Source organism: Astatotilapia calliptera, chromosome 20, assembly GCF_900246225.1.
Source record: "Astatotilapia calliptera chromosome 20, fAstCal1.2, whole genome shotgun sequence".
Lineage (NCBI taxonomy): Eukaryota > Metazoa > Chordata > Actinopteri > Cichliformes > Cichlidae > Astatotilapia > Astatotilapia calliptera.
In genome coordinates this window covers 10512847-10584935 of record NC_039321.1, presented here as the reverse complement: position 1 = coordinate 10584935, position 72089 = coordinate 10512847, and the positions used below count along the sequence as shown (strand labels likewise).

General features: G+C 40.0%; 2 protein-coding genes across 2 annotated transcripts; both read left to right on the top strand.

Annotated features, from left to right (window-relative positions):
• The first annotated feature begins 42118 nt into the window (after positions 1–42118).
• Positions 42119–50555, top strand: LOC113013075 (deoxynucleoside triphosphate triphosphohydrolase SAMHD1-like). Its single transcript, XM_026153667.1, has 15 exons — positions 42119–42448; positions 45754–45914; positions 46006–46142; positions 46415–46488; positions 47266–47433; positions 47532–47632; positions 47833–47941; positions 48036–48127; positions 48220–48341; positions 48446–48573; positions 49226–49255; positions 49338–49436; positions 49592–49699; positions 49778–49891; positions 49977–50555. The coding sequence occupies exons 1-15, from the start codon at positions 42440–42442 to the stop codon at positions 49992–49994; spliced, it is 1470 nt and encodes a 489-aa protein (XP_026009452.1). The 5' UTR covers positions 42119–42439; the 3' UTR covers positions 49995–50555.
• Positions 50556–54291: 3736 nt separating this feature from the next.
• On the top strand, positions 54292–66695 carry LOC113013393 (deoxynucleoside triphosphate triphosphohydrolase SAMHD1-like). The gene is made up of 16 exons (XM_026154261.1): positions 54292–54647; positions 54772–54838; positions 55835–55907; positions 57155–57315; positions 57798–57913; positions 58148–58218; positions 59400–59558; positions 60274–60374; positions 60488–60596; positions 60693–60784; positions 60896–61011; positions 61760–61899; positions 63068–63163; positions 63350–63454; positions 63599–63736; positions 65822–66695. Exons 1-16 carry the CDS (start codon positions 54467–54469, stop codon positions 65963–65965), a joined length of 1869 nt encoding a protein of 622 aa, XP_026010046.1. The 5' UTR covers positions 54292–54466; the 3' UTR covers positions 65966–66695.
• Positions 66696–72089: the final 5394 nt, after the last annotated feature.

Below are 72089 nucleotides of genomic sequence, written 5' to 3'. Positions count from 1 at the left end.
GCGGGAGTTGAAAGTCCGTGTTGCTCGGCGACAGCCCCAAAACATCACTGCTCTCGAGAAGATCTGCATGGAGGAATGGGCCAAAATACCAGCTACTGTGTGTGCAAACCTGGTAAAGACCTATAGTAAACGTTTGAACTCTGTTATTGCCAACAAAGGTTATGTTACAAAGTATTGAGTTGTATTTTTGTTATTGACCAAATACTTATTTTCCACCCTGATTTACGAATAAATTCTTTACAAATCCTACCATGTGGATTCATGGATTTTTTTTTTTTCACATTCTGTCTCTCACAGTTGAAGTGTACCTCTGGTGCAAATTGAATATTAGGTGGGGGAACTTGCACAATCGGTGGCTGACTAAATACTTTTTTGCCCCACTGTAACAATCACTCTATTTCCACTGAAGGTAATAGAACTCCCATCCAGCTTTTTTCCTGCGGAACTCATGTGTCTCATCGTCACAACCCAGAACTTTCTACAGCAGAGGTCTCCATACCCTCCTTGTCAAACTCTGAAAGTAGGTTTGTCCCATTAAATGACAGCGATTTACAAGAGCTATATACAAGCATTCACCCTTTCGAAGAAGACAACAATAATGGTAAAACATTGTTTCAACGAACACAGCAGTATATTTTTAACAAACTTGTAAATGTGTGACCTCAACCACAGGATACCAGTGATGTTCTAAAGAGTGATGACACTTAGTCTTCTGCCCTCAGCTGAACGTCTCTATCCAGCTTATGCAGTGAGCTAAACATTAAATGGCTTCAGTAAACACTCAGGAGACCGCGTGGCATTCTTCAGAGCTTTACTGATCCTTATTTTCCTTTTTTGTAAAACTGTAATAACATAAACAGAATACAGTGTATTCACTCTCCATACAAATACACAAAGATTACATTAACTATTGTTGACTTATGTAAACAGTCACTACACAATCAAGAGATACAGAGATGGTAAGAAATACAGCTAACACCACATGCTGGTATGCTTCATGTTAGCAGGCTAAACAAAGGGCTAACAGCTAGCTTGTGCTAGTAATGTAACAAACTCGCTAAACACACAAGAAGCTCATTACTTTGCTGAACAAGGTACTAATAAGTGGGAACAATAAACCGTTTTGCCACACTTACAGATTATGCCTTTTCAAGGGTGTCAGATGCAGGAATTTACAGAGACACAGCCAAATGGACCTTCCCTGTCGAGTGCTGGGAGAAAACCACTGCTTGCGCTCTAACATGGTGCTACCCTGTCAACCCACTAGATGGCAGGCTTTGCCCAGACAAGATCAGGAATAAACATCTTTTCTGACATGTTGCAACAGTTAATTACAGAACGAATGATTATGACCGGCTGTAGTGGCAATTCCTTTACTTTTGAATGATCAAACGTCTCACAACTTAAAGTCCACAAGCCACTGCTGCACTGAGGTAATATTTCGTACGCAGGCAAAAGAAGTCCATTGTCCAAACCTTTTAGTTGAGAGTTTTGGTTTTGGTTTATTTATCCATTTTGGCAAGCAATAACAAGATCCTTCCTACTGCTTCTCCTGCGCTGGTAAAAAACCATAGGCCCACCCCAATGCATGCTGGTCCTATACCAGTCTCTTTATTTATAAAAAACAAAATGGCCCTACAGCTCTTACTGACTAATTTAACAAAATAACAACAAACAAAACAAATCATTTAAAACAAAATATTAACCAACAAATAAACCCCAAAATATAAGTAAACTAACAACAAACTTTAACTAATTTCAAAAATAAGAACAAAAACAAAAATAAAGAACAAATAGCTCCAACACTCCGGCCCCTAATTGTGCATACAATCACAATTACTTTAAAGTCCCAAAAGGAGGAGCTATCCCCTTAAACAAATCCTTAATTTTCATTGATGATTTTCTTCACGATGAGGCTTCCAGTAGCAAAATAAGTTTTGTCACTGGCCTTTCCAAAACACTGGTCCTTGTTTGTAGTCTCACAGAACGCACCAAGCCTTTTGCATCCTGGTTTACATTTAAGACTCTCGCCATCATCCATGATCCTCTTGGAGCTGTAGCATCTTTTAAGGAGACTTCGTCCTCTTTTAACACTTATAGGTCCAAAATAGTCCACTCCAACCTTTGTGAATGGAGCTATGTCTGGCAGGACTCTCTCTTCAGGCAGATCCGCCATCTTTTGTTCAACAAACTTTCCTCTGTTGCGTCTACACGTGATACAACGAGAGATAATTTTCCTGGCAGCAGAATTTGCATTTAATATCCAGTAATTTTGTCTTAGTTTTGACAACATGTGTGCTCTTCCTGCATGTCCCAACCTTTGATGGATATGGCGTAAAATCAGTGTTGACACATGCATATCTTTTGTCAAAATTACAGGATGCTTTAATTCCATAGGCATGGCTGCTTTATTCAATCGGCCACCCACTCTGAGGATTCCTGCATCCAACACTGGATCAAGTTTGTAGAGACAATTTCCCTTAGAGACTCCTTTGAGGCCATTGCGGATTAAAGCCATTTCAGTCGTAAATTTCTGTTGTTGTGCATATTGAAGAATAGCTTGTTCTGCCTTTACCAAGTCTTCTGGAGTCAGATTTCCTTTCTTCAAAGTGATCTTAAATCTTTCCATTCTTATCTCCACTTCTTTCTGACCTTCCGGATCATTCTTATTCAAACCTGCAGCAAGCAACTCTTTCCTCTTCTGTGCCAACAACACCAAGACCTCTTTCATCTTTAAAAGCCAGGCTACAGAGATCTTAAGTTTTGCCCAAGACGAGAAGTAGAGGATAAAATAGCTGGCAGGATTTTGTAATTCCCTCACAATGGCATTCATTGTCAGGTCCCTTTTGACCTCTGGGTCATCTGCAGAAATTACACTGTACTCCACATCCAGTTTAGGCCATTCCTTTTCTGACTCATAGAGAAATTCTGGCCCTTTTATCCATCTCCTACATTTGAGGAGATCCCCAGCTCTCATGCCTCTGGATGCGTCATCTGCAGGATTCTCCTTAGAAGAAACGTATCTCCACTGATTCACATCTGTTGCTTCCCGAATAACAGCAATTCTGTTTGCAACAAAAGTATTGAATCTTCTGGTTTCATTGGAGATGTATTTCAGTACTGTTGTGCTATCAGTCCAAAAAACTGATTTTTCCAACCTGACCTGCAGCTCCTTTTGCAGAAGCCTGTCCACCCGAACTGCAAGAACTGCAGCCGTCAATTCCAACCTGGGAATTGTAGTTTGCTTGAGAGGAGCAACTCTAGCCTTTCCCAGGATAAAAGCAACATGCGTGACGTTATTCTTTTCCAACTTTAAATATGACACCGTTCCATACCCATCTTGACTTGCATCAGAAAAATGATGAAGTTGTGCCCTATCTGGTCTTCCAAAGCAATTTGGTTTAATGCAACGTTCCACTTTGAACTTTGAAATCAGCTGGAGATCCTCCAGCCCAGGGGTGGCCAACCCGCGGCTCTCGAGCCGCATGCGGCTCTTTGCCTGGTTTCATGCGGCTCTTACGTTCATATCAAAGTTTGTGTTTTGATTTTTTTTTATGTTTTTTTTTTAAAATGTGCGCGTTCGCTTCGCTTGAGTTCAATACGGTATTTTCATCAAATGCGCATGTGTGTGAGATGAAAATACCGCAAAGTTTCCCAGTAGGAGCAAGTTCGCCCTTAAAATGGCAGGAAAAAAATGCACAGCAAAAAGAAAATATGAAGATGAACACAGGACGTTTTTAACAGAGTGGGAGAGTTTATATTTTTTTGTTGAACGCAATGGTAAGCCATTCTGCCTTATATGTCAGACGTCATTAGCGCATTTCAAAGCTTCAAATCTTCAGCGCCACTTCAGCTCACTCCATGCTAACATCGACCAGGAATTTCCAAAAGGGACTGAACTTCGCAAGCACGAGTTGGCCACTTTGAAAAGTCAGGCAGAAAAGCAGATACAGTTTTTCCAAAAATTTACGAAGCGGTCAGAGACCATAACGCTCGCATCCTATCAGCTGGCTTGGAACATTGCACGGGCTAAAAAGCCATACAATGAAGGGGAGTTCGTTAAAAAATGCCTCAGTGATGTTGTTGAAATCTTGTCTCCTGAAAACGACAAATTAAAACGCATGGTATCAGACGTCCAACTGTCCCGCCACACTGTTGAACACAGAATATCGGACATTAACACGGCTATTGAATCACAGTTGCACTCTGACCTTCAAGCATGTGAGTATTTTAGTGTCGCATTGGATGAGAGTTGTGATATACAAGACAAGCCTCAGTTGGCAATATTTGCACGGTCTGTTTCAAACGATTGTGTGATCAAAGAAGAACTCCTGGATATTGTGCCATTAAAAGACAGAACCCGTGGCATAGATGTGAAAGAAACCATGATGGCTGCATTTGAAAAAGCAAATCTGCCCATAACGAAATTAACTGCAATAGCCACGGATGGAGCACCAGCCATGATGGGATCTTGGCATGACTTTATATACAAATCCAAACCTTTTGGCGTAAATTTAACGCTTCTTTTCTCTGCTTGCATCTCAGTGTCATCCTCTCGTTTACTCTTAATATCCGACATTTTTATTGTCCTCTTGGATTATTTCAAACTTCATAAAGATGCACAGCACACTGAGAGTCCATAGCCTAAAGTACAAACATGACATCCATTTACCTGCCTTTTGCAGCAAACAAACATTTCCACGGAGGGCGTTGGCATGTTTCAATTAGCGATCCAATTTTGCACCAATTTAGTACGTCAAAACTCAGTTCATCAGTCTTTGTAGTGAAATTATGTCTTTAAACTCCAATAGCTTCACCGTTTTCCTTTACGGCTTAAACAATATTATCACTCACCAGCTTTGATGAACGAGTGACATGTTGATCCAGGCCTCAACATCAAATCCGTCTGGATTACTCACCAGACGATCCAATAACCTTTATTCGAGTTCGACGGTGATCCTTGAAATCCTTATATCCATTAATGAAGGATTATTCCTTTGTCCACGGGAAGGTTTTTTACTTTGTGTAGTGGCAATTCCTTTACTTTTGAATGATCAAACGTCTCACAACTTAAAGTCCACAAGCCACTGCTGCACTGAGGTAATATTTCGTACGCAGGCAAAAGAAGTCCATTGTCCAAACCTTTTAGTTGAGAGTTTTGGTTTTGGTTTATTTATCCATTTTGGCAAGCAATAACAAGATCCTTCCTACTGCTTCTCCTGCTCTGGTAAAAAACCATAGGCCCACCCCAATGCATGCTGGTCCTATACCAGTCTCTTTATTTATAAAAAACAAAATGGCCCTACAGCTCTTACTGACTAATTTAACAAAATAACAACAAACAAAACAAATCATTTAAAACAAAATATTAACCAACAAATAAACCCCAAAATATAAGTAAACTAACAACAAACTTTAACTAATTTCAAAAATAAGAACAAAAACAAAAATAAAGAACAAATAGCTCCAACACCCGCCATATAACAAACTTATAAAAAACATACCTTAGAAATAACAGGAGGGACAGAATACTCCCTGCCTGACGTCTGCAGGACGTCACACCCACTAAAGCTGAATCCCACTATTACAAAGGATATTAAGGGTCTTTCAGACTTAGCTCTTAGGTACCAACAAGACGACTTCACTGATGGGTCTCAGGTACACTCTACATTCGCCACTGCGGATGATCTTGACTTCGATCTTCCTTACTCTGCCATCTTGACTGGGGAAGGTCTTTGTGACTAGCCCTAGTGGCCAGTCAATCCTGTTTTCTTGTCCCTCTTTGAGCAGGACCACATCTCCAATTCGTAGATTGGGCTTTGATCCCCTCCACTTGCGACGACCCTGTAGTCCGCTGAGGTACTCTCTCCTCCATCGTCCCCAGAAGACGTTGGCTAGGTACTGTACACGTCTCCATTGCGCTCTAAACAGGTCCTGATCGTGGACCTGACCTGGTGGTACTGGCGGCGCACCAACCTTTTGTGTGAGTAGCATGGCAGGAGTGAGAATCTCAGGATGCTCTGAGTCAGCAGAAACTGTGGTAAGTGGCCTTGAGTTGACTATTGCAGTGACCTCCGACATGAATGTCACTAACACCTCATGTGTGAGCTTTGCATTTCCGTGCTGCAGCAGCATTACGTCAAGGATCCGCCGACTGACGCCAATCATGCGCTCCCAAGATCCAGCCATGTGCGATGCATGAGGAGGGTTAAATTGCCACTCACAGCTTCTGTTTCCAAGATACGTGTTGATTTTGTCGTTATGACAACCCTTCTTGTCGATTTGGAGTTCTCTGCAAGCACTCACAAAGTTTGTGCCGCAGTCGGATCTGAGTAGTTTAACAGCACCTCGCATGGCAACGAAACGGCGCAGAGCATTAATGAAAGATGAAGTGTCCATTGCTTCTATCACTTCGATATGTATGGCACGAGTGCTCATACACGCAAAGATCACTGCCCATCTCTTGGCCTCTGCTTGACCTCCTCGTGTCTTTCTGACTGTAACAGGCCACGGACCAAAAACATCTAGGCCCACACACGTGAAAGGAGGGTCTGTACACATTCTGTCTTCTGGTAGATCTGACATGATCTGCTCTTGTTGCTTGCCCCTTAATCTGCGGCATATGACACAGTTGAAGATGACACTACTGACGGCTCTTTTCCCACCCACAATCCAAAAACCTGCAGCTCTGATTGCACCTTCGGTGAAGTGTCTGCCCTGATGACATACTTGTGCGTGAAAGTGTCTGATTATGAGCTGGGTTATGTGGTGTTTACTGGGAATGAGCATGGGGTGTGTCTCATCTGTTGACAGTTGAGCTCTTGCGAGCCGGCCACCGACCCTAAGAACTGCATCAGCGTCTATGTAAGGACTCAGCTTGCTAAGTGGACTTTGTGTGCGAATGGACTCACTCTTCTCCATGCGCTTGATGTCATCCGCATACACCTCTTTTTGAACTGCACGAATGATGGTAACCTTGGCCTGCTGGAGCTGTTCTTCTGTAGCATAGTTGTTGCACTCGTGCCATCCACGACATGTGCTCTCTGTTTCGCCTTTAAACGACTTGGCAATGTGCAGCAGTCTGGCAATAGTTTTCAGCAGACGACTCCAATTTGAGAATCTCTCGAACCTTGTGGTCCCGAGCTCTTTTTTTGACAGAAAGGTGGCACAGGATACGATATCTGGGCGCAGCTCAGTGTCGTTTTCAGGGCAAACAAGGTCAAAAGGTTCTTTCTGTATTTGTCGTTGGCCTGAATCTGTAAGGAAGGCAGGTCCGCTAAGCCATGTAGAGTGAGACAGATGCTCAGCGGGCAGTGCTCGTGTGGCATGGTCAGCTGGGTTTAGCTGTGTGGGTACGTAATGCCATTGGTGGGTCTGGGTAGAACGCCTAATGCGCTCCACACGGTTATGCACATACACGTAAAAGCGTCTTTTTTCATTGAAAATATATCCAAGGACCACCTTGGAGTCGGTGTAGGAGTTCACCTCATCGATAGTAGTGTGAAGCTCCTGCTGGACCATTTCCGCCACTTCTACAGCCAGCACAGCAGCACAAAGTTCCAGTCTTGGAATTGTGATGTCTGGTTTTGGAGCCAGCCTGGCCTTTCCAAGAAGAAACCCAACTTCACTGAGCCCATTGCCTGCTGTGAGTTTCAGGTAAGCGACGGCTCCAACAGCTTTTGTGGATGCATCACAAAAAACATGCATTTCTTTTCTCTGAGATTCAGATAGTGAGATGGATGTATACATGCGGGAGATCTTGAGCTGTTGTAAGTGCTTTAGGGAATCTTTCCATTGTTGCCACTTGTCCTGTTTCTCCCTCGGCAGCGGTGCATCCCATTCGCTAATGTCCATAGAGATCTCTCTCAGAATGGAGCGGCCTTCGATGCTGACTGGCACGGCGAAGCCGAGTGGGTCATACAAACTGTTGATGACTGACAATACACCACGTTTGGTGAAAGGCCTGTCATTGATTTCAACTTGGAATGACAATTGGTCTGTCGACAGGTCCCAGCCTAACCCAAGGCTGCGTTGCATGAGTGGGGCGTGTTGTCCACGTTGGAGTTCCTGCGGGCCTGTGGCTAGATCTTCACTTGGGAAGGCACTGACGACTACAGGGCTGTTGGATGAGATCTTGTGAAGGCGGATGTTAGACTGAGCCAGCATCCTTTGTGTTCTGTGAAGGACGTCAATCGCCTGGGTAGGGCTGCTCAATTAATCGAATTTTAATCACGATTACGATCTGGGCTTTCAACGATCATTAAAAATGACTGAGCCGATTATTAGCCCCTCCCTCATTTATCCGCGACACCTTAAAGGCCGGTCCGTGAAAATATTGTCGGGCATAAACCGGTCCGTGGCGCAAAAAAGGTTGGAGACCGCTGATTAAGAGGACCCGAGGGAAGCTCGGAAAGCTAAGCAGAAGTTATTTGGAGAGTGACTGCCGTTGGTTGAAAAGAGAGTTTTAAAAAAAAACTTCAGTGGTGTTGCACACTATTTTATATTATTTTTTTAAAGTCATTGTTAACCCTTTAAAGCCGGTCAGAGCAGCACGCTCCGTTTTGCGTAACTATTTTTAAATCCCTGTAGAACCTGAACCGTGTAAGCTAGCGCAATAATTTGTTTTGCATATGAAACCGGAGGAGTTGTACTTACATCTGATGCCATCAGCTTGTCCTCGGTCATGGTTTCGTTCCACATATAGCTTTGCAAAAATTGCATAAAAAGCGCTTGCAGGAACAAAAACATAATATTCCAGAAACACGCTTTGCCGTTCCTATCAGCTGTTCGTAACACTTCCCACAGTGAAATGAGGCACATGCTGTTTTCTTTGCAAATTTGCATCATAGGATTGTTTTTTGTTTTTCCCTGCAGTATATAAAAATTGCTGTATCTCCAAAATAAAACTATGAAGACACTCAAAATAAATTTCCTGTGGTGGGAAACTATTTTTTGCAACTTTATTGTATTTAAAGTTTTGAGGGATAAGCCTCTTAAATTTCTCCAAGTAGAAATATATGTAAACAAAACAAAAGCGATTTTCAATTTTTTTTGTAGTTTATTGCACTTTTTTGCAATTTATGTAATTACTATGGACTTAATGCATACATATTATTAAAATATGGGCTATAACAGTTGTATTGATGTATAGCAACTTGAAATGCTCCCACAAATGGCACTACAGCATGTAAAAAAAATAATATAAGCTCTGGTGGACTTGGTTCTATAGTAGGTCTTAAAGGGTTAAATAAATATCGTCAAATAATCGTGATCTCAATTTCAGTGAAAATAATCGTGATTATCATTTTTGCCATAATCGAGCAGCCCTACGCCTGGGTCTCAGAGGGAAATGACTTTAGCCCATCATCTACATAAAAATGGCGCTGTTAGGTTCAAAGATTGAGGAAAGGAGAGTACAGACAACCATTGGTCCAGAAGAGCTTGGTCAAACGATTGATTTTTAATGACACATGTGGGAAGCCCCAGCTCTGTTCGCAGACAGGAACTGAACTTCAACTTCCTCAAAGCATAACAGATATTTTATACAATCAGGGTTTGTATTTACTTACGCCCCCTCATACGTCACAAATACATTTTTACATAGACCAAATTAACACCACAAAGACTCTTAACACAGTTCAAAACATTGTCTTCTATCTCCATAGCAGGTGCTTCCTGTCACTGCCGGATGCTTGTCCTCTTGACACCTTAGCAGCAGTTCGGCGACAAACTGTTTTTGCAACCCCAGCAAAACATGATTAAACTTTCACCTTTAAATGACTCTCTCTAAGTGTGTGTGCTAACCACAACTACACCCGGTTCCACCTCGACCTCTAACCAGACAGAGAGACAGAAACCACTCTTGTATATATAATAATCGAACTGAAACTTATGGAGATATCATCTACTTAAAATAAATGTTTCAATCAAGAACCTCTACTAAACATAATAACTGTGTGCATAAGCATCTTAAGGCCTTCTTAAAACTATCTGTTACTTTGTTAAAGCAATGATCATTTTGAATAACCTAGTAATTAAAATAGCCTCGTTTACCCTGCTCCTCAGAATAACTTTCGGTTTCAGTTCTGCAAACTTTCTGCAACTTCCTGTCAGCCTGCAACTCAGTCTTTTCTGAAAGACACACTGTTCAAAACGCCTTATAAACTCCAGATTGTCTTATTAATGCAATGGTAATATACTTTTTCATCCCCACACTCCCCCTTTCGACCTCTGGAACACCAGAGGTCGCAATACATTGTGGTTCCCTTGGTCCCTCTCTGGTGGTTCCTCAGGCCTCGAGATCTCCCCGTGGTCGTCGAGATCTTCTGCAAAGGAAACCTTTCCCTGCATCTCCCTAACTTCTCCTATTTGGGACTCTGTAATCCAAAACCTGTTCCTAATTATGTTCTTTAACTTATTGACTTGTATTTATATAGATTCTTCAACGTCACTCATCTCTTTAAAACTCTATTTTCCCTTCTCTGATCATCAACATCCTGTCAAGTTCCTCCCTAATTTAAGTCACCTTTTTAACAAAAAATCATTAGAACCAGCCTATTCTACTAAAAGCTCCTAAAGAAAAACAACCACTTTAATCAATTCCGTTTAAGCATATAAGCAATTCCTCCTGTATACATTTCATCATAGCTAAATGCTGCCTTGAAACAACTCCTGTGTGTTAACACTAACTTCATTTTTAAAACCTCATTTCCTATGTTATAATCTGTTTTTTGGTATAGCCTTTTTATTTCATCTTACTCCTTTTAATGTAACAATACCTCTAAGTCTTACTTTAAGTTCAGTTAACAAGCTAAATTAATTTGAGGCCTTTTGCCTGGAATCTATACTGTCATGTGTGTTTCTTAACCCTGTGTCTGTAAGCGTGTGCAATCCTTCATGAACTCATATTTCATCCTCACAGTAGATTGGCTAATCATAGCGCTAGCCAAAGGCTCATGACCCTCAAGAGACGAATTGAGCCACAACTCTTTTAAAAGCACCACATGCAATATGTATAAAAATCACTTCTATGTATAAGCTCTCCCCTTTATCCTAAAAATAAATCTATGTAATATCTGTATGTGTAAGCCTACATTATAACCACTTCTTCTAGAAATCAAAAAAAGAAATCAAGCCTGTTCTACCCTCACTAATTTTCCCCCTAAGATTTATTCACAGCTTTTAAAACATTGTATCTTCTAAACAGGATTCAGTTCACTTTAACCCTTTAACCTTAAAATAACAGTTTCAGTTTTACCATACCCAAATGATCAACAAACCCCCAAACATAATTGCACATAATAAGAACCAAAAAAGTCCTAAAATGATCCTAAATTATTAAACCCCAAATTCCCCAAATTCCCCCTTTATTTTGACACATGAAATGTGTCACAATACAAACTTAAAATGCTCAGTTTTCCCACTCATGATCCCATCTATGTCATAAAAATAAACTTAAAACAGAACAATTATCAGTCATGTGTTCCTCTAATTAATGGTAACTGAGTTACATCAAAAATGTTTCCCTTTTATTTGGCATCCTCACAACAATATACTATAACCCCATAATCTAACCCCAGTTTACAAAACAGAAATTTTCTCTGGTAAAAGCCAATCTGGAAAGCCCTTATGTTTGCACTTCCCGAGAATCTGTCAGCGCTGTTGCAGGCCTGCTTAGAACAAAAATGAGAAAAAATAGAGCTGATTATTAGCTCACAAAACACAAAACAAAATCACCTGACAGGTTTTCTTTAAGTGCACTGTTATAAAATAATGGGCCCCTCAGACATGTCCATGTTTCCTAAAACTCCCTCTATTAAAAACAAAAACAGCAACAACCCAACCCTTACTGACAGAATCCACCCATCAACAACCCCAAACACAAAAGTTTTGCCACCACATAATTCGCACCTCCTCAGTACACCAAAAATCTCATTAAAACCACACAATTTGCACACAAAATTCACCCCCTTATGCTCTTTAACATACTTAAATTCAGCATAAGACCCCTTACGACATCATATAATCACTAACCTCTAAATTCCTACCCAAGTCTGCACTTCTCGTCTCTGCTATGCTTCCTTTTCTGAAAGTCACACACACAGGAAACTTCGTCGTCACCACTCACTCCAACTAATTTGCATATTGAGTCATCTCAAGAAGATGTCGTAACCAGAGAAACATATGTTTAAACATTATCTCCTTCTTAAATTATTTTATTTCTGTCTACAGTGATCACTAGCGTTGTTTACTCAGTACACGAGCACTCCTAAGTCATTGTTATTTTTTAAAACTACTTTAATCACTTTTTTTGTTTTCATAACTCACTCCCTATGTCATATGGCTTCTTCTATTCCTCATTAACAAACTCAAATGTATTTTATTAAACATTCACACCATTTTATCATTCATACAAAATAGCAAGCTGTTCTTAGCCAGGTTTAATCTGTGTCTATGCATTAATCTCCATGAGCTTGTCTTCATACGGTTAATGCATTTTCTGCTTGTGTATGTGAATTTGCATATGTTGCTTTTGCAGTGTTTCAGGCTCCTGCACAATTCTCCACTTAAGCCGTCAGTTTTCTTTCCCAAATTTACTAACCCAAATTTTAAGTTCCCCCTTTAAATAACAGCATTTCCTTGTCCTCAGCCCCAAGTTAGGGCTCCACTTGTCAGGTTTGTGGAGACATGGCGCTGTGAAAAATTCAACCAGAAACTTGCCTTGGCATGTCCAGTCAAGTTAACCTATAGGTTTCTTCCGACCGCTGAATGTGGACAAATGATCCAGATCTGTTTCGTACCTAAAGAAACACAACTGAGACATTTTCATTATTATCATAAGTACTTAAACTACCTGTTTCCCTCTCTGGTTAGAAATATCAACTTATGTCATGTATATACGTGTAAGCAGGTCTTCATTGCGTTTCCTATGTATTTTTGTTCAGTGAGTGTAAGCTGCTTTCTTCATTGCCTCTGTATGTTGTAATCAGGTTTAATTAATGCACTGATTTCTTAATTCAAAACTATCTCACTTATTCTTTCCAGAAATAATTTCACATGTAACACCTTGTCTATGTGTTTTCTATTCTTGTTTACCTCTTTGTTTATGACGGTGGACATCCCTAAACCATCATGAGTTCAGGCTTCACTTTCAGTCCAATTCCACCCTGTATTCTCACAATCGAACTCAGGCTTCACTTCTCACTGGTCCCTTTTCTCTCAGTGTTCTTTTTGTTGTCTTGAATTCTCCAGCAAACACAGTCCGTTTCTTCTCTGTTTCTCTTCAGTATTTTCCTTTTGGATTAAATCCAGCCTGGCAAAATATCACATTCAGTGCCTTTAAACAGTTATGTCGCACTGTTCTTACCAGCCTGCTGTTCACCGTGCATGTTTCATCACGTGGTTTCTTCTTCTCTGTTGATCCTTTCACTCGTCTCTTTCAACTCCAAGCATGGCAAATCTGACAATCAGTGTCCAGTGCTTTCCACAGCTCATTATTCCACTGTTCAACTGCCCAGCCTGTAATTTACAGTACATGTTGCGTCGTCTGCTTTTCCATGCCGCTGCTGGTCCCGTCAGTTTCGGTTTCAGTGTTGCACTGAGTTTTGCCTGCTATTAATTCCGCGATGTTCTGTCGGTCTTCATCCGGAGATTAACTGTCCTTTGAGCTTCTTCTCAGGATGGGGGACAAGTGTGAGGTCAAGCTGTGAAACTTTAAGCCAAAATCTGGCCTGTCTTCTCCCCATTATGCTACTCTATTGGTTTTGGCGCCGTACTCAAAATTCCAGGTTGAGAGAAGTCCACCTTTATTCATCTGTTTGTTTATAACATTCTACTTTAGTTCTACTAAACCTTAATGTAAAAACAATACACTCTTATTTCATGCACACACTCTGCAGTTTGCCCACACACACTTCTCTCTCAGACTTCCTTTTACGGGCATGTAACTTCCTGTCACACACCATTTCCTGTCACAGACAGCTTCTCAGAGCTCAAGCTGCTTTTTTGTTTCTTTTCAAGCTAATCAGACTCATTTCATATTTACAATCTACAAAACCCTCTGTAATTCTAGTAGCTTTTGATCTAAAATCTAGCATCATTCACACAATGATTTCATAATCCTCTCACACACACTGCCTTTTAGATAAACTAAACTCTTTGCATTTGTCAGCATTCACATCACAGTCTTCAACATGCTCACTTTCACTCAGTACCAGACGTGGAGATGGACATCTCCTTTACCTAACATAAAACTGAATTACCATATCAACATACAATTACTAAAATTCAAACTCAAATACACCGTCTGTTTTAATAAAGTCAAAGAGTAAACGGGTGTACCAAGTGTATGTACTTATGTGTTTTTGAACTGAAAGAAAAGAAAAGAAAAGAAAGAAACACAAACTCTTAAATTAAAACACTTTCAAACTTTAAAACATCCTACTTTACATCACCAAAGAAATACCTCTCACACCTTTGGTTTAAATCACCATTCATCATTCAAAACCTTCTAGTCACCACATTCACACTTAAACTGTGACCAGAGTTGAGGAATATACCTCAAAAACACACTTTCTTAAGAGTATTTTAGACATGCCTTTCATAATCAAAAAGAACAAGTAAACAAAAACAAACAAAAATTGAAACCTCCATTACTTCTCACCGCACACACAAGAAATTTAAAAATAAAACACACCAACAACTATTGCTGGAGACAAGTTACTACTGAAAGTAATCTGTTAATCTTAAGTATACACAGTGCACTCAATATATTTATATCTACATCCAAACTCAGTCAATCACTATACATCCTCTGTAACTCAAAACTTTATTTATAACCCTCTAATAAACAAAAATGGCATTTTAAGCACACTCAACAATGTTTGCAGCAGCATTTTAAAACCAACTGTGGCTTAAACAGTTCACTGCTTACTAATTTGCATTTTCACACTCACACAGACTCCGTCTAAAAATAACACCAAGCAGTCAGTGCATTACTGACTTGACACACAGAAATCTCTTATTTTATATTTACAAAGACGTCTTATATTTACAACTGCACAGATTTTAGGCCTTTTTAACACCTACCGAATTTCGACAAATTTAACTTAACAGTCCAACCGATAAACTCCCTGAGTTTTTTGCGACCAATTAACCAGTCTCGGTCCCGGACCGTGGCCCGATTTCTATTTCCTAAATAAATTTATAAGCATTAACCAACCCAAACTTTGCCTGAAGCTCTATTTTTGGCATTTCTTTTGCCTGTCGCCTCCTAGTCCCTCAGCTGCTCACACAGGGCAACCGGCACTTGGACATTGAGATCTGTCGGCACACAGCCAAGGCTTACTCCGAAGTTTTAAGTTAAAGTTACATGCCCGGAGTCCGACTCCTTCTAACCAAAAAAGCGCAGACTACCGTTCCAACGGTAAGGAGACTCTAACTCCTAGCTATTTTGAAGGTTCCCAAGTTCTTCCCGGTTGCCGACCGTACTAACCCTATTCGCCGATAGGTCAGGGCCAAGCGTCCTTGGCCGGGAGGGAGCGTTACCATCCGAGAACTGCGCTTCTTAGCGGACTCTAACCGCCGTTCTAGAATACTTTATAATACTTTGAAACAACAATCAACACCCAAAACAAGTGTATAACTGAGGCAGATCGACCCTGATGGACAATGGGGACTCTAACCCACAAAATGACCAACAAAGGTCTGACCTAATGACCAACCCGGGACTTGAACCCACAAAATGACCAAATACCCTACCAAACTACTTGAGACTCTAACTCAATTCCTTTGGGACTTCAACCCAGCAGACTCTAACTGCTTTAGCAGACTTTAACTGCTTTCATTTCTTCTTAGCAGACCTCTAACTGCTTTGGCAGACTTTAACTGCTTTCATTTCTTCTTAGCAGACCTCTAACTGCTGCAACTCATGAGATTTTCATCAAAATCAAAACAGACATGTACCAGTAATTTCAGTGAGTAGACTTAAATTTTATCATATCCAATTCGGCACACTTTGATAATTCAACAGGTAGTGCCTTACCTTTTGGATAAGCCGGCTTATGCCCACTCACTTCGACCACTGGAATTCATGTCTGCCCGTCAGACCACCTCAGACCAAATTTCTCCATCTAAACCTCAAATTCTCCTCCTCACCGGACGAAGCCCCCAAAATGTTAGGTTCAAAGATTGAGGAAAGGAGAGTACAGACAACCATTGGTCCAGAAGAGCTTGGTCAAACGATTGATTTTTAATGACACATGTGGGAAGCCCCAGCTCTGTTCGCAGACAGGAACTGAACTTCAACTTCCTCAAAGCATAACAGATATTTTATACAATCAGGGTTTGTATTTACTTACGCCCCCTCATACGTCACAAATACATTTTTACATAGACCAAATTAACACCACAAAGACTCTTAACACAGTTCAAAACATTGTCTTCTATCTCCATAGCAGGTGCTTCCTGTCACTGCCGGATGCTTGTCCTCTTGACACCTTAGCAGCAGTTCGGCGACAAACTGTTTTTGCAACCCCAGCAAAACATGATTAAACTTTCACCTTTAAATGACTCTCTCTAAGTGTGTGTGCTAACCACAACTACACCCGGTTCCACCTCGACCTCTAACCAGACAGAGAGACAGAAACCACTCTTGTATATATAATAATCGAACTGAAACTTATGGAGATATCATCTACTTAAAATAAATGTTTCAATCAAGAACCTCTACTAAACATAATAACTGTGTGCATAAGCATCTTAAGGCCTTCTTAAAACTATCTGTTACTTTGTTAAAGCAATGATCATTTTGAATAACCTAGTAATTAAAATAGCCTCGTTTACCCTGCTCCTCAGAATAACTTTCGGTTTCAGTTCTGCAAACTTTCTGCAACTTCCTGTCAGCCTGCAACTCAGTCTTTTCTGAAAGACACACTGTTCAAAACGCCTTATAAACTCCAGATTGTCTTATTAATGCAATGGTAATATACTTTTTCATCCCCACAGCGCTCAATAAATTCCCTTACATCACTGCCATATTCTTTCTCTCCTTCCACAGCAGTCTTCTTGAGTCCATAGATGGCAACTGAGGGGGACGGGCAATTCCCAAAAACATGGACTGTCATGTGAAACTCGTCCACTTCTCCATCGAGGTCGTGATCGCGGAACCACAGGAAACGCAGATAATCACGATGGTCCTCTCTGACCGTGAAGTTGTGAAACATCTGCTCCACGTCAGCCATCACAGCATGTGGGTCACTTCGGAATCTGAGAAGCACGCCCACAAGGCTGTTATTGAGATCTGGGCCTTTACACAGTACTTGATTCAGAGACACATTTTCGAACTGGGCGCTTGAATCGAAGACTATTCTGATTTTTGCTGGCTTTTGGGGGTGGTAAACACCAAAGTGTGGGAGATACCAGCATTCTTGGTGGGGTTTGAGAGGGGGTGCCCTTTCTGCATGACCTTTGTCGAAGATCCTTTTCATAAACTCCACATAATGATCTTTCATCTCCGTCTTTCTCTTTAATGTCTTCCGTAGGGACATGAGGCGGTTGAGAGCCTGCTCTCTGTTGTTGGGTAAGCGACGTCGGGGATGACGAAAGGGCAGGGGGGCGACCCAGTTATTTGCATCATCTTTAGCAAACTCTTTGTGCATAATGTTCAGAAACGTCTTATCTTCTGCAGAGAGTGCCATTTTGTCATCATCAGTAGTTTGTTGAAAGATGTGTTTGCCCAGTTCATCTTTGACCTGTGTGCTCTCAAAAAGGGGGCATTCTTCTGTGATCTTCACCTTTGTGTAGATTCTGTTGCCACAGGGAGAGAGAAAACTGGGGCGGCCATTATCCAGTATGTTAGTCTTGTAGGAGTTCACTGTGGGTCTGTGAGTTCCCGAGAGGCAAACATCCCCAACAATTACCCATCCAAGATCAAGCTTTTGGGCATAAGGTGCTTCATTGGGCCCATTTGCCTGGCGTCAAACCTTGTGAGCCTGAATTACATCACGGCCTAAGAGGAGGAGAATATCTGCCTCTGGATCAAGAGGGGGTATTTGTGCGGCTATATGAGCTAGGTGATGATGAGCAGCTGCAGCTTCTGGGGTGGGTATCTCACTCCTGTTATCAGGAATCTGATTACACTCTGTCAGTGTTGGTAGTGGTATGGGCACTTTTCTGTCTACACCCTCAATGACAAAACCGTGAGCTCTACGGCCTGTTTTGTTCGTTGTGCCAGAGCATGTTTTCATTGTGTATGGAAAGGCTTCACCATGTACATTAAATATGTCAAAAAAGGGAGAACGAGCCAGTGACACATTACTTTGGTCGTCTAAAATTGCATACATTTTCGTTTTCATTTGAGGGGCTGTGCTGTGATATACTTTCACCATGCAAATTTTAGAACAAGACCGTCCTTGTTGTCCCTGTCCACATACCTCAGTGCAGTTAGATGTAGTCACTGTGGAGCTCGGGATGTCTGGCTCCCCGCCGTGTGCCTCTGGTGTAGAATCAAAGCTCCCACTTGTCCAAGGGGGTGGCCCGGCATGCACAGACACATCCTGAAGTTTGCTGACGACACAGTAATCGTCAGTCTTCTAGTGGGGGATGAGTCAGGCCATGGACAGGTTGTAGATGATTTTGTGAATTGGTGTGATGAGTCCTTCCTTTCACTTAACGTGTCAAAAACTAAAGACATGATTATTGATTTTAGGAAGTCCTCTTATAGCTCATCACCCACTATCATTAAAACTGCCGATATTGGGATCGTTGAGAGTTATAAATACCTAGGTGTGGTACTTGACCATAAACTGTGTTTTGAATCTCATGCTGATGCCACTACTAAAAAAGTTCAACAAAGACTGGTTTTTTTTTAAGGAAAATGAGATCTTTTAATGTCTCATCTGAGATGTTGTCTTTGTTTTATAGAAGTTTTATCGAATCTGTGATGTCTTTTTGTATCGCTGCCTGGTTTGGTAACCTGACGGTGAAGAATAAGAATCGGTTGGGACTTCTGGTAAAAACCGCTAGCAAAATTTCAGGGCGCTGGCAAGATGGACTTTTGGCCATTTACAATAGAAACGTGCTTAGAAAGGCTCATTCTATTATTAATTGTGTGAACCATCCACTTCACAGTGAGTTTGAGTTGTTGTCTTCCGGCCGCCGTTTTAGAGTACCTCCGAGGAGGACTAAAAGACTCCAGGTCTCTTTTATCCCTACTGCGTCTTGTCTCCTTAATGGCAAATAACTGTCCTTGAATTTTCTATCATTATTATTGTTATTATTGTTTTATAGTATTGTTCTGTTGTTCTTATCCTCCTGCTGCTAAACTAATTTCCCCTTGTGGGACAATAAAGAAAAATTGAATTGAATTGAATTGAATGGCGGAGATGTGGGTATCGCTTTTGCACTCCAGACAACGAATATCAGCTTTACAGTCTTTGGCCCTGTGTTCTGTTGATGAGAGACACTTGTAACAGATCGAAAGCCCTTTGAGCAGACTTTTCCGCTCATCCAGTGTTTTCATCCTAAACCCTCTACATTTTGCAAGTGAATGGGGCTTCATGTGTACTGGACACTGTTTGTCGGGATCAAGAGAGTGAGTGTTAGATTTGTTGCTGGGTGTGCCAACCTGTGTTTTGTTTGCTGTTAGCGGGGCTCTAAAATGTGATTGTCTCACCAGTGGCCTTTCTATCTTCATGTGCCCAGTGCTGTAATTTTGTAGGATGAAGCTGGGGTCAGTTTTCATTTCAGCATTGCTATTTACGAACTGGACAAAGTAGGAGAAAGGCGGATAGTGCACTCTGTGTTCTTTCTTATACTTGGACCCCTGTTTGATCCATGACTCTTGCAGGGTATGTGGGAGTTTTTCCACAATTGGGTTTATGCCTCTTGGAGTGTCGAGAAAGCTGAGGCCTGGCAGATATCCTTCGTTTTTTGCTGCTTCAAGTTCCAGGAGGAGATCTGCAAGTTCCTGTGGAAGGTGATTGTCTCTCGGAGTAACTCTGGGAAAGCTTTCTAGGCGTTTGAACAGAGAAGCTTCAATAACTTCTGATGAGCCATAAATCCTGTCTAGCCTTTGCCATAAACGCTGAAGACCTGTTTCTGGATTGTTAACATGGACAGCCCTGATTCTCAGAGCATGCTGGAGAGACTCCCCACTAAGCCACTTAGTGAGCAGATCAAGTTCTTCACTGCACTTTAGGTTTAAACCTTCAGTGGCATTGTGAAACGTAGATCTCCATGCTAGATAAGTCTCTGGCTTGTTATCAAACACTGTCAGTCCTGCTGTCAGTAGGTCACGACGTGAGAGGAGGGCCGCGAGGTCTGATACATCTGCTTGTCGTTGTGGTTTGGCTGCTCCAACATAGTTGGACCAATGGGGAGCTGGAAGTTTGGGCTGCCAAACGGGTGGAGAACTGGGGGGGTACCCACGCGCAGCTGCTGCTGATATGTCCGGCCCTGTAGTGTGAGTGTTGTCTAAGTCACATTTTTGCTCTCTACTGTGTTTTGACTCACCTTCCATATTAGTGTTGTTGTGGAAGTGGGTATCTACATACTCTTGAGTGCGGCTGACAGCCGCAGCTATTGTGGCAGGAATGTCTGGTGGCTTCACAGACTCTGCTTGGTCCAGAACTGCAGCCTCTAGGACCCTTGCAGCTGCAAGTGCTGCTTCTGCTTCTCCCTCCTGCTTCAGAGCATTTAGCGCTGCCTCCATCCGGGCCTTTTCGACCTCCATGTCTATTTGGCGTTTGGCATATTCTGCTCTTGCTCGAGCAGCCTCGGCTTCAGCTCGTGCTCGTGCTGCAGCAAGGCTTGCTGCTGAGCTGTTTGACCGGCGTGAGGCTGCTGAGCTGTTTGACCGGCGTGAAGCTGCTGATCTACATTCTGACCTGACTTCCAGCTGTGAAAGCTGCGAGGTGTCCCTGTGGTTGGACATGATTGCTGTCGCTGGAGTGTCTCAGGATCCTGGCAGTGCACTTGATGCGTGGACAATCTTTTTACTCTTCTGCCCTCAGCTGAACGTCTCTATCCAGCTTATGCAGTGAGCTAAACATTAAATGGCTTCAGTAAACACTCAGGAGACCGCGTGGCATTCTTCAGAGCTTTACTGATCCTTATTTTCCTTTTTTGTAAAACTGTAATAACATAAACAGAATACAGTGTATTCACTCTCCATACAAATACACAAAGATTACATTAACTATTGTTGACTTATGTAAACAGTCACTACACAATCAAGAGATACAGAGATGGTAAGAAATACAGCTAACACCACATGCTGGTATGCTTCATGTTAGCAGGCTAAACAAAGGGCTAACAGCTAGCTTGTGCTAGTAATGTAACAAACTCGCTAAACACACAAGAAGCTCATTACTTTGCTGAACAAGGTACTAATAAGTGGGAACAATAAACCGTTTTGCCACACTTACAGATTATGCCTTTTCAAGGGCGTCAGATGCAGGAATTTACAGAGACACAGCCAAATGGACCTTCCCTGTCGAGTGCTGGGAGAAAACCACTGCTTGCGCTCTAACATGGTGCTACCCTGTCAACCCACTAGATGGCAGGCTTTGCCCAGACAAGATCAGGAATAAACATCTTTTCTGACATGTTGCAACAGTTAATTACAGAACAAATGATTATGACCCGCCATATAACAAACTTATAAAAAACATACCTTAGAAATAACAGGAGGGACAGAATACTTAGTATTCTTAAATGCTGTACAGCAAATGCGTTTTTTGTACTACTGCAGAAGCCCCTCCCCTCTAGCAGTGATGCCTCCTGCCACATAAGGACTCAGAGTTAATGACTGACAGTGACTCATAGGCTATTCAGAAGGCTACAACCACTTTTAGTTTATGGGTAAAACCAGTTATTCAGATTGCAGTAAAGATCAAATTCACACTGTAACAGTGTAATACAGTATAACAGTGAAAATTATCAACATGGAACAGTCAGTCTTTAAATCAATTCACAAGATTATCTACAGTATTGTGCTAATCATTGTAAAGTTACAATAGTCTTAATAAATGTTGCTGTTAGATGTCTAAGTAATCCTGGCCTGTTCTACAAAGCATGTTTAGTATACTCTGTGCATAAACTGTTTTGAAATGTCCTTGTTTAAAAAAAGAAAAAGCTTAATAAAATTATTAATTGTATTACACCAGTGACTTTATTGATTTGTTGTTGAAAATACAGAGTTAGCATTTTTATAAATCTATTGAAGCTTTGAAAATTATTACATTTCAACATTAAATGCAGTCAGAATTTATTTCAACTATCTTGTAAGAAGCAAAGTTACTTGAAACTACAACTAATGAACAGGATTAGAGTTAACAAACCCACCATTTTAATTTCACTTTTTTGGAACATGTTTAGATGGTGCTGAATAAAGCTCCATTCATGAGTGCTACTAAGAAGCAGTAATGAAAAGCATCATCATCAGCCATTGTTGTTTCATTCACAAAAAACTGAAGCTCATTTGCACATGTGTGTGCAATCGGGAGATGTTTGCTTTCATCGTGAATGAATGTTATTTTAGGAGCTGGTTGAAAACCTATGGCTGGAACCTTGCTGCTCCCGGTGGAAAAAGCCAAGATGTGACCAGGCCTCAAAGCTTTCACAAATGCCTCTTCATCCTTGATAAGAGTCCTTTCTCCAAGTGAGTCTCTCAGCTCTTTATCTAAAACCTTAACCTGGGGACACTAAAATAGTTAAAGCTTGAGCTAACAACTAAATGATGGCTAATGTTTTTATAAAAAATACAGAGGTTTTGTCTTTGCCTTGCTTGTCAGTTGTAAGCTATCATACATCTTTATTCCTGTTTTGTGTGTGCGCATGTGACATAAAAAGTTTTACTTTAGTGTCCCGAATTGTTTCATGGCCAGACTACATTATGTGAATTTCTGCTTACTTTCGACACACTGGAGAAATTCCCGAAATTTGACCACCATCAGCTCCTCTCTAACTCTTCTGTTGCTCCCAAGGACAGAATAGCTTGGCCTGAGAACCCCAGCAATTAAACTGGCTGTCAGATCTTTGTCCTCCCCCGATAGGTCAAGCAGAACGCGCAAACTGGGGTTCTCTCTCAGGAGTGATAAAATCTAGACAGAAAAGTTTAAATAATGGTTAAATTCCCGTTTTAAATACAAAAAGTAGCTCACTCTAAATGATTATAAAATAATGACCAATTGATACAGAAAAAAAATAAATCTCACTCCATAGTAGGACAAGCCATCAGTTAGTTGATCGAAACAGCTTTGCCGTTGCAGAACTGCAAGGTATAGAGCTGCATTTTTCACGAACAGATCTTTATTGGCCATGGTGACTGTGAGGGGAAGACCTTCAACTTGATATCGCCATGAGTCGCAGCAGCTGACTGCTTCCTCCAAATCATGTTGAGTTGTTGCATTTACAACCTAAATATTTAAGAAAAACACTTTAAATGTTTGTTTTTTTTACCAGTGTACACAAATACTGCAGATGGTTCATTTTAAAATGGACTCGAAACGGGGTTTTTTTGGTTTATTTGGCTGTATTTCACCAATAATTTTTTTTTTTAACAAAAAGGAAACAAATTGAAAATATAATACATGGAATTGCCTCTAATAACCAAAAGTGTATTTATTATATAGTATAAAAGAAGACCAGAAGACTTGTGAATATAGGAAATATTACAATATTGTTGTTATAATATTGCAATTCACCTTTTTCAGATTCTCTATTAACTCTGGGTCACCTATATTATCCGGTGTTAGGTGTACTTGAAGAATGTCTCCTGACACAATGTAGTCTACTACATGTGGAGAGAGAAAGGCAGGTGCTTCTCCACCTTGCACTATTATCGTGGACAACATCCTGCCAATGGTTCGATATACTCCATTTTGCAAGTCTAGGATGTTAAATTTCAGTGTGCATCCATTTGGTGTAGCTGAAAAATAACACACAAAAAAGTATATTCTGTACAGACCCCAAACTGATATCTTGAGATTGACAGACAAAAATGTATTACTTTTTTTTTTACTGTCTCAGACACACAGAACATAACAGATTTATTATCTGTAGTCATTTATTAACTTGTTAATGTTCTGTCAAACAATGTTCAGATCAGGTGGTTGTTGTGTTTGTAACATTATAAAAACGAGTGTCGTCAACAAGCCTTTAGGCCTTGAGTAAGTAAGTTAGTTAGTTTGTCTATGAAATCATATTACCTTCAAAAGCACCACTGTTCTGGAAGATGGCCTTCACCAGTAAACGGAAAAACTCCCGCCTTGGCCCCCCAAGGTCAGCAGCATCTTCCTCTGTATCATGTTCATCGCTTGCAAATGTGACATAAAGCATCTCACAGCTTTCTGCAAACTTGGGTCTCTTGAACTGACGCAAAGCAGTCGACCACACATTGGCTCGACTGATATGGAGTTGTCTTGTTCCTGGTGTAATGACTTTCTCACTATGAGCTCTAAGAAGACCTTCAATTTCTTCTTTGCTGAGCTTCTTAAAAGACCTATATAAAAAAGGGACAATGACAAACAGATCTTGGGGAAAAATGGAAATTTGCTGTACATTTGACTCAAGTGCATAGAGTTACAACAGATAATTATGTTGTGATAGTCCATATTAAATTAGTCAGAAATGTAATGTAAATGTAAACCTTTGTAATTGTGTAACTGCAAAAAAATGATGCAAGTAAAGATGCAAATAAGATATTCAATTATCAAAGGTTACTTTCAAATCTTACCTTGAAATATGAACTTCACTCTGTCTATCAGACTCTTCTAGGAGGCTACGCTGAATTGCCTCTTCAAGTCTGGTAGTGTTTACTGAATATGTGACACAGGACTGAAGCAGCTGAATGTGTTCAGAGACATACTTGTCTGCTTAAGTCCAGCTAAAAGTAGTCACATTGATTGGGCAGCATTTCATAATAAAGGTGGAAGATGACCCAAAACATACAGTCCAAGCACCCCATGACTTTAATAAAGTAAAGAAGTAGAATATTCTTGAATGGCCAAGTCAGTCACTGGATTTTAACCCAATTGAGCATACATTTCAGTTGTTGAAGACTAAATTTAGGACAGAAAGGCCCACAAACAAACAGCAACTGAAAGTCAATGCAGTAAAGGCCTGGCAGAGCCTTAGTAAGGAGGAATGCCAGCATCTGGTGGTCTCCATGACTTCAAGACTTCAGGCTGTCATTGCCAACAAAGGGTTTTGAATAAACTAATAGAAATGATCATTTTATTTTCAGTTATTTAATTTGTCTAATTACTTTAGAGCCTCTGATATGGACTGTGTTTACAAATTAATTTTTCCCCCTCACATTTTTATGCATTCATTTAGTCCAACCCACTGAATTAAAACTTAAAGTCTGCACTTCAACTGCATTGGAGTAGTTTCATTTTTAATTCATTCTGGTAATGTACAGAAGCAACATTAGAAAATGTGTCTGTATCCAAATATTTATGAACCTGACTGTATATCAAAACCAGTCACCTAAGATAAGATAACATACCTTTATTAGTCCCACAAGGGGAAATTTCATGATAAATAAATTAAATGATATGTGTAAGAAGGCCTACCGAGCAGTATGGTATCCCAGTGGAGACGGCAGGTCTACTTGGTCCAGGTGCATTGCTGGATTTCTAAGGAAACATTTACATCAAGAACGACTGTTACCTACCTACCAAATAAATAAATAGAGTTGTATGATGTTCGATCTCTGTCTGCTGCCTACCAAATGAAATAATTGAGGACTAGCTAAGTAATTTAGCTTTGCTAGTTTTGCTAACACTGCTATCAACCCGTCCAAAATGCTATACAATAAACTTACCAAGTGCTGCGTCGTTTGTGAGGTCGAGGGTGCACTACCGCTGAATCGTTGGCTGGACGAAAAAACGGCTCTTCCAATGTTTTCAGCTAAATCGCTGGACATGCTGGTAGGGAATAGTTGAAGCAGCTCATGGCAGTCAAAAGTGACCGTGAGAGGAGAGCAAACACAGAACCTGACCACGACCGGCACACTTTAGCGTGGGAGGTTTTCTTGAAGCTTTCATATTGGTATTTCCGTTGACCCGTACAATAAATTTGCATATTAGCTAAATATTTAGTTTACCGTAACATTTAGATTTAACATTTAACATTTAACATTTAGATTTAACATTTAGATTTATATATAACATTTAGATTTATATATAACATTTAGATTTAACATTTAACATTTAGATTTAACATTTAGCATTTAGATTTAACATTTAGCATTTAGATTTAACATTTAACATCCTGTTTTAAATATGAAAAGTTACAAATGTTTTACTAAATGTTGTAAAAAATGACTCGAAAAAACATGTTTTTGTAAGATTTAGAGCTAAATGTGGAAAAATGTTGCTGTTAATTTCGGCATGTTTCAGTTTACAAACGGCGCCCCATAGTGTACAGAATCACACAGGTGCTCAATTACAGCATAAACTTACTTTAGACCTTCCTCCATCATTTTCCTCCTAATTGTGCTCGGAGACACAGAAAACGTGGACGTGGACGACCAACATTTGAAGACTGTTCTTCCTCGGCGTATTCCAAACGAACACGGTGCTGAATTGATCTTAAACTTTCGACAATGTTGTCATCGATGCTAACATCTTGAAGAGCAATTATCATCCAGGCATTTCAGAAACATCATCTAAACGACTCAAAACAGTATCTACTGGTAAATGATCCCTCTCTCTGATTTGCGTAAATGAGCAGAACTGACTGAAATTCACACCAGTCCGCCATCCTCCGTGACTTTTGACCTAGGACGCTGTTGCTAGCTGTAGCAGCCGTCCGCGGAGCAGGTATCCAGGAAAACTAGTCGATGGTAAACGATAAGCCAGTAGGTGCAAAGGTCCAGCCCACTTACATTGATTGACAGACAAAGTCATTCTGCTGAAAAGTCGCATTATGAAATAAATAGACCATTGGGAAAAACGGGATTTTGAAATAAAGACTGACTTTGAAAAAAGGTCATTTTGGAATAAAAACGGCTGGAAATAAATAAAATGCCTCAGGAATAATCTCTGTTATTGTGAAAATAATGACCATGAAATAATATTTCACAATAATTAAGTAAATTTATATAGCAGAATGCAATATATTTCACAATAATGAGCATTTTTTTCAAAATGTGTTCCATTATTTCACAATATAATTCTCACATTACATATTTGTGTCTTATTTATTCACATAGTTATTTATTTCATCTTGACCTATTTATTTATTTATTTAATATTGAACACTTGCACCAAAGAAGAAGAATAAGGAGGGGCTCTAACTGCTAATGAACATAACTACTAGGGGTGCAACGATACACAAAATTCACAGTTCGGTTCGGTTCGATACTTTGGTGTAGAGCTGGGCGATATGAGATTTTTTCATATCACGATATGTTTGTTTCATTTCAGGCGATAACGATATCTATCACGATATAAGCCAAATAACTATATTTGTAAGATTTAAATGTGCCGTTGCTCACAAGTAAAATGTGAAATAATCAGCAGCTTGTTTTTATTTAAATATTTATTTCCCATAATAAGTTCAACAGGGTAGATGTACTTAAGGAACATGAGACTTTTTCAGATAAATAAAGGCAAACTTGCAAACTACACAAAAGGCAGCCGCTAAAGCGTTTAAGTTTCAAAGTAGAACAAACGAAACAGACTAAATTGTCAATTCCACTTAGAAACAAAATATTAATTCTAAAAATAAATCTTAGTTTGTTTTACAGAAGAACAGACAAAACTGACTAACTTTTGTCAATATCAAATAAACTGAGAACTAAAAGGAAATTCTCAATCTCTCCTTGTTGTATAGCTTAGCTTTTCAAACAGTTTTAACAGTTACTTTAGTCTGACAAAAGCCGAATGACGAATTAGCGCTTCCAGTCAGAGACTGAGGCTACGTCCACACGTACACGGGTATTTTTGAAAACGGAGATTTTCCGTTTTCGTTTTAAAAAATAATCCCGTCCACACATAAAGGCAGAAATGAAGGAAAACGCTGCTATGAACATGCCAAAGCAGCAGGTGGTGCTAGATTCCTAACCGTGCAGAAATGTTGGCCAATCAGAAGTCTAGAAGCCTCGGTGGGAAAAAGTAAACAAAGCTGGGGCATAGAAGCAGAACCGAGTCGTATGTGTGGACGGACAGTAACTGTGTGTATATGTAAGCATTTAAACACTGCAGAGAGTAGAATTAACAGTAACAGTATTGTAGAAATTCATTTCACCGAAACAATAACGTGGCGCACAGTGTGACGCATGCACCAGTTTATTGTATTTCCAGACATGCTTTCGGCACAATTTACAGTGCACGCTACTCTGTTTTTTGTCAGACTTGAAATAGCCGAAATACCTTCACACTACGGAAATTCTATGGCTCTTCCGTTCGACAACCTCTCCGGCATTGGAACCATCATCTGTTTTCTCTTCGGTCACGCTCGGTTGATTTTTCTAGTCGGCACACTCATTTCCTCCATTACGCGCTGGCTCCATTACCCGCTGGCTGCTTCCCAAACAAACACACGTGCGGCTTGGCACTTGTGCTGTACGTAACAAGTCACGCGACGTGACGCTGCGGCTGTGATTGGTTCAGCTCTGCGCTACTTAATTTGGATTGGCTGACCTTTTTTTTTTTATTATTATTATTTTTTTAAGTGGACAAGAGCGGCGAGGTCTATCGCGATAGCTTAATTTCTCTATCGAGTAAAAGTTATATCGCGATACATATCGTTATCGTTCTATCGCCCAGCTCTGCTTTGGTGTCACGGTTCGATATTTTTTCGATACAAAAAAAATGTTCATGCCTTTTTAATTTGTCATTTATTAAAATTATAAATATATATTTTAACTCAAAAGTACAGTTTTTAAATTTAATGTTGCTGAAACAAAAAAGTAATAAAAAAATAAATATATCTGACAGGGCTTGCAAAATTTCAAAATCCCTGGTAGCCCTTCGGGCAGGGACTCTTCAGTTTTTGGTAGCCCAAAATAAATTTAAGTAGCCCGAATAAAAAAAAGAGCAATTTTTTGATTGATGTTTTGTTTCCTTTACAATATTATACTTTAATGTATAATATTGTAAAGGAAACAAAACATTAATCAAAATAATAGCATTCGCTGTCAAAATAAAAGACGCGCACCAGATAAGAAGTTGCAACGCGCGTTTGCGTCCATATAAAAGGCACTGTTTTTGTCCGCTAGAGTGGGATTTTCACGGCACATTCCGCACCCCATCTCTGTGCGTTCATCATTTGTTTGAAGCCAGCTCACCTCCTGCAACCACTTTTCCGAGAATACGAGCTTCTTTTGTGGTTCGGACTCCTTCTGACATTTCTTTGGAGGTGGAGGAACACCAAAGTAATTGCTTAAAAGAGTTTGTTCGACATCTTTAAGAGTTCTAAACAAATGTCTGTCCTCCAGAAAATCTTATGTACGCAAACATGCGTTGCAACTTCTTATCTTGTGCGCGTTTTTTATTTTGACAGCGAATGCGCACCTGCGGACCACTTATGTGCACCCCTGGTTATTTAGCTTGTCATATTGCAGCCACAGAAATTCTTTTGTCCATGAAACCATAAAGCTGCACTTTCTTTTTGCCTTATAGTCTGATTTGTCATAACTTTTCCGTTTTGTGGTAAGCTTTTCTTTGGCTGTCACTTCTTCACCCTGACCTGTCTTATTTGGCTCAGCAGAACTAAAATATATATCCTGCTACTTTTACACACGCACTCACATAAGCTCAGCGATTCTCTGCGCGATCAACCTCTCACATGTTTAAGCTTGCTGCGGGAGATTTCACTTGTCATGTTTGCATAGTAAGCTAACGATTGATAAGACGATGTCAGAGGAATTGGTGCACAAATTATCGTCACTCACCAATCAGTACTGTTGCTCTCCATACACAGTTGCCGCGATTGCAAAGTGAAAGCAAAAAACAAGCGCAAATTCAAACCGATTTCAATATGTCACATATTGACAGTGGCTCACCGATGCCAATGACATAATTACCCAGCTACATTTCCAAAAGAATGCAAAAGCATTGACATATATTTTCCCTTCCTACGATAGCCTGACGGGAAGGGCAGAGATAGATTTTGGTAGCCCGACTGGAAAAATCGCTAGCCCTGGGACATCGGGCTAACGATTTTGCGAGCCCTGTATCTGATTGAGGAATCACTCATCTTTGGAAAAGAGAGTTTATTACAGAGAAACGGCTCTTTCAAAAATAAAAGCTATACTATACGCTTCTTCTGGGCTATATTCTCAGCAGCATATTAAACATATCAGGTCCCCATAAGGAGAATCATGTGCTAACGGCTGTCTAAATGACTCGGGTAAAGTTTGTAGCATGCGTGCTTATTGTTTTTGTCTGCTTCCACTTGTCTTTGCACTTGGATGCTGTCGGAGTAAATGTGCAGTAATATACGTTGTGTTCCCACTAGTGCTGTCAGCGTTAATCTCGTTGAAATGACGTTAAAGCCACAACACGGCAAATCTCCGTTAACGAGCTACCGCGGATCGCCCCGTGCGTGGGGCTGGACGACCAACGCGTTAACGAGCTAACTGCGCTAACACACTAGTTCCCACCCATGTAATTGAGCATTGCGTGGCACATCCAACATACTGTTTTACTTTAGTCCATGACACGCTTACCTTCAGGGTCATATGTCACATGAAAACCAAAATAGTTCCAAACGCCAGATCTGAATGAGGGTGGGGGAGGTTCAATTTGCCATGTTGCAAGGAGAGCTTAACTTCTGTCTCGCTAGCTTGCCCTGTGCTCAGTGAATCTGCGTTTGACTACTCCGCCTAGGCTGCACTGTCGAGCGCAGATCCACTGAGCTCTCAACACAGACAGCATCGTCAGAAGGAAAGTTGATAAAATAAATTAAAAATGTTGTATTGTTCGATACATATGCATACCGAACCGAAAGCACTGTATCGAACGGTTCAATATCGATACGAGTATCGTTGCACCCCTAATAACTACAGGCCTGGAGGTCCCCCCCATTTTTGCACAAGTCGAGGAGCATGTCAGGTTACATTTCACTGTGCGTTATACTTGTATAACTATGCATGTGACAAATAAAGAACCTTGAAGTAAAGAAATACTACACCATGGTGCATGTTTAAACAAGGAAAGTTTATTGATCAAAATTATTTATTAAACAAATATACAACATTTTTTTTCACCCCCCAAAAAATACATGTTCAAAGCAACACAACGGTGGCCCACTATCAAACAGAACTCCACTCTGTAGAGTGGGCAATCATAATAAAGCAGTTCGTTTTATTTTGTAGATTCAAGATGCTCTTCATATTTTGGCCATCAGTTGTCACCAGAGAGGACTGTGTTGAAAAGCTTTGAGTAATGAATCCTTTTTCAATTTATGCTTCAGAAAGCTTCAATTGGCCAATACTAATTCAGCTTGTCCTAGGGTCACGGTTTCCTTCCACATATAGCTTTGCAAAAATTGATAAAAATTGCATAAAAAGCACTTGCAGCAGCAGAAACACGCTTTGCTGATCTGATCAACTGTTCATAACACTTCCTATGTTGGAATAGACGCCAGCGCAAACTATCGCCATTACCTGCCCGAAACCGGAAGTGACGTCATTTTCACAGAAAATGTAGGGGTTTTTTTAGGGGGGGGGGGGGGTTTACCTTCAGAGCTTTATAAGCCTATACTGGTGTTTTTAAAAGTCATGTTTGACTTTATGTTTTTCTGTATCATTTCTGGGATGCTTAGGACTCAAATTGCACTGCTGGAAATAGTTTATTTTGATGCACATGCTGTTATTTATGCAAATTTGCATTATAATATTTGTTTTCGTTTTTCCTGCAGTATATAAAAATTGGTGTATCTCAAAAATAAAACTACGTATGAGAGCATGAGGGGGGGAATGGATGTTTGTGTCTGTGTGTGCCTGTATGTCTGTGTCTATATGTCAGGTTGGGTATCAGACGCCACCTCTCTGGGGACATCTCAGGCCCTCCAAGGTTTGGAGCCCTATCTCCACCCACCACTTCCCCTGCCAGTGGCGGACTCCCTCAGGTATCGGTGCGTTGGTGGTTCTTTGTGTCTGGGGGTGGGCGTCCAGGTACACACCGGCTCACTCCTTGGCGGCCGCTTATCGGGGCCTGGAGCCTGGGGCTCGCTCGGGCCACTTCGGAGGTGGGGTGCCCCCGGCCTCTCGGCCTGGGGCTCGGTCACTCAGGCACAGCTGGCTGCCGGCGGAGCTCACGGGCGCGTCATTGCAACTCCCCCTGGCTTCTGCTCCGCGGCTGCTGAGTGAACCCTCATCTGGGACTCTCCTCAGCTCTTACTGGGACAGTGGCGCGGCTGCCCCTCTGTTGGTCTTCCATGGTCTCTTGTGTTCTGGGGGCCTCTGGATGTCTGGAGTTTTGATCTCCTCCATACCTGCTTCATACCCTGGAGGACGGGGCTGTGGCCCCCCCACACTCCCTAGCAGATTGTTACATGGAGAAACCTTTGGAATACAAGCATGCTGATCCACACAGGTGTACACACGGGTATTCACAGACGCGGACTACAGCTTTCTTGGCTGCTGCCTCAAAGCACATTGTGCGCTGTCTATCTTGCGTGCTGCACAATATAGTTTATTATTTAGTATCTACTGATATCTACTGCTAGCTAGTTTATTGTGATGGTGCTGTTTTTTTTATTATGTTGCTCTTTGCTGTTTGCTTTCTCTTCTGTTTTTTTTCTCCATACAGGTGACTCAGGTGTTTTGTTTGTTTGTTTGTTTTTTGTTTGTCTTTTGTTTTTTTTGTTTTTTTTCTTTCTTCCCCCCCTTCTCACCCTCTCTTCTCCCCTTTGGTTTTCTTTCTCTCCCTCTCTTTCTTTCATTCTTTCTCCCTGTCCTATCCCCCAGTCATGTCTGTCCCGTTTGTAGCAACCGAAAATAAAATAAATTCATAATTATAATAAAGGTCAATCAAATGGACCAATATGGCAAGGCCATGATGATCCACTTGGTAAAATAAGTCCGCTTGGCATCTCTCTTGGCCTTAAGACAACAATTCTGATGGCTAAAGATCCAAACGGGACACAAAAAAATAAAAATAAAAATAAAACTACGAAGACACTGAAAATAAATTTCCTGTGGTTGGAAACTATTTTGTGCAACTTTTTTGTATTTACAATTTTGAGGAATAAACTGCTTAAATTTCTCTAACTAGAAATATATGTAAAAAAAAAACAAAACCGATTTTGAATTTCTTTGTAGTTCATTGCACTTTTTTGCAATTTATGTAGTTACTATGCACTTAATGCATACATATTATTAAAGGCTGGGCTATAATGGTTGTATTGATGTATAGCAACTTGAAATGCTCCCAGAAATGGCACCACAGCATGTAAAAATATAATGATAAGCTCTGGCAGACTTGGTTCCTGAGGAGCAGCTGTGCAGGACCTAGGACCAAAAGGCTACCTACTGATTTTAAAATATGCAATAAATATTCATTAAATAATTAAACTTGTCTGTGCAAATGTTCTTCGTGTGCAAATCTATGCTCAAGGTGCAATGCTAACTAAAGTGCTGGATAATGTGCTTTTAATAAGGTGCAAATGGTGCTCTTAGCATGCTATAAAAGTTATAATGTACATGATCATAATAAAGAAGTCCTCGTCCTTGCAACCCCATAAAAGATTTACAATACTTTTGTTTGACCAGCTGTTGCCTGATAAGACTAAATGCAAAACCTCACCTGTCTCTGTCTCTCTGTAATTCAGCACAATAAAATTTTCAGTTTCAGTTCTCAAGTTCTTACATGATGTAGCTGCCCTGTTCTGTTTACTGCTTCTGACTGACACCTGGGATACAGATGACAGAAGCCATTTTAGCTTGCTAGTTAACACGTGGTCATGTCAAAATATCCCCAACTTGCTTTGGCTCTAATGGAAGCGGACATATCTCTCTCCCTCTCCCTCAACGTATCTTTCCTGCTTGGCTTCTCATATCCTTGTCTAGTCTCGTGTAACTTTAACCTTCAGAGAGTCTCTCAGTCTTGTTCTCTAAAACCTAAACAATATGGATTCGATCAACTGGTTCCTCAACGTAATTGACACCCTTTTCTCAACTAGGCTTTCTCAACAAGCCTGGGTTCAGAAGAGCCCGATTGTCCCGGAGGGACATTTCCTGCCGGACACAAGATGGATGGGTGGCAGAAGTGGCGCGTCGTTTGCCTGGTGGGGCTGTCGATTGAGGACATAGAAGATTTATACCTATTTATACCTATTCGGACCATGATAACAGGGTTCTTGCTGATCGGAGCTGGCTCAGCTCTGGGTTGTTGAAGATTGAAGAAAGTGGTTACAGCTGTTCAAAACCCCACAAGGCTAGCTGCTATGATCAGGCAATGGGAAGAGCTGTGAGTTCTCAGACTGTTCTTATTGAACGCAACATGGAAAAGATCTTGGAGAAGCTCACGGCTCTTCAACGGGAAATTGACATACCCGATGACTAGTGGAAGACATTTAGACCGGCTGTAAAATTAGAAACAGCCCCTTTGCACTAAACAAAAACATAATTTCTCTTATGTGGATACCCACCATCAAGGCTGGCTGACTGAGAGCAACAACTAATTCTTCTCCTTGATAATGAGACTGTTATGGCTCTCTTTGCCCATATCTTTCCAAGGCTACCTGTGTCAGCTTTCGCCTAACTGGGTGGAAGGACACTCTCTTAAGCTGATCACAGGACACACATACACACGCAAGTACACTGTTATGACCTAGGTCATTGTTGCCGTGTGGTGCTGTTACTAGCCACACCAGGCAATGTTTGTGTTATGTAAGTTTCCAGGTGGAGGCTGACCATTGGTGGAAGATGGAATGAGGCCGGCTACAAATTGGGACCTGACTGGGCCGGCAGCCCCCTCCTACTTCCTTCGTGCCGTGTGACTGAGTTTTCTGAAATGAGAAGAGCTAGGCTGCAGTGAAAATAGGGTAGAGAGACTTCTATCTGGACATGGTAGCTGTAGGGGTGGGAAGAGGTTTCTTTTAGAACCTTTTTCTCGTGTTTTGTAGGGAGACAGGTAAGAGACTTGTATTTTCTTTTGGGGTTGTCTCACTACAGGTAAGTCAGTTCGGATTCATTTCTAGTGTGTTTGTTTGTTGTTTTGGCCATGCCCACCCCGACGTTCTCTACCTGTCGAGTTAATAAAACGACTAGTCATTGTAAAGCTGTAGCTGTGTGATTTACTTCTTTGCAGTCTTTTTCTTGTTTTCCTTGTCTTGCACTCCAGCCCCCTAGGCCGATGTCTGACATAATTGGGGGCTCGTCCTTGCCCATTTGTGTTTTGTGGTGTTTGTGTAAGTGCATAAGTGTTTGTTGCTTTGTGTGCCTATTTCTTGGTGGCTGGTTTGTGTTGTTGGCCACAATGGAGTTTGATTTGGATAAGTTCGTTGAGAAGCCTATCTTGCAGCAGTTGAATAAGTGTAGGAAGGTGATTTCCTGCTTATTGACAGCCTTTTTGATGTGCAAACACCGTTGGTGGTGAAGAAGGACGAATTCCGGCAGCTTGTCGCCGAGGCCTTGGGTGAGAGGAGCCTATTGGCAGATGTGGCGGTTGCAATAGGTGCAGGCAAAGCTGTTGTGGAGCCACTAGCTCCTTTACCTGCTCTTTCCACTGCTCCTCCTGTAACCACTTCTTATGTAGCTCCTCCTATTCCTGCGGTGGGGACGTCAGCTGAGGAGCTCCAGCTGATGCTCCGCATTAAGGAAGTGGAGCTGAGTAATTGCAAGTTGGAGGTGGAAGCGATGCACCTTAGGGTGGGAGCGCTAGAGCTAGAATGCCAGCCTTGTAGCCCCACCCCTTCACCACTCACACCTGGTCTCCCCCAGGCTCCCCATCAAGATTTTGATGTGGGTAAGCACATTAAATTGGTGCCACCCTTTAGTGAGACTGAGGTGGATTCGTTTTTTGCTGCTTTTGAGCGTGTTGCTAATGCTTTGAAATGGCCAGAGGAAGTTTGGGCCTTGCTGCTGCAATGTAGGCTTGTAGGTAGGGCTCAGAAGGTGTGTGCTAGCCTCTCAGCGACTGAAAGCTTGGATTATGATGTTGTTAAAGCTACTGTGTTGCGTGCTTTTGAGTTGGTGCCTGAAGCGTACCATCAGAAATTTTGGCAGTGTGAGAGAGGGGAAAACCAGACTTATGTGGAGTTCACGCGTGAAAAAGGTCTGCTTTTTGATAAGTGGTGTCAGACTAGCACAAAGTCAAGGAGTTTGCACAGTTGGGAATTGTTGCTTTTGGAGGATTTTAAGGGGTGCCTGCCAGAGTGGGTTGTTGTCTATTTAAACGAACAGAAAGTTGAGTCCCTTGCAAATGCAGCAGTCTTGGCGGATGAGTTTGCCTTGACTCACAAAAGTGGTTTTTCATCTCTGACGTGTCGGAGCCCTAGAGTTTCGCCTGGGGGGGGGGCCACGATCACCTCCGGTTTCACGGCGCAGCCCTGCAGGAAGGGGACTACAGATGTTTGTACTGTCATTAACTTGGTCACCTCATTGGTTTTTGTCCAGAGCTAAGGAACAAGGAGGTATTGTAGAGTAAAAACACATCTGGAGTGGGGCCAGTACAGTGTTGTTCTACTGTGGACCACCCTGGGCCAGTGCCAGATGGGGTGTTACCAGTGGAGATAGATGAAATGTTCAAACCTTTTGTCTCTGTAGGTTCTTTTTCACTTTCTGGTGATGCAGCGGAACGGGTTCCAAACTGCATAATAAGGGATCCGAGCGCAAAGCATTCTGTAGCACAGCATGGAATTGTGCCTTACTCTAAGCAGTCGTATTGTGGCTCCGATTTGTTGGTGTGGGGAATTAAGATGAGTATTTTGCACATGCCCCTTCATAGTGTTACCTTGACCTCCCCCTTTGTATCTGGCACGGTGCGGGTGGGGGTGCAAGATCAGCTGCCAATTGAAGGCATTGGCTGGGGGAAAGGTGTTTCCCGCCACTCCTGAAGTCACTGAATGCCCTACTCTGGATGTTTTGTGTCATACCTCTTCTGGAGCCTGCGACTCCACAGTTTTCCTGGCATGTGTGGTTACATGTGCTCAAGCTCGTCTCCTTGGTGATGTGGTGGACATATCTGAGACGTTCTTGGATGGCTCTGAATCACATACTAGCCCTTCCCTGGAGGTAAACGGTGAAAAATCTAGGGTTTTTAGTGTGGCATCAGATGACTTGTGTTTGGCGGTGAAGAGGGAGCAGCTCATTGAGGCTCAACAGTCTGATGATACTTTGTCTGTCTGCTGATCTGCTGCCCTGCAGCAGGTGGCTGTAACCAGTTCTGTGTCCTACCAATTTGACCGGGGGTTCTGTTGCGCAAGTGTCTGGGTTAGAGGGTGATGTGGTCAGTCAGGTTGTTGTGCCGATGGAGTACCGACCCCAGATTTTGAGTCTTGCCCATGAGCATCATCTGTTGGGCCACTTAGTGATTAGAAAAAACATATGACAGAGTGCTCTGCTATTTTTTATTTTATTTTTTTTGGCCAGGGCTTAAATCTGATGTGGCTCATTATTGTCGGTCCTGTCATGTCTGTCAGGTGACTGGCAAGCCCTACCAGGTCATCCCTCCTGCACCATTACATCCCACCCCTATAATAGGTGAACCCTTCGAACATGTCATAGTAGACTGTGTAGGGCCCTTGCCGAAGACCAGGGCAGGTTTCCAGTATGTACTTACCATAATGTGTGCGGCCACATGATTTCCAGAGGCCATTCCCCTGCGATCACTCAGGGCGAAGGCCATTGTGAAAGCACTAGTTTTTTTCTATATTTGGGTTACCAAAACACATTCAAACCGACCAGGGGTTCAATTTCCTGTCTAGGGTTTTTGCTCAAGTTATGTCGGAACTGTCTGTTAAGTACCGGGTGTCTAGTGCTTATCACCCAGAAACTCAGGGGGTATTGGAGCGATTCCACCAGACTCTAAAGGCCATGTTGCGGATGTACTGTGTTGAGACTGGGATGTGGGCCTGCCGTTGTTGCTGTTTGCCATTCGAGAAGCCACACAAGAGTCCCTGGGTTTTAGCCCGGCAGAGTTGGTTTTTGGACACACTGTGCGTGGACCCCTGCGTCTGCTCCAGGAGAGGTGGCTTGCAGACCAGCCCAGACCCGCACACAATGTACTTGATTATGTGAGTTCGTTTAGGAAGAGGTTGCATGCTGCGTGTGAGCTGGCACGTAACTCGCTTTCTAATGCCCAGAGTAAAATGAAGGTGAGGTATGATAGGAAAACCCTCAAGCGTACCTTTCTGCCTGGTGAGCATGTTTTGGTTTTCCTACCCATCGTGGATTCTTGTCTTCAGCCTCGCTTCAGTGGTCCTTATGAGGTTGAGCGCCAAATCAGTGACATAGATTATCTGATTAAAACCCCAGGTGGGCGGAAAAAGTCCCAGGTCTGTCACATCAACATGTTGAAGAAATATGTGGTCCATGAAAGGAGTCATAGCAACATGGGCTCCCCTGTTGTGACGGTGGGATCACCCACTTACCAACTTGAGGTGGATGGGTTGCATGAGCACCAGGGACCAAGCTCTGGGGCACGCTTGGAAAATTCTAAAATCCTGGAGGATCTTGAGGCTCATTTGTTTTACTTGTTTTATCTTGCTCCTCAAGCTGATGAATACGGTGCTATTGGGTGTCCATGGCTGTGAAGTTTACTTAGACGATATTGTAGTTTATTCACCAACATGGCCAGAGCACATGGACACGCTGCGGGAAGTTTTTGCCCGGTTTAAGGATGCCTGCCTGACAGTGAACCTTGCCAAGTGCGAGTCCAGCAATGCTGTGGTTACCTATCTGGGGGAACAGGTGGGACAGGGGCAGGTACTCCCTCTAACGGACAAGGTCCAGGCCATTTTGGATTTCCCAGTACCAACAACACAGCGTCAGCTGCCATAATGGTTATTCCTTTAACTGCCTTGTCAAGTCCGCCATGCCTCTTTTTGTGGAACTCAGACTGTCAGAAAGCGTTTGACTCAGCCAAAGCCCTGTTGTGCAGTGCCCCATTGTTAGGTGCCCCTGATTTTACTCGCACTTTCAAATTAGCAGTGGATGCCAGTGCTTATGGTGCAGATGCTGTACTTTTGCAGGAGTATCATCGGGGAATTGATTACCCAGTGCGCTACTTCTCAAAAAAGTTCAATAAGCATCAGATAAATTATAGCACAATTGAGAAGGAGACTCTAGCATTACTCTTTGCCCTCCAACATTTCCAGAATTACAAGCCTTGGTGGGGTCGTTCTCATATTGTTTGCCTACCTCCGAGCGTACACCTTGGATCATTCAGTGGAAAACGTCTGGTTTATTTTCCTGATGGTGTATTTCATGGTTATTCCTTCTAGAAACCTGATTGCTAGCCTAGCTAGATGACAAAAACCAGGTGTAGGTAATACTAGTTAACATGTTTTATTAACATTAGTTGTCACTATTTTCCACAGTAGAAAGGCTGCAGAAGATTGTCACCTTAAATCAGACAACAATTGTATAGTTATTCTACTACCTATTGTTTTTTTTTTTCATACTGTGGGTGATGAAAAATCTCCTGAATCTGTTGGAATAAACAAAATCAGAATATAGTTTTCATACATACTTGAATTATATGCACTAACAGGGCCAAATTGAGTTGCTGAACAGTCCTCAGAAAACCGTATCACAAAAAATTGGCGCTTTCAAGAGTACGTTTGCTAATCTTAACGCCATGTGATTCAGCTAATAACACAAGGATTTCATCATTTGTGAAGCCACGCTGAAAATACTCAGCAATTTGTGCATTCATGACTGGCTGTAATACTGGTAGCTTAGCTGTAGCATTTGTAGCTGAGGGCTTCAGCTTCCAGGTAACAAGGAAATGGCGTCAGTCACGTAGATTACTGATCGGCAGTAACTCTTAATTTCGAGTTACTTTTCTTAAAATTTTGAGTTAATAAATTAAAATTTCGAGTTAATAAGTTGAAATTTCAAGAAAGATAGGATACCTTTTTTTTAGTGGCGGAAATGGGCTTCCACAGCTCCCGCTTCCTCGTCATCATCAACAACACACAAGCATACAAGTGTGCGTATTTAAAAATAAAGCAGGAGCAAAACAAAGTTTGGTACTCACATTTTTATCATCAATCAAACCCATCGAAATCCTCATCCTCTGTGTCTGAATTGAACAGCTGCGCTAAATCTCCATCAAACATGCCAGGTTCACTTTCTTTACTGTCAGAGTCACTTTCCTTACATACACCTCCCTCAGCCACTCTTTCATCATTTCCTCATCCATCCAGCCCTTTTCATTTGCCTTAATGATGATTCCTGCTGGAAACTTCTCTTTAGGCAAAGTCTTTCGCTTAAAAATCACCATAGGCGGCAGTTTCTGTCCATTAGCATGGCAGCCAAGCACAACAGTAAAAGAAGACTTTTCATACCCCGTTGTGCGTATCGCTACCGTGCTGGTCCCCTTCTTCTCCACAGTGTGACTCACCGGGATGTCAAAAGTGAGCGGGACCTCGTCCATGTTTGTGATGTGGCTGGGCTGGATGTGTTTGTCGCCGATGTGTTTGCTGCAGTAGGAGCGGAAGATGGCCAGCTTTTCCTTATAATCCGCTGGAAGTTGCTGCGCTACCGTAGTCCTGGTCCGGATGGAAAAATGGCACCGTTTCATAAAACAAAAGCACCAAGACGGACCTCCTTGGAAATGTTCATCTCTTCAGCTAGTGAAACTGCTTTTAGCCGAATGGTGACCGTCGAAACGCTTCTCCCGCTCGTTCTTTGCTCGATGATCCACCGCTCGAGTCTTTCCTCCAACTCGGGCCACCTCGCCTTATGTCCGCGGAAACTCAGCTGCGTTTTCTTGACCTGCCGGAGCTTGTTTTCTAGCTTCCTCCATTTGCGAACCATCAATTCATTAATCTTAAATTCTCTCGCCGCTGCTCAATTTCCATGTTCCTCCGCGTAGCTGATGGCCTTCAGTTTAAACTGTGCTTCGTAAGCGTGTCTCTTTGCCATTTTCAGGGTTGTTAAAACAACGATGTCCTGCATAACGCACATACCTGTTCTTTTATACAGGTATGTGCGATAAAGTCAACGCACACACTTCACCCTTTAGCGTTCTCATGGTGTTCTCTACTACGTCCTCATTACAACACACAGGGCGCACTGCGCTATAGGGCGCGCTGTACTTTTTGAAGAAAATCTAAGACTTTTAAGTGCGCCTTATGGTTGTGAAAATACGGTACTCACTTGTGAGTGAGTTAGTGTTAGAATTTCTGCATTTGATTTTGTTACTTTCTTAATTTTTCTTATTTTGTCTTTTGTTAAATTTTAGATTTGATACATTGTCAACCATTGTTTTAAAAAAATTAAAAAAAATTGTTCATATTTTTAAAAAGCAGAGTACCAAAAAGATGAATTTTCTTGCCATGAACAAATCATCTTCGTTTTTTTGTTTTTTTCAACTTTATTATGAAACAAAATCAACTTTAAACAATCGGCCATTATAAGACAAATAAGTCAAAGTCAACAGAAACAGCAACAATTCACAAAGTCTTCACATTTAGCAAGAATATGAATTTATACTGTCATGGTCCTGCGGCCATGACTCAGTGACTTTGTGTTTATGTTCTTTATTGTTATTACTTTCATTATTATTCGTGGCTGTTTTGGGATGGTTTGTGTTTGGGATTTTAGATACTGGGTTCTGGGTTTGTGCTCCCTCTATTGGTCCCTGGTGTTAGTGTTCCCCTGTCTCGTCAGGTTAATCAGGTCCAGCTGTTTCCCCCACCTGTGTGTGATTTCCCAGTGTCTCTCTGTGTACTTATAGTGTGTGTTTTCCTCTGCTCCTCGTCGCGTCGTCTGTGTTCATACCCGGTGAATTTCCCTGCGTGCTCTCCCTGCTGTTCTCCCTTCATGTTCAGGTTTGCCACTCCTTTGTGTAGTTTCTCCCAGTTTAGTTCATCCTTAGTTCTGTTTGCCATCTCCACTTTATGTTCAGTATTGTCAATAAATCACCCTTCACATCTGAAATAGTGCTGCGTTTGAGTCCTCCTTCCACTCTTCACACGGCCGCTGCCCCGAGCCGTGACATTTCTAATAATCACAGTTATTTCTAGTAACATAATTAGGAATACTTTATTGAAAATAAATAATGTTCCTACGCACAGGTTTCACAGCAGTGATGTGAAAATGTGAAGGTGTGTAATTGGGAGGAGAGAAAGTGCCACATCCATAAACAGAGAGACAGAAAAACAGGATGGGAGCAAAGGGTGGAGAAGAATCATAAAACACTAAACAAATATATCTGTATATAGAGAGAGGAACTTGCAGTACATAGCAATCAGAACTTCATGTTGCTGACAGAGACATCCTTCTTGTGCAGACTGAAGTTCAATCGCCATGGCCAAGGTAATTAAAACAGACTTTAAAATATTACATTTTAGAGTTTTAAATGGCAGTTTTAATGTCTGAAAATTGTTGGTCTTATACCTTATACCTGATTAGAAGTGCTCAGTGTAAGGATCATTATTATCTGTGTCCTTCAATAAACAGTGATGATGTTTTTATTTTATTTTATTTTTTTAAATCCATAGTCAATCTTAAATAAGATCCCTAAAAAGTTATTACTAGTCATTACTAAAAACAGGTCCTATGTCAGCACATCTATGCATACACTGAATTTTGTTCTGTGTTGAAGAAAGATTTGAATTTTTATTGATTTTTAATGCACAACAGTCCAAAGGTCTCGTAGCTTCCATCAGATTAGTGTCAGTTTCTTTTTGTGTTTAGAGGAAGGCCAATAACACTGAGGTTTATATACTCAAATGTATCCCTGGAGTTGAATTTGCTTTCCAAGCACATGTTTAAATACCTTCCAGTAAAAATGAGCCTGCACTGCACTTGCTCCATTTTCGAACCAAAATGTTTTTTGAAATATTCGTAACTTCATCCTAAAATTTTAACTACTTTGTACCTGAACTGTACCTGAACAAACATCATCAAGATGTTTGTCTACATGCTTGCAAAAAGTGAGGGGTATAAAAAGTCTTCTTTTTTTCACTGAATATCCTTTTTTTATATTGAGCTATATTTGGTTAGGGCAAACTAATCTAGTGATTACTATTCTGTCCTTGCAATGAGATCTCATTTTCAAAGCTCATTGTTTCTGCTTCAAAGCAGAAGTGAGCTCATAATTAATAAATCAGTTAAAATGTCCTTACCTCACCTACAAAAGAAGTGCACACTCAAACTTATCACTGGATTCATGAAGCATGTGCAGTGACCAGTTTTGCTCACAATAACTGCATAAGAGGAGACAAATACCCCAGTCTCAAGAAACAGAGGAGCATCATGTCATGATGCCATCACCTCAGTGCTACTGTTTTGTTTTTTTTATTTCAATAAAGGTAATACATACTATTAGTGATATTGTAAAAGTGAGTGAGATTTTTTGTTTTTTTATTTCTTGATTGGCTGCATCAGTCTTGTGTTGTGGCTGCCTGTGGAGTTCTGAAAGTGAAATTCCTAGAAATATATGTGTAATGATGTCACAGCAAAAATGACAGAGCAGGTGGGGTCATATCTACCAACTATCTTCACCAGACATTAGTGTAAACTAGCTACTGATCAAGAGGCACAGTATCAGTTTGGAACTGAAAGGCATTGACAGTGAAGGTATTTTAGTGGTTGACTTTATCAGAGATGTATTTGTAGGAGCTTCCATTAAAGAACACAAAACAATTTCAGGATTACATGGTAGAATAGTTTGGAATACTGCAGCTCTTGCCTCTGGATAGGTCTACCTGATACCCCCATGTTAGTTTTCTTCCTATATCATCATAATAATAACATTGGCCCAGGATCGTGATTTTCACAGGATAACCGATGCCCTCTAGAGGACTACATATATCCCACAACATGCTAGAATGGCAATTTATAACATCTAGCCCACAAAATACAGTTTTTGTTTTAGTTGTGAGTGTGATGCTATTCCTTCAATAGTTTGTTTGAAGTCCTAAGTAGGTGAAATAAAATACGTACTTCCCCTAATTCTCCTAAGCATTGTACTAATACCATTTCATACCATAAAATAGTCACACAGTGGGCCCATCTATTCAGAGCCATTTATTGCAAAGTTGATTTAACAGTATTGCCAGAATGTTCAAGGTTCCTTTATTACATGTTGCCACCATTTGGAGGTACGAGGACTGCGAACAGGAAATAGTAACTTCCAAACCTCTTTATAGTAGGGAGGAATTGGGCTCTTACTAAGCAGTAAGAAACAAAGGGCAGTTTGTCAGTCTTTTGTTTAAATAGCCTTTTAGTCATTGTGAATAAACTTCTGTATTTGTGATTTTTGTGTCGAAGCCTCAGAAGTGATAAACAGAATATCGTCATATTTTGGTTATGAGTATCGAGTATAAACTAATTAATTACTTGTATGGTTTGTTCTTAGGGGAGGGGCTTAAGCTTTATGAGGCTGAGTTCCTGAGGGTGGAGTTCACGGTGGCTCTGTAAGAATAAAGGCTGGTCGGCCTTTGAAATTATCTGTAGTTGATTTATAAGTCTCCTTCATTTTTTTAACAGTTTGTTTGTACAAATTTCTTTTTGGTTGTTCATACCACCAACCTGTGCCGCCTGACTATCAGTATTTCTTCTTTTTTTTGTAAACAAATTGCACCTCGGGTGAAGAGAATCCCTGGTTCCACTGCATCTGTGACCCCCTTAATGCGCCCTCTGGATTTGTGCTCCACTTGAGTCTAAGTCCTAAAGAGCTCACACAGTCACAGAAATTTTTAATATTTTACTTTTATATCAAAACCACATTTATTCTTCTTCAGCATCCCCTAATTTATCTGCTCATGATGCTTTTAGGAAAAAAAACATGCATTAAACCTGCACTTTCACATTACCCACAGTATTATTATTATTTAAGACATTGTTGCCTCACTGGGAGGGTGTGCTTGTTTTTAAGGCACTAATTTGTGCTACTTGATAGTAATAATTATTGAGATAAACTGAGTAGCTACATCTTGGTATAGAAATCAGTGCACTGTTAGTAGAACAGTAAAAAACTTTCCACTCCCATGTTTACATATTTGCAAATGTGTCATCAGGCTAAATGCCCCCCAAAATACTGGCACTGTGCCTCTTTAGTAAAATCCAACAGAAGTGACTGCCCCTTGTGCAAAGCACTAGTAAATGTACACCTAAACATCACATCACAGCTTTGACCAATTTTTTTTTTGTCTCTATGGGCTTTCTTGCATCACATATGCTTAAAGTGTTTGTTTGGTAGCATTTTGCAGTAAAAACAGAAAAAAGGTAAGTTGTAGATTATGGTTTTTAGGAAATACTTTATGTTGTTCATGTTTAATTCCTTAACATTATTTGTTTAATTCTATGACTCTTTTCCCTCTTGCTTTGGAAAATAAATGGGTGTGTGGGTGCAGTCCTGAGCAGCACACAGCATTACATGCTTTACTGTTACCTTTTGGTTTTTCAACAGCTGTTATTAATCCATCCACATGTACCTTTTTAATGGTTATGGTATATTGAGCCTGTTGGCAGTCTATGACAAATAAGAAGTGAAATATAGTAACAAATCAAATTAAGGGAGAATAAATTTAAAATAAAAAAAAAGACTCAGCACTACTACTCATCTTTAGATAGACACAGTTTATCAAAAAAATTCCTTTCTTTTTTTCACTCAGGTGTTTAATGATCCCATCCATGGCCACATCGAGTTACCTCCACTTCTTGTCAAGATCATAGACACACCCCAGTTTCAGAGACTACGAAAAATCAAGCAACTTGGGGGCGGTTATTATGTTTTTCCAGGAGCGTCACACAACCGCTTTGAGCACTCAGTTGGGTATGTCAACATGTTTGGAGTTACACATTTTTTGATAAATTGTTTGTTTTTTCAGTTTGCTTCATGGTGAACTGTGTGTTTTGTGATACAGAGTGGGGCATTTGGCAGGAGAGCTTGTAAAAGCTTTGAGGGCAAAACAGTTAGAGGAGCCGTCACTGAACTCAGAATCCCTCATCAATGACCGAGATGTCCTTTGTGTGCAGATTGCAGGCCTTTGCCATGACCTGGGTAAATCATACACAGTTTTTCAGTATTACATGCATTATATTGAAGATGTGAGGTGGCTCCATCATGTAGTCCATGCACCCCTCCTTCAAACAAGTTGTTCTGTTTGAAAGTTGGAGGAGACTGTTTTTTCCTGGAAATTTACAAAAGTATTAATAACCAAATATAATCAAATAGGTTTTTATTTGATTTTTGTCAGTGCCTGACAGGAATTTATCACAAGTCACCCAATCTGAAGTTCACACATTCACCTTTTTTTCCCCCTTCAATTCAAGGTCACGGGCCCTTTTCTCATGTCTTTGATGGAATGTTCAACCCTCAAGCAGACCCAAATGGTGAAAAATGGGAGGTAAGAAAGAAAAATATTAGTTTCAGTTTGTGTGAAATGGGTCGTAGCAGTCATTCCAAAAACTGAAACATATATAAAAATACAGAAAAAAATAGAAATGGACCAGCAATTATTTCGCTGTTTTTCTGGTCTCACTGACCACTTGAAGCACTACAAAACTTTATTTCCACACACTTTGAGCACTTTCTCTACTTTGAGAAGTACCTGGAGGAAATCCAAAGTCCATACAGAATAAATACAGGTTCACTGAGTTAGCTCCACTGTGACTGAAGACTGAAAACTTAAAACAAACTGTCTCTGTCCAAAGTTAGGAAAATTTGAGCCTCTGTAAAAGAAACTGAAGAATACTAATTTAGATGGATGTAAAAGCAAAAAACAAAAAACAAAATCATATTGGTGCAGGCAGGTGGTGAAAAGAAGAACAGTAAATCTCTCCTTTTGTTACTGCTGTCAATATTTTGCATCTATTATGATGGGGCTTTTATTTGTTTAAATAAAATTTAATTAATAAATTTGCCAAGTAACATTAGCTACAGCAGTTCCACTAAATGGTAAATTAACAATGAACATGCATTTCACAGGTTAGGTCAGACCTGTTGGCTTTGTAAAAGGAATTGTGACTGTTACATTTGAAATTTGAAATGCATATAAATGTTGTTTGATTACTTATTACCTGAGAAGTTAACCTGTGTTTTTGTTTGTTTGTTTTGGGGGGGTGGAGGGGGGGTCCACTTTGAATCTGTGATCATTAAAATGCTTGCCTTTGTGTTCTTGCAGCATGAGGATGCCTCTATATTAATGTTTGATCATCTAGTGGATGACAATAAACTGACGCCAGTGATGAATGAGTACGGATTGATAACAGAATGTGACAATGAGAATGACCTGGTGTTTATCAAGGAGATGATTAAAGGATCTGTGAAGAACGATCCACCTCTGAATGAGGTATTCATCGTTTTTTTGTGTGAATGTTTTGAAATCAGTCAGGATTATTCCTGGAAAAAACTGTGCCTAATGTTATTATTCTGGCTTCGTCTCCACAGCAGTTGTATAAAGGTCGAAACAATGAAAAATCCTTTCTCTATGAAATTGTGGCAAACAAACAAAATGGAATAGATGTGGACAAGTTTGACTACTTTGCAAGGTGAAGCTTGCTATCCAGTAAAACTGTCCTCTTTTAACTTGTATTGCTAAATTTCTCTGTATCAGTTCCTGTTGAACATCAACAATATTCAATAATGTTTGTTTTACTACACGATATGAAGAATCTCAGGAATACTTTGAACCTCTTTGTGGGGGGAATGGTTGTTTTTTGAAATCCACATCTTCTCACTCCTATTTCAGGGATTGCCACCACCTGGGCATCCAGAACAACTTTGACCATCGACGCTTTATCGTATTTGCCAGAGTGTGTAATGTGGACGGGCAGTTGCACATTTGTTCTAGAGACAAGGTGCTGACCTGTTTTTTTTTTTTTAATTAATTTTGAAAAGAGCGAGCTATTTATCTCATTATCTGTGACTAAACTATGGCCATGCTTTCAACAGGAAATGGCAAATCTGTATGACATGTTCCACACAAGAAACTCTCTCCACAGAAGAGCCTACCAGCACAGAGTAAAAATGGCAGTAGAGATTATGTGAGTACCTGTAGTTTAGGTGTCAGTACTACACAACATTTAATTTGTCTACTGTCTCACCTAAAACTGACATGTTGGCCATTTTTATTCAGGATTAAAGACGCTCTCTTAAAAGCAGATCAGGATCAACACTTCCAAATTAAATGGGCAAAAGGGAAGGCGTGCCGTCTCTCCAAAGCTAAAAAGCACATGGAGGCATACACCAACCTGACAGGTAGAGGATTTGAAGTGTGGTGTTTAAAATTAACTACTCATTTAACTTTTAAAACATCTGAAGTTGTCTATACATGCACTTTATTTGTTCTGTTTGCTCTGTAGATGAAGTGATTGAACAAATACTCCACTATGGTGCTTGTTCTTCCACCCCTTCCTCTCTGGAAGAGGCAGCACAGATTATACAGAGGATAATGTGTCGAGATTTGTACCAGCTTGTGGGTGAAATAAAGGTCTGCAGTTAGATTTTCATGTGTTTGTATTACAAGTTCACTATTGACAGCTGAAGATGTTTTCTTATCTACAATTTCTAAACCTGACATTATGAATATGCAGTCATGGCCAAAAAGTTTTGACAATGGAACAAGTTTTTCATGTGCATGGCTGCAAAAAACGTTTAGCAACAATAAATTTTTGTTGCTAATGTTGCTTGATGAAAGGGATTTCAATACATAGTCTTTAATAGTTATTCCGTAAACCTCTCTTATTAGCCCAGTTTAATCTCCATGTTTATTCCCTGTTGTTGTTAATAAAATCAACCTAATATAAAGCCTGGTGTCAGCACGTGATATGTGACTGGCTTTTCTGACATTGCCTTTACACACATGCCCTAACAGGAGCTAGACAGGTATACACTACTACTACTTTCTGAGTATTTTTTCTATGTGTGAACTAAAACACCAAGCTGTAGATTTAAATATTTTAAAGTCTTGGAAGACCTAAGAAAGTCTTGAATTTAGGAATCTAAGAAAAGTCCAGTTTCAAACAGAAAAAAAATTGAAAATTGAGAAACACATGGAAGGAGTGTAATGTAAAGGTTCTCTTACTGTTACCAATAATGAACAAATCTCTGTCTTCTCACTCCATTTTTTCTGACTTTCTCAGCTCAAGACAAAAGACCAAGAGAAAGCAGAGGTAAGAATGAGGATTCATTATAAAACAAGATTAACAAATCAATAATAAGATAAAGGCTCATGTTCTCTCTTCCTTACTTCAGGACGTGACTAAACGTTTAAAAACAGAACTGGCTAAAGTCATTCCTAAGGATGGAAAACAGGATGGAAAACAGGTTGAAAACGACAACTTTGAAGTTAAAGTGAGTTTTTAATTTAATTGCCTTCAATAAGTCTTTTCTTAATATCTTGGATTTTGTTAATAATCATTTGTTTCAAAAGATGTTGCGAACCTCCAATGAGCCATTATTTACATGTGAATATAAACACCAGCTTCTCTGTCACACTTCTCATTTAGGTTGCCAAATTTGACTATGGAAAGAACAACGAAGACCCGATCCGTAACTATACATATTTCTACAGCAAGTTTAACCCTACCATTGGATTCAAGATCAAGCCAGAAGAGGTCAGAATCACAGTGCATATATAGGGCAACTTTCTGCTGCACATTTTGTCATTTTTATGTCACTGTCCTTGTTGTCAGGTATCCAATCTTCTCCCAGAATGCTTTTCTGAGAAGCATATTAGGGTTTACTGGAAGAGACGTAATGATAAGCGTCTGGAAGATGCAAAGAAGTGCTTCGAGGCTGTGAAAAAGGTATTAATATTAGAGTCCTAATTACAAATTACAGATTTATAACTTTGCCTTTTTGGTTGTACTAATGAACTTTATATAAATACAGGAGGTGGAGGAGAATTAGAGTGACGTCAAAAAAGCAACACCAGGAGACGCCCAGTGAATCTGAAGATGTTAAACATTCAGACACTAAGTTTTAATGATACTGCAGAGATTCTGAAACAGGAATTTAAATCATAAAAGTTAAGTACTTTGTCTATTTTACAATATCTTCTTTTTGTTTTTTGTCTTTTATTTTAACTAAGTGGTTTAGTTTGGAAATTAAATATAACCAATATATTTACATAGTGAATGATTTGTAAATCTTCCACATCTCCAGTTGATATGGTTTTGTGGTTAGCAAGGCTTTTTTACTTTCTTCAATATGTATCAATGTGAAGTAAGAACCTAAAATCTAAAACAAGTCATGTATTGAATAAACTATATATCACGCAATTTTCACTATTATATTATATCATATAGCTCAGCTCTGATCAATATATGGTTAAGACAAGCATTGGGTATTCTTGTGAGTTTTGACTGTGTGAAAATTTATTCTTTATTATGTAATGGGTCTCTAAATGAAAACCTACCAAAGGTTAATTGAAACTTTTAGCTGTTTTACTGTTTAGATGTGTTTGTTGATTTCTGGTCTATTCAAAATAAAAGCTCCTTTTCTCTTTCTGTTGTATCATTTTGAAGTTACACCAAAAGAAGAAATTTTGATATAATGCTATATTTATAAAAGTGTATATTGACTTCCCATACATACAACGATGGAAAAAAGGTAAACATTTTAGTTTACCTTACTTTCCTAATTTAAAGGCCATTTATTTCCCATTTTATGGGGCATTTTCTCCTATCAATAACAGATGATAAACTGGTATTAAAAAGATCATCCAAGGCTGAGCCAAAGGAGGGAGGTTGCAGGAATTAGGCTGGGGAAGAAGCACTGATGCTATCAGGCTAGAAATGCACCTATTCTTAACAGCTACATATTCAGCTAAGTGTTTTAACATCAGTCTACAATGTGGCAGGGTGTTGGAGTGGGCACCAGGTATTTATGACAACAACAGCTGGTGACTTGAAGGTCCACACCTTACTACTGCAAACAAGCATCTACAGGCAGAACATACAGGAAGTAAAAGGTGAGGGACAGAGTGCACAGCCAGATACTAGAAAACTGAGGTAGAGCTTTAAGACATGTCCAAGCATGTGGTTTATATTTATGATTTTTGAGAAAATAACACTAAATCAAATTACTGATGGTGAATAGGAACAAGTTCAAGGTATAATGGATGACTAAAAATCCAGCAGCAGGTTTACAGTTTACATTTATCAGAGTGAATTGTAAGCACCAAAACTGATGGTAGAATTGATTCAAATGGGGTTATCATTAGTACATTAGTATCATTAGATATAGTTATAAGAAATGAGAGAAAAAAATTATAACTATGCAAATATTTATTTTACTTGTTTTATAAACCATTCAATTAATTAATCAAAGTAAATAGAATAAAATTGCTACACTTGTATTTTAAATATTTAAAGAACAGAGCAGACTACTATACAGTGTTGTTTGATCCGTGTGCTTTACCGCATAGCGTCCATGATAATGACCGTCTCTCCTTGACAGCTCCGACGTTTTTAATCGATATGAAGTTACTGTACATAACACCGCCTTTTTTACGCGTTTACGTCACCGAGTCACTTTATGTCAAGCCTATTCAAATGGCGGCCCGCGGGCCAAATGCGGCCCAGAAGCAACCTGCGAGTGGCCCTGCCTGTTGTCCTGGCAGAAACACAGAGAAAACGCAAAAAATTTATTCATTAGTTAATTTAAAAATTTTTAAAAATTCCTACAGCGTAGTGTAGACTGTGAATGCAACACTCCTAGCAGCCTAGCAATATTTAACCCACAATGCACCGTGATGTAAACATATTAAACAATCATTGTAATATATGATGCGACAACAGCATGTCTTTCTCACTCCTAAAGCGCAAAATGAAACTGACAATGAAAACTGTCGGTTTAACCCTGCCTGGACTGACAAATGCTTATTCATTTTACCGAGTTTAATAATCTTACAACCGGAGTTGTACTACCATGGTGAGGGTCCTGTACAGCCCAAGAGAGAGCTGCAGCATCTTCCCTTCCTGCTTCTTGGCGAAGAAAAAAAGACCTTTCACAGATTCTGAAACGGTGAAATACTGCATGCTGGCCGTGGTGGATGCGGTGAAAAGTGATGAATAAATTAAAGTAAGTGTGACATCTGCTATTAAAAACGTACCCCTGTAGGACAGTTCAAATATTCGTAGAGTTGAAGTTCTGGCGTCAGACGAGTTTGAAATGCTGTTAGATGACCTGAAGAAAACTGATGTCTATAGCAGGAGATCACAGACAGAACTGATAGTGCACAGTTGTGCGTATATGTCCGTTTTTTGGATGGGAAATTGCTCGGCTTACTACCGTTAGAGGGACACACAGCTGGCGAAATAATGTTTGAGAAGATTTTGCGCTTTTTTTGAGGAAAATGGTTTGGATATGAAGCGTGTCTGTATACTTGTGACGGATGGGGCTCCATCCATGGCAGGAAAAGTGAGTGGTCAGCGAAATATTTATTTTAATTTGAAAGGGAATTATCAAAATGTTTTTTTGTTGTTATTATTATTATTTCAAATGTGCAAAAAATAGTTTAGTTATGGCCCCCTTTTTTTAAATGGACCTTTTGGTGTGCATTTGTGAGAGGTCACCAGATTTACAGGGGAAAAGGAATAAAAAAATTACTTGGTTTTCAATACAGTTGTGTGGGTTTGAAATTGATCATGATCTGCTGCTTACTGGCTTCAAAAAAAAAATATCTGGCCCAGATAAATTCCTCGGTTTGAAAATCTGCCCCAAATAACTTCGTAGTTGAATAGCCATGCTTTATGTAATTCGAGGCTTCATTCGCTTCATCGCAATTTGCTCCGCCCCCTACTTGTCATCCAAGTACTTGGCACGTGCATCAAGCTGTCTGCAAGTAGCGAGTTATAGACCGGAAGCAGAATGTGTTGCATATTTTTTAAATACGTATCAAGAAGATCTTCTTCATTTATTTAATTATTAACCAATACTTTAGCAGTACTCTTTATAAGGGATTATTGATCTATAAAATTTAACAGGGAATTAGTGAGCGTATCAGAAAAACAGGAATAAAATTGTTGTTGTTTTTTCAGTCATCTTTAGTCATTGGATACTTTTATAATTCAACATCATAATCTTTTGGTGTATAAGTGTCTGAGTTATGGGCTTCTGGTTTTGTTCTGTATTCAGAGTCTGCTGTCATAAAGACCCAGAACTTTATGGAAATACTTTTTGAGGTAAACACAGATATGTCAGGCTCAAAAGTGGCCCAAATGTGCCATTCCTATAAGTCAAACTTGACCCTGAGTGATATTCTCGATTCGGGTCAATATTAGGTCAGCTACAAGTCTGCCATACAGTACAAGCCAGATGTCAGAGATATCAGGTGTTTTATAACATTTATCTCCAAAAGTTGATTCTGTTCATCTGGACGTAGCGTTTTGTGGGAGAAACGTTTCGTCACTCATCCAAGTGACTTCTTCAGTCTCAGCTGACTGCAGGTTTCCCCAATCTCAGTGGTTGTTGATCAATGGTCATGAGAATTTGCATAATTAAGATTAAGGAACTGACCTCCCAGCCCATTGTTCCTTCAGTGTGCTGGTTTCAGTCATTATGCAAATGTACTGTTTATAAGATTGGGGAAACCTACAGTCAGTTGAGACTGAAGAAGTCACTTGGATGAGTGACGAAACGCTACGTCCAGATGAACAGAATCAACTTTTGGAGATTTACTTACGTGGATGATTGAGCATACATCAAGACCTTCTAACATTTGGTTATAGCAGACCCAGATGGCACTTGCCATCACATATACCAAACCCAGTTCATAACTTCTGGGCCTCATGTGGAGAACACCATAGACTTTTAGCCCAAATAATAATTTAGCAGTGCCAATACTGATCAGTCAGTAATAAAAAATAGCCCAGATTAGATGGGGAATGGAAATGTGGAACGATAATAGTTTTGGGGGGATCTTTGCTTTTGCTTTTTGGTTATGCCACCCAAAAAGCAGGGTGTTAAGATGGGTTTTATGCTGCAATATCCCATTAAAATGGCATACTGAAAACATTATTTGGACACACAAATTTTGTTTTCACATGAAGAGCAATTTAAAAAAAATCACTATAGCTGAGCATAATATAATTTATCTTTAAGAGAAAACAATCAGTCATAACGTCTTGGTCGGTCAGCCATGTGAACAAAACAGTCTTATTTTGAAAGGAATCCCCGGAAGCGCTGTTAGTGTTTCGCTATGTTTTGTGGCTCCCTGGGGAAAGTCAAAACCCCGGCATTTTTCACTTCTCTCGTGTCTTCTCTGCACAGTTGTCAGATCAGCTGCAGTAGTCGACGGGAGAACGGCTATCGGCTACAATTTGTCGTGCCTTAACTTGCGCATCTAAAGCGAAAAGGTGCCAGTTTGTTAGCTCACCATGGAGAACCGAAAGCGACCATTAGCAGCGGTTTCAAGCCCAGACGATAGCTTCAAAACGCCGGAAAAGAAAGTGTCAGTGGTCCGGGTGTCGGATTCGGACTACATGCAGTGGGGAGTGGAGGAAATGTGCCGGTACCTGCAAAGAGAAGGTCTTGGAGAATGGGTGGACACATTCAAGGGTTGGTTTTCTGCTTTTGCTATCTTAAATTAGGCGCTCGAAGCTAAATGTTATTAGCGCTAATCTGCGGACTTCTGTTTTTATTGTAACATCTAAGCTAACATTGAAACTGTTGTGTTATACAGCACAAAAAATCACAGGTGTCGGGCTTCGGGATCTCAGGGATGCTGACCTGGAGAAGATTGGCGTAAAGTAAGTGCGTCCTCTGTAAAACTTGGGTTGGGCGTGTGGACTGGGGGAAGTCTGGTGTCCTGCCAAAAAGCAATTTCCGGTTTCTTTGCCAGAAAACGATTACCAATATTTAAACCACTGTAAACTACACGCTGAACTGTAAGCTGTCACATACATACGTACATGCATACATTTTGACTCAGAGAGAGCATCCCTGTCACAGGGTACAAGCTGACTTTTACATATCGTTCATGTCATTGAGATTTAAAATGTCTCTTTCAAAAGCGATCTGGCTGACAGGGCTGTATAAATTGCAAGAAATAAAACAAAGCACGTATATTAATATATTTAAAAGTACTGGGTTGGATTACCGTGTGGAACTTAAAGTAGGTACAATAATGCAGTCATAACAAAACTTGCAAAAATGGTAATTTCAACATTTTCATATAACCCTTCGTAAATCTTCTTACTACAGGCTATTTATCAATATAGTCAAAGTTATTGGACCTAAAACAAATGCATAGAAACATCAGCAATCAGTTTGTGTCACAGGTGGTTAATCCATTAAAGAGAGCAGTGCACACCTGTAGTGTCAAAGAAGGGCAATTTGGTGTGTATGTACAGCACCCATAAAAAAAAACACCAGAGCCAGGCTCAGGGAGGAGCAGCCATTTGCTGCGGTATAACTAAGGTAGGATTCAGGATCACCTGATCCAGGCCGAACTATGAGCTTTATCAAGTCTCATCTTAAAAGAAGAGACTGAGAAGAGTGTCTGTTTCCTGAACCCAAAGTGGAACTGGTTCCACAGGTGAGAACTCAAAAACTGAATTCCTTGCCTCCCGTTCTGCTTCTGTTTTCACAGCAACCTGGTGGACTAGTTTTTCAGCATCACTCTAACACAGGACGTTTCTAATTTTATCAATATTACGCAAGACATTTTATGCATCTCACCAGATATTCCTGCAACTTTTTCACTTTTATTTCTACCTCTTCTTTTTCTATTTTATTCTTCCAAGGTGTCTGGGTGACCGTCTGCGGATCCTAAACAGCCTCAGGAAGCTGTGGCAGATTGAAACTGAGCCAAGCAAGGTAACAGTTGTTTCACTGTTTTGTGCGCTTTCATCGCTGTGGAGATAAGTAACGCACAATTTGGGAAACGGAAACGTGGAGCACTGCAACCCTGATTTGGATAAGCTGTTAGGAAATGTGGCATAACACCACAGTCTCTGAATGAAAGACATTCTCTGTCCTCACTGGCAGAAGGACCTACCTGATACCTAAGAAAAATTTAGAACTTTTTAAATTAACCAAATTCCTGTCACTCTGCAGCCATATTGATAACACCTCTTTTGCCATTTTTTCAGGCAGGAAATGTTAAGAATTAATTGCTGTATTTCAGTCAAACCATAAAAGATTAAAATTGAAGATGTGTGCTGAAAACAGGGTTTCAGAAAGTCTTTTTGGTTCTGGAAGTCATCTACATTTGGACTATATAAATATATCCATTGGTAATCATAAGGTTTTTTGTCTGATTGTTCACGCTACAAATAAAATGTGACAGCAAACGCGCTCTAGTGTGAACCGTTCACGACCCTCAAAGCGGCCCGCATGCACAAAAGAAGACGTCACACACAACGTGTTCTGTTTACACCCAGACCAACAGTATTGTTTGACTGATGGCCCACTTGTTTCAGACTTTACGTTTCCCAATTTTGCTTGAAGTTATAAAGTTATTTTGTTATTTACATATGGCCTAATAATCATCCTTATTGCTGTTTTAGAGGAGCGGTGCTACAAAGGATAGTTGCAGATTTCTGTCAGAATCTGCAGATTATACAGTACAAATAAAATGTTCACGTTTCTCCAACGTTGTCTTCCCAACAGTTTCACTAACATCTACACTGGATGGCCAGGAAGCGTTCACGATGTCTTCTCCAGCGCTGATAATTGGCGTCTGTCTTGTGTCAGTGACGTAAAAGACGGATTTAATGGGACATGACAGTTCAAACAGCAGTCGCTTTCTAAAACATCAGATATGTATCGGATTCAGCACCACATACAAAAGTGACCTAGATCGGATTTGAAAATATCGGATGTGTGCTGTTCACACTGTCATACCATGATCGGATATGGGTCGCATAGGGTCAAAAAAGTCAGATTTGATGCGCTTTCGCCTGCAGTGTGAACGTAGCCAAAGAAATGTTTGCCAACATTTCCACTGAAGTGTAAACTGAGCATATTTGCACACTGCTGTGTTGAATATACTGTATGTACGGCCACATAAATGTCTTTTGTGGTGGTATACTCATACTGTTTGTTATTGTTTGTGCTTCCAGGTGTTTAACGATCCTATCCACGGGCATGTGGCGTTACACCCGCTTCTCATCAAAATCATCGACACACCTCAGTTCCAAAGATTGCGAAACATCAAGCAGCTAGGAGGGACCTACCTTGTCTTTCCCGGAGCGTCCCACAACCGATTCGAACATTCGCTTGGGTATGTTTTTAGTTCAACAGACTGGTTATTGAGAAGTGTTAAACTGATCTTGTTTTGCTGTTAACTACACATAAAGCTGTAAAATCATACCGAAGAGCATATCCTTCTCTCTAATATAATAGTATTAGAGTTTTATCACAGGTCACACAGAAAAATTAGCTCCAAGTTTATTTTACAGTGACAAACAACCTATTCATCCCTGCCTGCCTCATGGCTAATAACAGCTTTCTGTTATACTGGCAAATATGGGTATGGCAGAAAATAAGTGGAATAACAACACGCAAAGTCAACATTTCAATGACTGTTAAACATAGATGTGTTGCACATTTTTAAACCTTGCCAACCTTTTTTTTTTTTTTTTTCAGATAAACTCATTGCTTGAAACACCTGAAATTGCTAAACTAAAAGTGAAATTTATCACATAATCAAGTTTCACTGTGTATCTTGTTTGAAATTAGCGATTTTGTTTTGTCCTGGCACAGTGTGGGTTACTTGGCTGGACGGCTTGTAAAAGCTCTAAACGAGAGGCAGCCGGAGCTCCTTATCTCTCGCAGAGACATCTTGTGCGTGCAGATCGCTGGGCTGTGCCACGACCTGGGTAAGTGGTGTTATAAAAGAAACTTATTAAAACGTGTCACATGATACTGATGTAAATTAAAATGGACTAAAGGCAATTTGCTCAACCAATGCTGCGTTTACCGTGATTACTTACTGGGTCTCAGCACAAGTTAAAATAAAAGTGAAGCTGTGTTATTTTATTCTTATCATCTGTTTACCAGACCGCAGTGGAGCAAAGTTAACACAAACACATTATGTACTTTTCCCTTCCTAGGACATGGGCCATTTTCCCACATGTTCGATGGTGTGTTCATCCCCAAAGCACGTCCTGGTATAACCTGGAAGGTACTGAACTCTGTGGCACAAATGTTAAATGAAAACAGCAGTTAAGGAGAACACACAAGGTCGCATACAGGGCAGTATCAGCCACACAGGGAGTCGCAGTAGTTCAGCACCACTTTATTCTGAGTAACCCAAAATAAAAATATATAATTACATATTTTTGTAGCTCCACTTTTTCTCAGTAGCAGCGTGGAGCCTCTCAATGTCCTCAGTTTCATTTTCCCTGAAACTACTCTTGCATTGTTGACATGTTGTTTTCTTGAGGTTTTAGCTGCTGCAGTGAGTCTTAATAAAGCTATTTGGCAAACAAAGAAATGAGAATCGGCACCAGTGAGTCACATCTACAACCTACTTGCCAGAACTTGCATTTAAGCATGCAAGAAAAAATACTTTTTTTTTTCAAAAGCCATCATACTTGACCTGAAGTCCTGAAGCTAGTTATAATTTCTAAAGGAAATAATGTTTCTGTTTCTGAGTTGTTTAAAATTAGGAAGTTACTGCTTTAACAAGATGTTTTTAAAAATAAAACCACACTGGATCTGACTTTTTCCAGACAGATGATGACTACTGTCTGGAAAACAGGCGATCTTTGTTGTGGCTCTTTTGGGAAGTTACAGGAAAAGCCTCGAGTTGTCTAAGTCATCTCACTTTGGAGGATAATGAAGCTTGAGTGCTATTGTGTAAATAATTTCACTGCTACCTAAAGACATCCAGCTAATGTTAACATTTAATTGGTGATGTAGGCTTTTAAAATGCCTACCTGCTCAACTCCCTTCATTCTATCGATAGTTGAAACTGTTTTTTAAAATCAAATCATAGTTCTGAAAATTATTTCCACTTGACTTTACAGTGAAGATCAATTTGCAGCAGTTGCTGGCGATTTTTGTTTACAGAAGCTCTTTATTGGCAATTATAACAACTGCGGGTCAAGACCTAAGCACAAAGCATTATCTGATTTGAAACTTTCTCAGTTAATGGCAAAGATAGCGATTGTAGTGTTCAGACTGATAAGGAGAGCTGATAAGAACACTAAGCACACGGTCATTGTGTACGTTATGACCACAGGCATGCTGTCTGGCAAACGTGAGAGATAAGACGAGCTTTCACGGTTGTTTCCTGTCATGTTTATTCTGAAGTCAGCACTTTCAAGTCACTGATAGTTCAATCTACTGTGTATCTCCCAGCATGAGACTGCCTCTCTCTCCATGTTTGACTACCTGGTGGAGGCCAACGGGCTGAGGCCTGTGATGGAGGAGCACGGGCTGGTGCTGCCTGAGGACCTGGACTTCATTAAGGAGCAGATTGCTGGACCATTAGACAAAACAGCAGCTAAGGGCAAAAAGGTACCTATCAGTTATTCCTGAATGGAACATGTCAGTAACTTCAACGCTCCACTGTCGGATATGTGATTTCTGTATGAAGTAAACCAGGATTTAGAGCCCTGCTTTAAATCTACACTTTAGTCTGTATGTATATTTACACGCTGGTGTGTGTGTCTGCAATGCATTGTTATACCATCACAGGTGAAACTGTGTCTTTATGTTGAGACTTCTGTTAGAGTTTCTCTATATTGGGCACATCAGACTACAGTGTAGGCTGAAGGTTTAGACTAATCCAAAATCTTCAGGTTCAAAAAAACCTTGTTGAAGTTTAGTTTTTTATATTTAACCTTAACTTTTTTTTCTTAGATTCTTTAGATGAATTTACTTTGAAAATGTAATTATTGAAAGACAATTGGAAAGTCTCCTTTAGCATAAAGTGCAAGTTTATTAGGTTAACCATTAACCTGATTTGGTGCCATCACATTAATTGTGAACTTACACGACCTGTATAAAAGTTGTTTGTGTGTGTGTGTGTGTGTGTGTGTGTGTGTGTGTGTTTGGGGGGGTTTTGTTTTTTTTCCCCTAATGTTTTCCTCTGGTTGTTTGTTGTTTTTTTTGTCTGCTTGTATATTTTTTTGCATTTATTTTTGACACTATAAAAACCCAGCAGCTGGAAATTGAGGCAGATAACTGCCCTGTTTAATCACACTTCTGATATTATCAATCATCTCCACAGTGGCCGTATAAAGGCCGTCAAAAAGACAAGTCCTTCCTCTACGAAATCGTGGCCAACAAAAGGAATGGCATTGACGTAGATAAGTGGGACTATTTTGCAAGGTGGGGCTTATTGAGTTAGTGTTTTGTTTTAAAATGATTTCCCAGTTTGTATATTTTCTATTAGATTTAATTACCTATCTCCCTTATGTTTCTCTTTCTCCATCTTAACTCAGGGACTGTTACCACCTGGGCATCAATAACAACTTTGATTATAGCCGCTTCCTAAACTTTGCCAGGGTGTGTGAGGTGGACGGGCAGAAGCACATCTGCACTCGAGACAAGGTGCTAGATTTTGTTGCATCTGTTTGCTTACTTTAAGCAGCAGTTTGAGTTTTAAAAGATATTTGGTCACTAAAATACATCCGCTCCCTTCAACAGGAAGTGGGAAATCTATATGACATGTTCCACACCAGGAACTGTCTTCACAGAAGAGCCTACCAGCACAAAGTGTGCAACATCATAGAGACTATGTGAGTAGCTGATCCCTCTAATAGTTTTGCTTTGCTTCATGCTTTATATTCTCTAACTGTACACAGCAAAATGTCCTCACATGTAAAAATCTGTTGGACATGTTTCTCCAGGATCACAGAGGCTTTTTTAAAAGCAGACCCACACCTTCAGTTTGAAGGTAAAGATGGGAAGATGTTCACGCTCTCCACAGCCATTGATGACATGGTGGCCTACACCAAGCTAACAGGTGTGTATGAAGGGGTGTTGTTAGCTTATATTTGTAGTGCATCAGGACAAAAAACGAGGCAAGGTCAAGACTTCATCCCATCAAAAACTATCTGTATAAAAGAAAATTTAATTTCTTTTTCAGTCAAAACCTGTAACTTTCAAACTTGTGTTTCAAGTGACAGTATAGTAAAGGTGTTTATCGATATTGATAATCCAAGAAAATTCTGCTAAATTAAACATGATCAGTATTTATTACTTGTGCTTGTCATTACTTGTTAATAATCTGCAGAACTAGCTGGCTTCTTTTAAGTGTGCACCTGCAGGTTTAGTGACTACCAAGTTTTGGCAAACCCTCAGTAAATATTTTTATTCTCTCAGACAACCTTGATCTGTTTGTGCACTGTGTTAACTGCCTCTGTGATTAATGGTGAACTTGTGGAAATACCAGTTTGGTTTAAAGAACCTCGCTTTTAATATATGGAGAAAAAAAGAAACATTATGATTGGTGTTAAGGTACAATTTCTAATCAACTAATTAACTAACTAATAAACTCCAACCACTTATGCACTAAAATACAGTTTGTGTTGTGCTTGTCAAGTAACTCAGATGAGTAGAAAAGGACTAATTTGTGTTTCTGTGATAATCGTGTGCATGAGAGATTGAACCATAAAGCCACATTTTTATTGAAGGATCTTTTTAAATATTGAAATGATTTACTGACATTTTTGGTTCTTTATTTACCTGTACCCTGTTTGTTTGCCTGGTAGATAATGTGTTTGAACAAATACTCAACTCCTCCTCCCCCGAGCTTGCAGAGGCGAAACAGATCCTGCACAACATCGTCTGCCGGCGCCTCTACAAGTGTCTGGGCCAAACTACCTCAGAAACTTCCATACTTGTCACCCAGGTATTTTTTTTTCTTATAAAAGCAAAAGAATTAGCAACAAAGCATGCAAAAACTTAAAACAACTTTGCTCAATAAAATAATACATAACAAAATAGCTCAGAAAGGTTAAAAAATTGCCTTCAAAATTGAAAGTAAAATGCAAAAGATGGCAGGGGTGTTTGAGTAAATCAGAACCCCAGTAAAAAGGAGCAGGTTTAGCACGTTTATTGGCCCGACGAGGTTCTCCCACCTTTGTTTTCTCTCAACAAACAAATTTTATAATAGAAAAAAATATTGAAAATGACGCACTTGCTTTCAGTGTTATTTGTGATTGAGCTCCAGCCTCTACTCTACACACACGCAGAGGAATGAAAAGAGGCTGCATCCAAGTGAAGTAAAAGTTGAGCTGAAGTTAGTAATTAATTAAACTCCTTGTGGTTAAAAAAGCCAAAAGACTTAATTTTAAGTTCAGACTGAGCTTAAATGTGGAGGAAGGTGATCTTTTCACTTGTTTCCATTGATAATGAGCATGTTCTGCAAAGCAACAGCACAAATGATGTAAGAAGACACTAAAACAACAACCGTGTATGCAGTTTGTAACAATCTTCATACTTTGCAGACTAACAGCAGCCGTCTTTCTGTCTCATCACTGCAGCATGCAAGGAGAAAGCATGAACTCCTCCTAATTTAACTTCCTAATTATCTTTGCACTTTGAGATGATGGTGATGAGGGGACATTATGTGTCCTGAAAGTAAAGACATAATGTTTCAGTTAATACTGAAATGAACGTAATCTGACAGCTGATAACGTGAGTTGCAGTCCGAGCTTTCCCGGTTGCTTGTTTTGTGCAATCAAGAAATAAAACAAAACAACAAAACACAGAGAGATTCTCTGTTCACTGACGCATACAGAAAAGAAAATGATCAGTACTGAAGTTTCAGCCAAATGTTGACATTTTGCAGTTCGCTAATTAAAAAAAGAAATGGAAAACTCTGCCTGTTATGTTTCTGCTGTTTTGCCAAATGGATTTGATATGAGAAATTGCTCATTCTGTGGTTCTGTGTTTGTTAGTGTTTTTTTATTTTATTTACATGCTATATAGAATTTCAGTTATTTATAATATGTAACAAAAAAAAATATGATACAATGATATATCTGTTAACTCTGCAATTTCTTGCTGTTTACAAGGAGACGATCAAGAGCTTGGAAGCTGACCTGGCCCGATCCATCCCTCAGAGCGGCACCCAGGACGTCAATCTACAGCCAGAGGACTTCGTAGTTAGTGTGAGTTTTTAATTAATGTTAATATTTATCATATAATTTGCTCATGGCCTTAAAACTGGGAGATTCTTTTTAATATGGATATGCTTTTGTTGCTTGTCATTGGATTTAGTTATATTTGGAGTCAGGGTGTTGCCTGTACTTTTGGGGCTTTAGGCTCTTCACGATGTAATACTTTGTCTGTTTTAGGTTATTGTCATGGATTATGGGATGAAGGAGAAGAACCCCATCAACAATGTGCGTTTCTATTGCAAGAACGACATGACTAAAGCCATCCAGATACGCAAGAATCAGGTCAGAAGTAAAGCAAGATGCGAAAAATTCAATTTTTGAATATATGAGCACGTTTCCTTTGGTTTTTCATTTATTCTTCTTTTAAAAAAACAGTGTCTCTTTCCCTCTGCCTCTGTAATTTGTGGCTGCTGTTGTTCTTGTCAGGTGTCTAAACTTCTTCCAGAGCAGTTTGTTGAGCAGCTGATCAGGGTCTACTGTAAGAAGACAGATGATAAGACTTTGGAGGCTGCCAAGAAGCACTTTGTTCAGTGGTGCATGGACAGGAACTTCTCAAAGCCTCAGGTACTGTTTATCTGCTGCACTGTAAAGAATTGCAGTTGAATGCAGCGACAGTGGTTAAAATATTGAATGGAGTCACATAATGAATAGGTCTGTGTTGTTACCTCTCTGCCACGCCTTGCAGCCTTGCAGTGGTAATGCAAGAGTCTATGTGGATTGCATGGGCTTAAGTGCTAATTGCTTTTATCCATATGTTATTATGTGTGGATAAAGGCATGTGTAACAGTTGTCCTCTCCTTGCTGCAGTCATACAGTTTATCTCCAAGTTTCAGCTGCAATTATCTGGTGCTTTAAATTCTAAAAAGAGGCCATTAGTAGCATGTTATATCTGCAGAGTGTGCAGGTAAGTTATGTTAGATTATTAGCTGATTCAGTCAAGCTATAATAGATGTTTTTAACATTTGTATCAAGTGTTTACATTCACAGAGCTTTATACGTCCCACATAACTGTTTAGCTGCAACAGTGTGCTTTTTGTTTTCTGGCTTTGGGACACTGATCCAGCTCTGCACCCTCTCCAGGAAACTTGGAGAGGCATGTTCTTTGTGGACTTGGAAAAGGCTTGGTGTATCCTCCCACAGTGTGCCCTGTGGGAGTGTATATCGGGCCCATAAGGGCACAAGACTTGTTCACTGAGGGCGTAGAACTCTGTCAGACCTTCTTTTTGTCACATATTCTGTTCATCGCTCTTATGGACAGAATTTCTTGGCTGTGCCTAGAAAGTGTGTCCATAAAACACTGGAAAGCTTTCCAGTGTGGTGGCCTCAGGATGGAAGTCAGAGAGCTGCTTCTCTACTCCTCCATGACAAAAGGAGCCAATTAAAAAAATAAAATTGTACACAGAACTTTTAAAAGACTGTGTGGTTTGCTTGTAGGTTAGATATAATGCCACTTCTGTTTTTTAACATAATGAACATACAGCTCATTGGCATTCGTGTTTACGAAGTATTGTGTATGAATTTGAAACCGATATGCTGTTAAATCCGGAATAAGTAGCATCACTTAACAGTCGAATTCCCTCTCGTGACTTGCATATCGTTCCTTCCACTGCAGCTGGCAGCTCTTCATACACTGTACCAATAGCAAACAAAAGCCCTTTTCATGAAGGATTATTATTTCCAGGGTTGGTCATGTGACTTAGAAATGTTTTGTCACATATTTGAGCTTGTGATTCCTGTAAAAAACAAAAACAAAAAAGTCTCCATGCTTTGAAAGGACCAAAACCTCAATTTGCATCCTGAATATTTTCCAAAAACCAATATATTCTAAAACAAACTCCCTAATTTTGTTATTCAATATACTCAAAATGGTGATAAAGACAATCTGAAACCTTGTGGAGGGAAAACAAAGAGCACAAATAGCTGAGATGCCATCTGAGAGTTATATGGTTGGGAATTTGTGGTGCAGTTTGTACAGAAGAAGTAACAAACATGTAAATAAGGCTAAACCTGGTGACGAAATGATGAAGAGCTTGGATTTAGCAGCTAAAAAGCCAAATATACAGACAAAAAAAATCGAGTAGAAATGTAAATACTGAGTTTACACTTGCCACGTGGCCAGAAACTGCACTATAGAGGATCTATAAAACTGCTCTGTGACTGCTAGATGATTTAGTAATCAGCTGTTTTCTAAGCAGCAAGCTGAAGTAAATAAAAGGTGCTCACAGCTGGCTCAGACCCTGAACAACCAGGCAAACATCTCCCCATATTAGAAAGGACATAGAGGGTAAACACTAATCTTTTGTTGCTGAAGAGAAAGCAACTGTTTGACAGCACTTCCACCGACTAACAGCAGAGAGACATTTTCTCTGTGCATTAAAGGAAGTGACAGATCGAGATATTTTAGTTTTACTTTACATCTAGTATCAGTACTAATCATATAGAACATGCTCTGAGGCCTTGTTACTTTAGCATTTTTGCATAATTTAAAAAGGCATAAGTTGCTTGCTGCTCCTGTCTTTTGCTTAAAGACTGTAAGTCAATGTCCTAGAAAGGAAGAATTGTCTTCCAGATCCTTCAATTCCTGCAATCACTTGTTTATTTCCACCACTTGTCTCAACATCAGTATCTTTTGTTTCTGTTCTCACGCAGGATGGAGACATAATAGCCCCAGAGCTGACTCCTCTGAAACCCAGCTGGTCGAACATCAACGAGGATAGTGAAGAGGGCGCATCCACAGAAGCAAACTGTGTCAATTTAAATGGAAAAAAGACGGCCAAAACGAAGCTTTTCTAGTGAGAGAGGGAGATTTTACATATGGAGAAAGATCAGATGAAACAGTGTGCTATCTTTTTCTGTGAGGAGTGTGCTGATGAACACAGCAAGTTGTTTTATATCAAAAAGGTTTCAAATATTCAAAAAGAGAAGAAGCATAGATGTCTTTCAGAACTTCTCAGGGTTTTTTGTTTGTTTGTTTTTTGGTTCGGTTTTGTTTGTGAATATGGTTTTAATTTAGACTTCTCTGGGGGGGAAATGTCTTATCATGTCATTAGATACCAAATGATGAATCAGGTCAGTTCAAATGTTACACAGACTACATTTCAGGGCAGTATATCTTATAGCTGGGATTTAGGTATTTTATTCAGCTTCAGCTAAAGTTTGAGGCTGTTTTCAGAACTCAGGCTTTCACGCACAAAATGTTACATATGAATCTGTGATGATATTTAAAGTGAGCATTTGCTTTTACTCTTGGGGTGGTTTGGAGAGTTGGTTTGACTTTTGTTTTGTGGTGTTTTATTTATTCTCCTTATTGTATCTCAGATTGCTCACTGTCATCTTCACCTCAAAGTTCAGTGCGACATTTTATTGGTAATGTGTTTGGGACGCCTTTTAAAATGATTCTTCTCTTGCCACGATATGGGGCATCATCATCAGATTTTTGCTGTGTTTAAAAATACATGTATTTTTAAAACAATCAAAATGATGGAGATAATCCTGTCAGAATAAATACTTTCATTCAACCATGTCCTTCTGTATGAAATTTTTATTGAACAGTAGAGGGCAGCATGCTCCCAGTCATGGCAAGGCAAGGAGTTTAATAAGTAAATGGCAATTTTGTGGTGTGATGGATCCAGCTCAGTGTATGAGCATGCAAATCACATGTCAGATGGCTGGAGTGCAGCACCTGGGTTCAACTTCTCTCTCTATCCACACCCGTCTGTTTATTGACTAAAATTAAAGAAATAATAATTATATTTCCATACACATAAGCTTTATATTGTATTGAATTGAGTGCTGACTTGTGGATGTGGCAAAAATTGTTTTGCAATACATATGTAAATGTCAGGTGTGTTGTTTTTAAAAAAAAAAAAAAAAAAAACTTAGCCCAAACTGCAAAACATTTTAAGCCAAGAGTAACAAGTTAATATTTACCAATAAAAGCAGAATAAATGTTTAAGGAAGTCTAATGTTCCCATAACTAAACTAGGTTTTGTTTGCTGTCATATCTTCCTATCTCACAATAATTTAAAAAAATGTCTTTTATACATAAATTTAGTAGTCTAAAGCAGTGTAAGCATGGTAACTTAAGGAGGAACTTTATACATGTAGAACACCTTTGTGAGGAGCACGCTACAAACACTTTAGACATCATCAGTACTCCCAAGATCAGTACACACCTGTGTTTTTGTTTTTGTATTTTAAATTATACAGTAGACCAAATATGACAGAATTTTTCATTCATTTACAGAATTATAGTTTTTCAGATATTTCATTGCAAGCACAGCAAGGTCTGCAGTTTTTCAGTGTCGCTAAACAGATTTTGTTCTGAATAAAACAAACATGGTAAGACAGCTGTATCAATAGATAGCTAGATAGACCAACTTAATACTTTGCTGAATAGTGAAAAAGTGGACTTTCTCAAAATAAATGTTGTATACATCCAACAAGTTTAAACATGATTCTTGAAAATTATTGGCACATAGTTCTAAAATGTATTTACAAACGTTTTAAATGGATTTTTTGCAAAGTTTATCTGAGTCTTGTCAAAAATGTACATTTAATGTTATAGTGTGGGTTGTTTTAGGGTTTTTTTAATCCACTGAGTCGTTTTATTTCTTTCTGATAGCGGATCATATCCCGTCCATGGTCCTCCGAAGAATAATAGTAAAAATAGAAGAAGAAAAGTGCTTGACTCGTGCATTCAGTAACGGGTCACTGACTGTTTTGATTACACAGCCAATAATATTGTAGTCATATGATCTTTGTGGTGGCCTCAGGGTCGGCAGCACATCATGGGTTGTGATATTTGCGGCTTCAAGATGAACCCATTTTATCGCCGTCTTCTATAAATCACGAGATAATCTAAGATTATCCGCCTTTAAGCAGGTGACTGTTTTGACCCAAATTTAAGAATGGTTCATCGTCTGAGTTATCCAAACGTTTTTTGATGTAACAAAAGTTTTTCACTGATGTAACAAAGAATGTTCCAGGTTTATTGTTGTATTTATAATAGTCATGTTTCAGTTGTTTTCATAAGAATTCTTTTTAAAATAATGAATCTGAAAATTATTTAAAATTAAATTAAAGTAGTTGTTTTGACGTGTCATTAGTTTCTGTGAAAGATTCTCTTTAAAAAGAAGAGAAGTATTATAGCGCCATCTGGTGGGTTGTTTATGGACCCATCTGCTGTTGAGAGTAATCGAAATAGAGAAGTGAATGAATTGAGGTATTCATTATATTCTAAAACAAAGTGACTGATTTATTATTGAGGAAAAATATCTGCAAAAGAATGAATCAATCATGAAAAGTCTTTCTTTGTGTGCTGTCAAATATGAAGTTCAAAATCTTCTGTCTTTCTTTTTTATCTCTTTAGATTGACATTTTGTTCTTCATATGATAATTTTGGAATTTGATCAGTTGTTTTGTTTCTTAAATAATTTTTGTTTGCTATGGTACAGTTAGTGCCAATAATGCAGCGGTCCCCAACCTTTTTTGCACCACGGACCGGTTTATGCCCAACAATATTTTCACGGACCGGCCTTTAAGGTGTTGCGGATAAATACAACAAAATAAAACTAGTACCGGTACCGAAAACAAAGAAGATTTATTCATAACACACGTGAAAAGACCCAGGAAAACCGAGTTAACGATAAAAACGATAACAAAATGGTGCTGAAAACCGATAAAAACCCTGAAAATCATACATTTCACACCTGAGCCTCAACTCTTGCGACCCGGTACCAAACGACTCACGGACAGGTACCGGTCCGAGGCCCGGGGGTTGGGGACCGCTGCAATAATGGATGTATTTAAACTGATAAATGTACCTTATGAGTCAGGATTAGTTTAGGTTTCAGTCAGTGTAATCTTCTGATCGATCTGTACAGATATACCTCTTTGCCTTAAGTTATAACAGGAAGGAAAGTATTAATAATACACTGTGGAGTCTATTGTTTAATCTATTGTCACTGGGGTTTGGTAAATGACTTTGTAGTGGATATTTATTAGAATTAAACTGGTTTAGGTAAATAAATATTTTGTAAGATTTTAACCAGGAAGCCCAGTCCTCCTCATGAAATAACAGCTACTAATATCAGCTGCTAAATAAGATGTTAAGCATGGAGAAAGACTTGGGTTTATTAAAGAGTTCTGAAAAGGGTTTATGAAATAAGTTGTCTGACAATAACTGAGGAAAAAAAATTCTTGCAAATTTATTAAAAGTAAAAAGCAAAAATATAACATATTTATAAGCTTAGCAAACCTAATTTCAGACAGTTTCTCCCATTTGTCTTTGCACAACCTTTCGGTTCAATGCTCACTGCATCCACTTGTATTAAACTGTGTTGAACACAAGAGGGAATCATACACTCATCTTTGGCTGCTGATCAGGAAATGCTGCTGAACTTCTTTCAATATAAACAATAATCATTTGATACAAAATACACAACACTTACCAAAACTCTGTGTTTGTTTGTTTTTCACATTTTAGAAATATGGGGACTAAATGTCTCTAAATATTTGTATTTCATGTAGGAAAGAAGCACTTTTGTTCTTTGTGCCAGAAAAAAGTAAACGATTGATTTGAATTCAAAACTTTACTGATTCACTAAATATCATTTCAGTCATAGTCAGTCTGGGGTCTGACTGTGATTGACTAAAACATCATTTTTGTAATCTTTTTCTTTTTTTAACTACCTGAACAACTGGTGCAACAGTAATTGATTAAAAAACAACAACAAGGGATGAGCCCCTGTTACTCAACCAGGAAGGTTATCTCACAGGATGTATGCAGAAACACCCGCCCTGATGCACCATGGGCACTCTTCCACATCCTGTGGCACTGCGGCAGGCAAAGAGTATCTGCCACACACACTCACACTGTGCACCGGCAGGACCAAGGCCAACTGCCTGCTAGTATTTTTATAATCTTCATCCTCTCTGACCTGTTGCACCCCTCCTGGCGCCACTGGTCTCAGCCCTCCCCCTGTGATGCCTCAGCTTTACACACATGCACACACATACACACACATGCTCCTGTACACTCAGCAGTCACTCCATGTATAATTGAGACCAGCTGTTGCAAGGTGCCTCTTCCCTTGACCCTATACCCTTCCCTCACCCTGCTGCTGCTGCTGCACTTGCCTTCCTGACTTAAAGCTATTCCAAAGCCCTCCTCCCCTCCCCTCCCTTTCCTTTCTCTTGCCTTACTCACCCTCCTCCTATCCCCCCCCCCCCCCCCCCCCCACATGCCTCCGAGTGTGTTTACTATCAGTTGTTGTGCTGATTGATAAATTGGTGTGATTTTGTTTTTGTTCTGCTCTTTTGTTTTTGTCTTCTCTCATTGATGATGCCTCTCAAGGAAAAAAATGTTGTTGTTTTTTTTAGCTGAAGTTGAATCCCGAAACAGATTTTTTAAAAATTTAAGAGAAGACATTCAATCCACACATTGTAATAGCCGTTTAGAGTCACGGCAGACTTTACTGATCTCTCAAAGCAAACTTTTCTGAGGCTCATCTGCAAGGTGGATCTATAACCCTCAGCTTCTCTTTGATTTTTTACTAATTTCAGCCCAGTTTAAGTTTAAATTGGTGAAAAGGCTAGCCCACAAACAGCAACACTGTACAGACATTAAATATAAGCTTTTTTTAATAACAAGTAATTTAAGTTAATTTTTAAGCACATATTTTTTTTTTTTTAATTCATCTCGTGGCAGATTTAGATTATTTTTTAAGGTTTTGGCAATTCTTTGATTAAATGATAACTAAATAATTACTTTTAATTTCTGGACATTTCTGAGGACTATGCAAAACATAATCAGAAGTAACTTTTTCTTATGAAGATGTAAAGATTTTTCTTTACTTTTTGACAACTTCACATGAAACAGTCACTTTATTTACAAAGTTTTGGCAAACAAAACTCCAGTTAAAGTAATCCTTCCTGTTTGATAGATATCCATTGGATTGAGGTATGTTAGGGAGGTGAGATGTAACTGGCCCACTGGTGACGGCGAACTGCTGCACTGGGTCTGGAATGTGTGGATTTTTGGCAGAGGAATGGAAGAGGCAAGTGGAGGAAGGAGGGTGAGGAGAGGGCAGTAGGAACAGGCATGTCAGACTCTCTTTTCCAGCTGGTCGTGAGGGGTCAAACTGTGCGAGGATGTGTGCATGTCATGGCCTCTCATTAGGGGGTGAGACGCTGCGGCTCCAGACCCCCATGGTAGGATTGCTGGGTGAGTCTGCGGTGATCCTGCCACTTTGATGCCCCTGACCCCCACACCCCCCGCCAGGAGGTTAATGAGCCTCAGTGAGCTCCTAAACTATGCTGTTATTGTGTGTAGCTGTGGGTGTCTGTGTTGTTAGATTTGAGCTGCAAAGACCCTCCATAGTTTGCAGTGGTTAGATCACATGACCGGGTTGCATATGTTTGGGTGTGAAGCAGGATGTTAGAATCATTTCCAAACAGCTAAAGTAGCACCTGCTCCCCGTGGCGGCGCCATCCGAAGTATCGCATTCTCGTATCGCATTCTCGTATCGCATTCTCGTATCGCCCATTTAGTTGTATTTGTTGTCTGTAAGCTGCTGTATGTATCACTGCAATCAATAATCACCATCTTCTAATTTGTTTTTCATCAGCATTTTGGCCATCATTGGACTTGAACACATGGAGTATGCATGGTTAACAAGCATTAGAAATAAAAAGTATGAAAAACTCAAATCATTTTTTTCTCTTTTGTGCTGCCAGTTTAAAGTAAAAGGCTTTTTCTCATATCTTTTGACACAAACATGTTCCAGACCAGTCATATAGAAAGTGAAATCATTTCCTGATGAGAGCACAATGGTAAGTATGGCAGTGTTATCACACCTGCAGTGTGTGCACAGATCACTCTTTTTTCACCTGCAGATGGTTGAACCTTTTTCAG

What these genes read in the sequence shown, in the direction of transcription:
- LOC113013075 (XM_026153667.1), top strand. An exon ending in CGCTTTGAGCACTCAGTTGG is followed by an intron (nt 45,915 to 46,005) that starts GTATGTCAACAT and finishes TTTGTGATACAG; the next exon opens with AGTGGGGCATTTGGCAGGAG. An exon ending in GGCATACACCAACCTGACAG is followed by an intron (nt 48,342 to 48,445) that starts GTAGAGGATTTG and finishes TTTGCTCTGTAG; the next exon opens with ATGAAGTGATTGAACAAATA.
- LOC113013393 (XM_026154261.1), top strand. Translation starts at nt 54,467, where the DNA reads ATGGAGAACCGAAAGCGACCATTAGCAGCGGTTTCAAGCCCAGACGAT. An exon ending in TGGGCTGTGCCACGACCTGG is followed by an intron (nt 57,914 to 58,147) that starts GTAAGTGGTGTT and finishes TTCCCTTCCTAG; the next exon opens with GACATGGGCCATTTTCCCAC. An exon ending in TCCAGATACGCAAGAATCAG is followed by an intron (nt 63,455 to 63,598) that starts GTCAGAAGTAAA and finishes TGTTCTTGTCAG; the next exon opens with GTGTCTAAACTTCTTCCAGA.